Source organism: Triticum aestivum, chromosome 1B (assembly GCF_018294505.1).
Source record: "Triticum aestivum cultivar Chinese Spring chromosome 1B, IWGSC CS RefSeq v2.1, whole genome shotgun sequence".
Classification (NCBI taxonomy): Eukaryota; Viridiplantae; Streptophyta; class Magnoliopsida; order Poales; family Poaceae; genus Triticum; species Triticum aestivum.
The window spans coordinates 676,867-748,955 of record NC_057795.1 but is presented as its reverse complement, the minus strand read 5'-3'; the positions used below and the strand labels follow the sequence as shown (position 1 = coordinate 748,955).

The following is a 72,089-nucleotide window of genomic DNA, read 5'->3' as shown; positions in this document are numbered from 1 at the left end:
CCCCTACAACCACTAGCTGGTTGGCTGCTCCGAGAGAAACTGACACTTGTCATTTGAGAGCAACCCATCATTCGAGGACTTTGAGCAAAAATCATGAAGTGAGGAAAACCCAAACCCAAACCTACAAAACCCCAAGTGATTGAGCATCACTGAAGAGATTGATCCTGCATGGATCCGATGCTTGTTTCCTTTGAAGACTGTGCTTCTTCCAGACGGTTAGGCGTCAAGGTCTAGAGCATCCAAGAGGAATTGTGGATCGCCGAGTGACCAAGTTTGTGAAGGTTCGGAAGTCACCTGAAGACTTACCACGAGTGATTGGGCGAGGTCTGTGTGACCTTAGCTCAAGGAGAATACGGTGAGGACTGTGTGTCCGGGACTGGGTGTCCTCGAGTTTAAATACTCAGCCGCTCCAACCAGATGTACAACTGAGACAGCAGTTGGAACTGGTCTACCAAATCATTGTCTTCACCAAGCTAACTGGTTCTATTTCCTCAACTCTTTCATTTCCTCATGTATGTTGTTGTGTGCCTGTTCATATCTGTTTGAAGACTTTTGACTGAAGACTTTCTCAATTTCCTCAGTTCAATTTCTTCAGTCTGTCTGTCTTCATCTTGTGTTATCCTGTGTTTACGCTTTCTGTACTCTGTGCTTGTCTTCATTTCATCATGATGACTGTGCTTGTGTTCTGTTATGTTCCTTTCTGAGTACTTATTCCGCTGCAAGTAGTTCTTCATTTAGGAATTTCCTCACCAGCAAATTCCTCAGTGAAGAATTCATAAAAATCGCCTATTCACCCCCCTCTAGTCGATATAACGCACTTTCAATTGGTATCAGAGCAAGGTACTCCCTTGTTCTGTGTGATTTTGGTTTAACCGCCTGGAGTTTTAGTTATGTCGACCGCAGGTATGATCAAGGTCTCTGCTGGGTGTCCTACCTTCGATGGAACGGACTACCCCTACTGGAAGAACAAGATGCGAATGCATCTTGAGGCAATTGACAACGATCTCTGGTATACTGTGGAAAATGGTGTTCCCTCAGTCATACCGTCTCTAAATGCTACTGATGTGAAGAGAATCAAGCAACTCTATTCTCAAGCGAAGAATATCATATGTGGTCATCTGAGCAAAGGACGGTATGGAAGAGTGAGTGCTTTGGAAACTGCCAAGCTTATCTGGGATAGGTTGTCCAAAGTAAATGAAGGAGTCTCAACTCAACGTGACTCTCGTGTTGACGTTCTTCGCAATGTCTTCAACCGCTTCAAAAGAATCGACAATGAAAATGTTCAACAAACCTTCGATCGCCTCACTGACATATCAAATGAGCTTCAAGCGCTTGGCGCCACTGACATCACCGACCATGAGGTGGTGAAGAAATTGCTGAGATCGCTAGATTCTTCATTTGATACTCTGGCACTGATGATTCAAGAGCGTGCTGACTACAAGTCACTATCCCGCTAATATCCTCGAGAGGCTAAACACTCATGAGTTCCAGCTTGGTGAGAAAAGAGATCTATATGGTTCGAGCTATGGCAAACCACGTGCTCTGAAGGCCAAGGCAGTCTCTGAGTCTGAGGAAGAAGACTCTACCAGCACCCTTGGCGATCCGGAAGAACTAAGCCAGGAACTAGCACTGCTCGTGAAGAAATTTCAGAAGTTCTCAAGACATGGTCGCTTTGGAAAATCCTCAAGGAGCAACGATTCCTCATCCGGTGACTACAAGAAAAGGTTGTGCCATAAATGCAAGAAGCCTGGTCACTACAATCCAGATTGTCCTCAGTAGGACAAGGAATTAAAGAAGAAGAAATACAAGGATTATAGTTCTGATGATGCCAAGAAGAAGAAGAAATCTTCAAAGTCTTCATCATCAAAATCCTCAAAGTCTTGATCTCACAAGAAGAGCGGCTCCAAGAAGGCTCGGGCATTCATTGGCAAGGAAATGGATTCTGAGGCTGAATCTGAGGATCATGAGGAAGAGGAGGCATCCGAGGAGTCCGAGTCTGGTGTGGCAAGCCTGGCTCTTGCTAACTCGTTTGTCAGCAAGTCTATCTTCAACTCTGAAGAAAATGGCAACACCAACAATGCTGATGAAGGCGATAATGACTACGTTCCCACCTATTGCTTCATGGCAAAGGGTTCCAAGGTAACTAAATACCCCTCCTCTGACTCTAGTGAGGATGAATCTGATGAAAATCTCAAGCCCAGCTACTCTAAACTTGCTAAAATTGCTGTGAAACAACAAAATGCTATTGAAAAGCTTCAAAACATGTTAGACAAAAGTGATGATATGTTGGGTGAAGAAATGGATCGCACAAAAAACTTAACTGATAATCTTCAGAGACTTCAGTCTAAGTTTGACAATCTTCAAGGTCATCATAACACTCTCTTAACTGATCATGAGAAGCTTTCTTATGAGTTTCTTCAAAGAAAGCAAGATCTTGAGAAGCTAAGAGTGAGTTATGAAGATCTTCAGAAGGAGCATGATTCATTACTTGCTCAACAAATCAGCGCTACCCAGGAAGAATTTGTTCCTCCATGTCTGAAGTGCATTGAACGTGAAACTGCTAATTCTTCACCTGAATGTTCAAATGCTTCTAATGCTACAAATTCTTCATATGTCTCTGCTGTCACTAATTCCTCATCTGAGGTCAATGCAAGTATCACTGATGATGCAGGGCTGAAGGAATTGTACATGACAGGCATGTACAAAAGCCTCAAAGGGCATCAGACTCTTTGTGATGTGCTCAAAAAGCAGATCCTCAACATAAACCCTAGGAAAGAGGGTATTGCCTTTGAGAGGAAACTCAATGCTGATGGAACATATTGGAAGCCTGAGCAGTACCCCAAAACCTCATGGGTTGCTGCAAAGGGACCTCCAGTTGATCCATCCAACTTATCTGGCTTTACATGTGAATCTCCTCATTCTTCTGATGAGTCATTTGACTCTAACTATAAACTGTTCAAAAATCAGAATGGTGAAGTATTTGCTAGATATGTTGGGACTAACTGCAGGAACGGTTCTCCTATGAAGAAAATCTGGGTTCCCAAAAGTTGCCTTGAAAGTCTTCAGGTGAATGTCCTCATGATACCACCTGTGAAGAAAAGGAACTCCAGATCAAATTCTTCATATGAACCAAATTCTTCATATGGATCCAAGTCCTCATACGGACCAAATTCCTCACGTGGATCAAATTCCTCAAAAGGATCAAAGTCCTCATATGATCATCATCGTGCTAACCCTTCTGTTTCGCAGGGTAGAGCTAAGGGTTATGAATATGTGCATTATTCTTCAAATCATTATGTTCATAAGTCCTCGAAGAATTTCTCTGCTTATTCATATGCTTACCCTAACCCCTCTTATGTTAAACAAAGTGGACTGGCGTCCATGCCACCTTTCTCATATGGTGCTCACAGAGTGATGAATTCTTTGCCACCCCTCCAGATGTGGGTGGTGAAGAAAAAGAACTAATCTCTTATGCAGGGTCAGGTCTCCAGTCATGCTCAAAACGACTGAAGAATTTGCTGGAGACCTAAACAGTGCCTGATAGGACGCAGGCTAATCATGAAGAAATGAACTTTCATTTATCATGTCCTCATACTGATTATCTGTTCTAATTGCTTGATGAAATTGACCTGATGTTACTGATGTCATATTCTTCACTGATGAAGTATATGAGTTTCTAAGCTGTACTAATTCATCTGCAGGATGATCAACCCAAAGCAAATGAGTGGGTCCTCGATAGTGGATGTACAAATCACATGACTGGTGACAAGAATCTATTGATGGATGCTCCCTTATCACCGTCACATCTGAAGCATATCATCTTCGCTGACAAAGGCAGAAGTCAGGTATTGGTTTTAGGTAAGGTTGCGATCTCAAAGGATCGACACATGGACAAAGCCATGCTTGTCGAGTCCTTAGGATACAACCTCATGTCTGTCTCAATGCTTTGTGATCTTGATATGGTTGTTGTCTTTGGAAGATATCGTTGTGTTGTGATCATGGAAGCTGACCATTCCAAAGTCTTCAAAGGCTTTTGGAGAGGAGATCTGTATATTGTTGATTTCTCTACAGGACCACAGCCTGCCGTGTGCTTACTTGCAAAAGCTTCAGAAGGCTGGCTATGGCATCGACGACTTGGTCATGCTGGCATGAGGAATCTGCACACGCTTGCAAAGAAGAAGCATGTCATTGGCATTGAGAATGTCAAATTCCTCAAGGATCACTTATGCGGAGCTTGTGAAGCTGGGAAGATGACAAAGGCCAAGCACCCAACAAAGACTACATGACTACCACTCGACCATTTGAATTGCTTCACATGGATCTCTTCGGTCCTAATCATTATTCTGCTATGACGAATGATGCATCTCTATATGGCTTTGTTATTGTGTATGATTATTCTCGTTACACATGGGTACACATTGTCACTTACAAACATGAAGTGTAGGAAGTCTTCAAACGATTTTCCTCGAGGGCTTCAACCAACTTTGGTGTAAAGATCAAACATATTAGGAGTGACAATGGGACTGAGTTCAAGAATTTCGGTCTTGATGGCTATCTTGATGAACTTGGTATTACTCATGAGTTATCTGCTCCTTATACTCCTAAGCAGAATGGCGTCGTGGAGCGCAAGAACAGAACCCTCGCTGAAATGGCTCGCACTATGCTTGATGAATACAAGACACCTCGTCGGTTCTGGATTGATGCTATTGATACTGCTTGCCACATCATCAACAGAGTATATCTTCACAAATTCTTCAAGAAGACTGCCTATGAACTCCTCACTGACAAGAAACCCAATGTAAGTTACTTCAAAGTCTTCGGTGCTAAATGTTGGATTAGAGATCCACATCACAATTCTAAATTTGCACCGAAAGCACATGAGGGTTTGATGCTTGGTTACGAAAAGGACTCGCACACCTATAGAGTCTTCAACAACGTTCTTCACAAGGTTGTTGAAACTGTAGATGTGCGGTTCGATGAAACTAATGGCTCGCAAAGAGAGCACCTGCCTTCTGTGATAGATGAACCAGCACCTGAGGATTCTATCAAGTTCAAGGCCACTGAGGATGTCATTCCTTCTGAAGAATCTACTTAAGAATTCATTCCAGAACGTGATGAACATCGAACTAGCGCACCTGAAGAAAATGGTGCTGGGGAAAATGCTCCTAAAGAATACGCGGATCAAATTCCTCGAAGACAACCCGCTCATCCTCGTATTGCAAATGAATTGCAAGTCGAGAAGATCATCGATGACATTCATGCACCAGGTCCTCTCACACGCTCAAAAGCTTCACATTTATCTAACTTTTGTGGGCACTTTGCTTTTGTCTCTATCACAAAGCCCACTAAGGTAGATGAAGCATTTCTGGAGCCTGAGTGGATTCAAGCTATGCAAGAAGAATTACATCAGTTCGAGCTCAACAACGTCTGGGAACTGGTCAAACGTCCAGATCCTCGCAAGCACAACATTATTGGCACAAAATGGATCTACCGCAACAAGCAAGATGAAAATGGCCTTGTGGTGAGGAATAAGGCACGGCTTGTAGCTCAAGGCTACACACAGGTTAAAGGAATTGATTTCGATGAAACTTTTGCACCTGTTGCTAGACTTGAGGCTATTCGCATGTTACTTGCTTACGCTAACCATAATAATATCACTTTATATCAAATGGATGTGAAAAGTGCATTCCTCAATGGTAAGCTTGAGGAAGAAGTATACGTTGCTCAACCCCAGGTTTTGAAGATCCAAAGAATCCCGACAAAGTCTTCAGACTCAACAAGGCCCTGTATGGCCTCAAGCAAGCCCCTCGGGCGTGGTATGACACTTTGAAGGAATTCTTCATGAAGAAAGGCTTCAAACCCGGTTCACTCGACCCAACTCTTTTCACTAAATCTTATGATGGTGAATTGTTTGTGTGCCAAATATATGTTGATGATATTATCTTTGGCTGTACTGACCAACACTATAGTGATGAATTTGCCTATATGATGAGCGAAGAATATCAAATGTCTATGATGGGATAGTTGAAATTCTTTTTAGGTCTTCAAATTCTTCAACAGTGCAATGGTATATACATATCGCAGGAGAAATACCTCAAAGATGTATTGAGGAAATTCGGCATGCAAGATTGCAAAGGGGTCAAAATTCCAATGCCCACAAATGGCCATCTATGCACTGATGAAAATGGTAAAGACTTCGATCAAAAGGTACACCGCTCCATGATTGGCTCTTTATTATACCTATGTGCATCTAGGCCGGATATTATGCTTAGTGTTTGCATGTGTGACCGATTTCAAGCTACACCGAAGGAATCACACCATAAGGCTGTGAAGCATATTCTTCGATACTTAGCTCACACACCAACACTTGGATTATGGTATCCCAAGGGCTCTTCATTTGATCTCATTGGATATTCAGACTCTGACTATGCTGGCGATCGCGTGGACCGCAAGTTAACATCTGGTACATGTCATTTCCTCGGACGATCTTTGTTCTGTTGGTCCTCGAAGAAACAGAACTGCGTATCACTCTCCACTGCAAAAGCTGAGTACATTGATGCTGGATCGTGTTGTGCTCAATTACTTTGGATGAAGCAAACACTTAAGGACTATGGCATCAACGTGAAGAATGTGCCTCTCTACTGCGACAATGAGAGTGCTATCAAGATTGCTCATAACCCAGTTCAGCACTCGAAGACAAAGCACATCCAGATTCGTCATCATTTTCTTCGTGATCATGTGTTGAAGGGCGATATCTCCATCGACCACGCTAGCACTGAAGATCAGCTGGCCGATATCTTCACTAAGCCCTTGGATGAGAAGAGATTTAGCAAGTTGCGGTGTGAGCTAAATATCCTAGAATCTTCGAATGTTCTCTGAAATGGACACACATCCTAACACTTATGCAGACTTGATGACTTAGATGCGCAACACACGAAGTAACGTTTTTCTTCAATCAATGAAGACTAACCCTCTAAGTGTGAAGAAATTAATGAAGAAATTGACTCTCAGAGCCCTACGACAATTGTACGCGGTGTCTGAAGCCAACTTTCTTATACGGTGGGTTACACCACCACAAAAGTTGAAAATCTTCAATTTGAGTTTTTCCTCAGTTTTGAAATTCCTCAGTTTTTCAAATTCTTCAACTTGCAATGTCTTCACTATTTCCGTCGTTTGTCTTCATTTGAATATATATATATATATATACATACATATATATATATATATGAGTTTTATGTCCTCTACAGCATTCACTTAATGCTAATTCTTCAAGTTGACTGTTTCCGCTAAGTGAATGTGATCGAACCCTTCCCCCTCTATGCTAAACTCAATCTAATATTTTCACAAATTCTTCATATGCGTTCTGATTTGAAACTCGTTCAAAATCTTCACTGTGTCCTTGACAGCTGAAGAAATTGCGAACGGTAACTTAAAACTTATCTTATCTAAATTTTTGGCTTTGCCGCTCAAACCGTTTCACTTTTCATGAAAAATATTTATCTATTCACCCACGATCCTACACGATCGCCACCTCATAGTACATGGGTGACAAATGTCATGTGAATGGAAAAAGCTAGGGGCACGTTCGTCCGAAATCCTCGGGCACACAGTTTTTCACTACCGCTATAAATACCACTGCCTTCTCCTCACTTCACTTTTACTCCGCTCGACCTCTCTCTCCCGCTCGAGCTTTCCAAACCCTAGCGCCGCCGCTACTTCATCATCGCCGGTGAGGAAGAGCTTCACTACCTCGACCTCGTCGCTGTCGTACTCGCGCCGGTTGCGGATTTCTTCACTCCGCCGCCGTCGTAGCCGTCTTCCTCTACTGAGTTAGGGCGTGGAAGATCTGAACGGACGAACTTCACCTCAACGCTTCCCAGTTCTTCTTGTTCGTCACTTCGGGTAATTAAAAGTTACTTTTATTGCCTGCTTTGATTCATGCGTTTTCCTAAAAATCTTCAAAGGTGTTTATCCTTCAAATCTTCACACACTAAATCACCTCACATGTCATCTACTCTTGATTCGTTTCTCTAAGCAATGATTTTCTTTAAGATTCCTCAATTGTGTGGATTTTCAAATCTGTACAACTCTGGAACCTAAGACAAAGAACGCTTAGTGAAATTCCTCAAGACTCATCTGGTCAAATTCCTCAAAACCTATTCTTTTTGAAAAACCTTCTGAGAACACATATGACCTCTCCAAATTCCTCGCAACTATACTCTGTTCACAGGTACAAATGTCCGATGCTGAATCACTAGGTTCTCATCAACTTAACTCATTTGCAGCGTTCCTTGAAGAAAAGTTGCATGCCTCTTCAGAAGCTTCAGTTGTTCATATTCCTCAACCGAAGAAAATGGCTGACAAGAAGCCACGGAAGGGAGGAAAAAGGCCTGAGGTCAACACAGCGTTTGAAATTCCTGAGGATATTTATGCTGGGTACTGCACTCCTGATGAGGCCAAGTTTGGCAAGGATGACAAGAATTAGCGCAAGGTGCGCATACAACAAATTGAGAGGAGATGGGCACGAGAATGGAGGGAGTACAAGTATGTTACTCCCAATTACATGAGGAAATTCGCGCTCAACCCTCCATGCTCAAGACCTCCATTGAGACCTGGCCAACTGGCGGATCCCACCAGCCTCAAGCGCGGTGAAGACTATGCTACTGAATGGGTTGGGCGCCAGGCCAAACTAGCCAAGCAAGCAAAAGAAGCAGTGAGGAAATTCAATGAAGATTCTGCTGCTACTGCTAACGCTGCTGAGGCCTCTGGCAGTAAGCCCAGGAAGTCTATGCCAAAGAAGCCTGCCCACAAGTCCAGTGCTTCTCCTTCAATGCCCTCACGGCAAAGCTCCTAAGCAATGCCCTCACGGCCAGCATCTTCAAAGCCCTCACGGCCAATTCCTCAGTCTGCTCCTCCTCCGACAAAGTCTTCAGCTGCTCCGACAAAATCTTCGGCACCTGTGCATCTTGCCACGTGCCAAAGGACTCAAGGCTTCTCTATTGCCTCAGGAGCATCTGCGAGCTCCTCAGCTGCTCGACCTTCCTCAGCTGGTCCCTCACTGCTGAAGAAAAAGGCCACTGCTGGACGAGGTATTCGACCAAGTCCTCACAAGAAGCAAGTCGCTTTCCAAGTGCCCTCTGATGATGATGAGACGGATGATGATGAACTTGCCGAAATCATCAGAGACAGGCAAGCCAGGGCCGCTAGAGCCAAAGGAAGCAATGTGCCACTACTTCTGGATCCCAAGCTTATCCTCGATTTCATTGACTTATGGCATAACGACCCCGCTATACCTTTGCCGGAGATGAACCTCACTCCTGGTCAAAGTCATGTTCTCACTCACTTCATTGAAGAAGAAAAGTGGAAATATGAAGAACGACGAAGGTTGAAGAAAGCACAATACAAGAAACAGCGCTACCTCAAGGATAATGTCCTCACTCTTACCCCTGAACAACTCATTGCTGCACAGGCTGAAATCAAGCAACTGAGTGATGATTTCAATCGGTACCATGCTGATTGGAAGGGAGCAAAGGTTCGGTTCATCAATTTGACAAAGACTTTCTCTTCAACTGCCTCTGCGCCGGTGCATGTTGAGATTCCTCAGGCTGAAGAATTTGCCCAGCCCACTGAAGAACATGCCAGCACCGCTAATGTCAGTATGGCTGCTGAAGAAAATGAGAGTACCAGGGCTGATGACTCCATTCCAGCCACTGAAGATATTGCCAAGGCACCCACTAGTGATGCGCCTGAAGAAAATGCACCTCCTGCGCCTACACCAACTCTGATCCTTCCATCTGCATCTGATGTGAAGAAGACCAAGGCTGCAGAGCGTGCAGCGATGAAAAAGAGGAAGGCATCAACCTCTTCAAATTCTCCAGCTCCGAAGAAGATGAGGACTCTAATTAGTTCAATTGACAATCCAGTTGATGTCGTTCCCGTCTCATCAATGCCATCAAAGGACCTTGTTCCTTTTGGTGAAGAATATGAGATTCCCGAGGAATCTGATGAAGAAACTCCATCTGCTGCTTCGACAGAGCAGTTGGACGACGAAATTGAAGTGGATGAGATCCCTTCAACCCCCGTCATTTCCTCACCTCTGCCTCAGTTCACTGTTGAAGAGGCAGGTGTTGATGAAATTGAAGATGAGGATGTGGACATCGGATGTACCACACCAGTGTTAAATGATGACTTTTGGGAAAGTCAGCACCCCAATTCTCCGTTGTTCACTCCTCTCCAAACTGTTCCCCAGTCCCCAGCCGCTACTGAAGTACAAGTGGGATCTGATGAACATCGTGCGACCCCGTCTGTTCATGAAGACATTCGAGCCACTAGTGCTGAAGAAATTGTCAATGAAGAATTGACAACCCAGGCTGAAGCTGCTGAAGAGCCTGAAATTCCTCAGCCTGAGGAACCTGAGATTGCGATTCCTGAAGTAGTGCTGCAATTGACTGACACTCCTCAGCACAAGCCAAAGGATCCTTTCTCCAAGAAGCAAAAATTCAAGGCTGATGATTTCTTTGGCGAGCATGTATTCTTCATAGATTTCAACCCCTATGACAATGCTCGTCTTAGAAGGAAGCGTTTCTGGACTGCCAGCCAGGCCAACTTCTATTCATCTGTGCTCTTCAACAAGGACAAAGTATTCGATCATGAGCATATTCCTCATGTGGACATGGAATCCATGCCTTGCTTCTCTCAAGTCCTCAGCATGATTCATGATGTTGTCTTGCTCAATTTCTGCTCTGACATAGTTGATTGGAATGAAGAGCTTATTCTTCAGTTCTACGCAACTTTGCATATCACAGGCGATGCTGCCGACGTCAACTCGTGGGTGTTGGACTGGATGACTGAAAATACTCATTACAAGGCACCAGCCTCTGAATTGCTTTGTGCCTTACCAATCAGTCCTCCACCTGACGGTGCTCGTTGTCTGTATGATGAGCCTGAACTCACTGATCACTATATGCAAGTGCTCATGAAGCCGCTGAAGCCAGGACAAGCTCCAAGGAAAAAAATCCTCGTGAAGGAATTGCTCTATGTGCCCAGAACCATCTACCGCATTCTGACGAAGACCATGAGTCCCATCAAAGACCATGACTCATCCGATGAAGAAATTATTGGAATGATGAAGAATATGCTTTTCAATATCATGCATGGCATCCCCATAAATTATCACGATTTCTTCATGAGGACTCTGGCAAATGTTGGACTTTCACCATTTGAGCTGAAGCCTTACGTGTCGTGGATCATGAGATTCCTTAGAACAAGGTCTTCACTCAACTACAAGGCTGATTTTCAGAATCACCTCAGCTACTTGCCCCCTATTGAAGTCCTCAAGCGGACAATTTCCTCATCTGATGAGAAGGGCAAGTCACCAGCTGTGATCGATGAAGGCATTCGTCCATTGGATGGTCAGTTCCGCAAAGCTGCATCTTACTCCAACAATGATGACTCTGCCACACATGATTCTGCTGCCAATGCTACCAAGTCAAGTCCTCAAGCTACTGCTCCTCGTGTGATGACTGACCGTGAACTGCTTATAAGTCTTCACCAGAAGGTCGATCGAAATCACAAGTGGGTTAAGCGTCAGTTTGGCTCTATTCTTCACAACATGACTTCTACACATAATGCAGTGAAGAAAAACCACTACTACCTCCATGAAGTGTTTGATCGCACCTGCGCTATTCTGTCACATCTATATGGTGAAGAAGATCTGAAGCAAAGGGGCTTCAAGGAAGACTTTGACTGGTCTGCTCCTCCTCCGAAGAGATACAAGAAGGTCAAGGTTCCTCCCTTGGTGGCCAGCTCATATTCTTCACTGCGCGACACAGCAGCAGGCCCTACAACGACTCAAGACCCTGACAACGCTAGCGCTCCTCCATCATCATGATATTCTTCAGGGGCGTTAGTCCTTAGTTTCAACCCTTTTGGTCATTCGATGACAAAGGGGGAGAAATTTCAGTTAGTCTTCAAGCGGGTCTATATATGGGCGTTTTTTTGCTAAGTTACAACTCTCGTTCTTCTAATGACTTTGCTAGATCGAGTTGTAATCTTAAACTCTATGGTGGCTTGATACTTTTGATGTGTTCTTCTGCATGCTTATTCCTCATTAATGGTAATGCATGCATGCTAAATTGCATCAGTCACCATATTTCATCGTGCATTTCAAATTCCTCATATTATATGTCAAATGCGTGTATGAATTACAAGATATAGGGGGAGATCTCCAAGATTATACTCTTCAAGTGTGCATTCCTTCAAAAGCAAAATTCCTCACTATGCACATCTTCAGGGGGAGTTCTTCTATATCTTGCTATGAAATTCCTCATTATCAGTATTTACACTTCATATGTTTATCCCCGTTGAAAACTTAACATATATTGTCATCAATCACCAAAAAGGGGGAGATTGTAAGTGCATCTGGTGCCCCTTAGTGATTTTGGTGTATTGAAGACTTATAGGTTAAGGGACTGATGCGTTTGTGAGTGTACACAGGTCTATAAGTCTATGAGGATTTTGATATTTTCAGAGAAAGTCGACCCCTAAAAATGAAGTTCTTCATCTGAAGACTTTGGATTTCTGAAGACTTTCTGAAGACTTTGAAACTGAAGAAATTGGTGTGACCTTGAAGACTTGGTATTCATTCGAGGAACATGAAGCGTGAAGACTTTTGTTTTTATAGTTTCATTTTCTCTTTCTTGAGTCATCGGAAACACCGTACTGTGAAAGGGGGTCGAGGAAATACTAAGGAAAAATTTCCATGTGATGCTCAACTCAAAATCCTACACCTACCAATCCCTTCGAGTGAAGCCATTGGAAATCTCATGCAGTTCAGTCATATTCTTCAGTGACAGAGACGAAGTTCTTCTGATCTCTGAGGAATTTGTTCTGACTGAGGAGTTAGGAATTCATTAGTGTGAATTGCCTACAAAGTGAGGAACATGATAGCCCTGAGGTATTTGAGAGTCAAATATTCCGACCGTTGCTGTGCTATGCGCCAGCTGTCCCAAAATATCTACCCACCTAACGGTCATATCAGACAAGTGCATTTATGTCTTATCATGTCGGGCTGCTCCGTAGGCTATAAATAGTCGCCCCCTACAACCACTAGCTGGTTGGCTGCTCCGAGAGAAACTGACACTTGTCATTTGAGAGCAACCCATCCTCCGAGGACTTTGAGCGAAAATCATCAAGTGAGGAAAACCCAAACCCAAACCTACAAAACCCCAAGTGATTGAGCATCACTGAAGAGATTGATCCTGCATGGATCCGACGCTTGTTTCCTTTGAAGACTGTGCTTCTTCCAGACGGTTAGGCGTCAAGGTCTAGAGCATCCAATAGGAATTGTGGATCGCCGAGTGACCGAGTTTGTGAAGGTTCAGAAATCACCTAAAGACTTACAACGAGTGATTGGGCGAGGTCTGTGTGACCTTAGCTCAAGGAGAATATGGTGAGGACTGTGTGTCCGGGACTGGGTGTCCTCGAGTTTAAATACTCAGCCGCTCCAACCAGATGTACAATTGAGACAGCAGTTGGAACTGGTCTACCAAATCATTGTCTTCACCGAGCTAACTGGTTCTATTTCCTCAACTCTTTCATTTCCTCATGTATGTTGTTGTGTGCCTGTTCATATCTGTTTGAAGACTTTTGACTGAAGACTTTCTCAATTTCCTCAGTTCAATTTCTTCAGTCTGTCTGTCTTCATCTTGTGTTATCTTGTGTTTACACTTTCTGTACTCTGTGCTTGTCTTCATTTCATCATGATGACTGTGCTCGTGTTCTGTTATGTTCCTTTCTGAGTAATTATTCCGCTGCAAGTAGTTCTTCATTTAGGAATTTCCTCACCAGCAAATTCCTCAGGGAAGAATTCATAAAAATTGCCTATTCACCCCCTCTAGTCGATATAATGCACTTTCACAAAGAAAATTAATAAAGGGGTTATTAAATAGTTCATATCAGGAAATGACGAACTAAATAGGCCGAGATATAGTTAATAATGATTGAAATTACCTGTTGACTATCCTCTTCACGATGGTGTAGTCTTTTTCTTCTTTTAGTAGTGAGTCCAGTACTTCAACTGTTCCTTTGTCAACTTTAATGTCTAACAAGATCCAGTGGAAACTGCATGCGCACACGTTTGCATGTCTTAATTAAGCGGGCATGTGCATAACACTAATCAACTACCGTAAACCCTATACACTTAATTATTAACATCTAGCTAGCTAGTAAGCAAAAATTGAATTTGTACTATAAGACAGTGTGACTCACAGGAAGTTGTAAGGAAGTAGTATATCTTCACTGGTATTGAGGCGCTTGAAGAACTCCAGCATGCTTTCCTCTAAACTATCTCGACAAGTTGAAAGATTCCATGTGTACTCATTAATTGTATTTGGGTCAATGAACCCAATGCCCTAGCATCCAGATTTTTTCATTTCATACATCTTCATCCTGCATATAATACCACAAAAAAGAATATATAGTGAGGATAATTACATGTAATGATTGATCAAAAATTACAGAAAGAAATCACTTACAGACAATAGCAACTGACGATAGATTTGTCGAGTGCGTCTTGATTGTATAACTGAAATAGTTCTAAATACTCAACGGACAGAGCTTTCTCATGGAAGTAATGCTCCTCCTTGACATTCACCATGAGGGACTCTCGATTGGAAATCTTGGTAATGTTCATGTACCATTGATGCAATTAATACATTCTCGTTGGGAGGTTCTTGACCTTGTGTGGCTTGACCAAAGGTTGGCCCCGGACATATTTCCGTTTTATTTCCTCCTCTCTAAGAGGAGACATGGGCTCAATTTCGAGGACTTGTCCAACAGAGATCTTGAGCATTTCAGCCTGCATTATATGCTCCTCCGTTATTACCACATCGCCCAGCTGGGGAATGTTAACGGTTTGCCCACAATAATATTGGGCGCGCAGCCTCCTCTCATGTGTTGTTGGCACAACAAGCGGGGGGGTCAATTGCACCGCCTGTTCTCCCAGCTGGGGACCAGTTTTCCCGCATTTTTTGCCCGCTGCTTGTTGGCTCGAGCTCGAGCTCGTTTCCTTCTGTAGTCGTGCTCGATGTGACTTCCTGATTTGGCGCTCATAGTCTGAGTCAACAGGCTTGGGAGCTGGTGCTCTAGCCATACGAATGAAGTGGTAAATCTTTTCCTCAGGAACTTTCTCCCTTGGCGGCGGTGCCGGTTTCGATGCAAAATGGGCGTCCACTTGGGCCTGCACTATGGCTGTGTTTTGCTCCTCGGTCATGTCGTAAGGCCTCTGAGGAAGAGGAGCGAGGCTTGGACCATATTTATATCGCTTGTCTCCACCTGTAGTTCCTGAACTACCTTAACTCGTACTACTATGCACCATAGCTGCGGCATGTCTCTTCTGCGATTGCTGAGACAGCGAAGACGGCTGACGTGGTTGAGTTGGAGCAGGAGGAGTGGCCTGACGCTGTGCCAGAATTGAAGCAGGAGGTGTGGCCTAACACGGTGTCGGACTTGAAACCATTGGAGTGGCCTGACGCTGTGCCGGACTTGAATCAGGAGTCTGCTCACGCGTTTGGGGACTTGGAGGAGGTGGCGGACTTCGAGGAGGAGTCGGATCACGCGTTCGTGGACTTGGAGGAGCGGGAGTCTGCTGACTCGGTGGCGGACTTCGAGGAGGAGTCGGCAGACGACGCGGTGTCGGTGGACTTCAAAAGATGATGCAATCCTTTCTCCATAGGATGATACGATGTATGGCCTCTCCTAGTGTGCGCTCGTCTTCACCTCTAGGAATGTCAAGCTGTAGCCCCGAATATGGGTCCACCACTTCATCAACAAAGACACGAGCATAGGCCTCTGGAATCGGGGTGCAATGGAAGGTTGCTTCGGGGGTAATTGTAAAAGCAACACAGTCCGCCACCTTCATGGATATGGTCTTCATTTTGGAGTGTAGCTCACAGTTAGTGTTCTCTATGATGTCATCCATAGGGTATGTATCCAGTAGTGTGTCGCCCGGGGCAGAACCAACGCTGCTTCTCGGCATGGATGGGACGGTGCTATCCAATGCTGGACGATTATCCACTTGCTGATGCCGCTGTTGAGACCCCCTTTCCTGGCTAAATGAGTTGATCTGCTGCTGCTGCTGGCATTTGAGTGCCAAGTCCGCGTGCCTTGCTTCTAGGCCTTGAAGGCATTATGTGTCCTGCTTTCTCTGCTCCTCCTGCAGCTTCCTCTTCTTCTCCTCCTCCATCTTCTTTCTTGCATGGGACCTGTAGTCCTCGTTCCATTCCGGAAAGCCCTCATACCATGGAATAACGCCTTTGCCTCGTGTTCTTCCTGGGTGTTCAGGATTTCCCAGGGCGCGCGTAAGCTCGTCGTTCTCTCTGTTGGGCGTGAACACCCCCGTTCGAGCTTCTTCTATTGCGTCAAGTATCTTTTGTTTGGCTCCTTTTAGACTTGCCTTCTGCGAAACCAGACCTGTCTTCGGGTCCAACGCCCCCCATGCGCATAGAACCAAGTTCTGCACCTGGGGGGTCAGCTCCTAGTAACCGGAGTGACCCCTGCATCCACCATCTCTTGCTCAGACTTATCCCACTTAGGCATTCTCACCGTGTAGCCACCTGGACCCAGCCTATGGAACTGCGTCTTTTTTGCGGCATTGGCCTTGTTTTTTATCGACCGTTCCTTAGATAATTTTGATTCATTGAATTTCACGGAATCGGCCCAGTGTTCTCTTTGCTTCTCCAGTGTTCCCGTGAATTCTGGAGTCTTCCTTTCTGCAGCGAGCTAGTTGGCCCATACAGTTTTCTTGTGGGTGTTGAATGCAATTGCCATCTTCTTAAGAGCAGCACCCTTGACTTTCTCCACATCTACTTCAGTGAAATAATCTGGTAGGGTGAAATGTTCCATCAGAGATTCCCAAAGGGCTTTTTTGCTCTGTCGTCGACCCAAGTAACACCTGGACGTTTAGTTTTTGGCTCTTTCCATTCTTGAATGGAGATCAGGAGTTGGTCCTTCACAAGAACTCCGCACTGACGAGTCCACTTGTTCGCAATGTTCTTAGGCGTGAGGGGTTCGCCACTAGGTTTGGTGGATTCGATGTTGTACTTTACACCCTTCTTCAACTTTCTGCCCGGGCCTCGCTTTGTCCTCCTGTTTGTAGAAGCAGATTTGCTCGATCCGGAGGGCTGAAAGAAGAAAGATCGATTCGTTAATATATCTTCAAGTAAAAAAACATGTGATGATCACCATGATGCCTGCTTATATAAATATACCTCGCCGGTAGTCTTTGTTACTTGAAGATCAGCATTGTCTATGTCATCATAAACATTGTCTGTGTCATCATAATCATAATCATAGTTCATGACTTCATCAGCTCGGTCGTCGAGATCAAATATCTTTTCATCACCCTCTCCGGTATTGTTCAGATATTGGGAGTCGTCATCGCTTCATTCAGATCATCTAGCCTGTGAGGGCTGCGTATGATGTCGAACAATTCATCTTCTCTCTCTCTGCCGGTATTGTCCGCCATAGCTTTTACTTAACTAATCCAGAAGAAATATAAAACAATTTAGTATTCAAATTACAATGCATGGATGCAATCAATAAGGAAAAACCGAATCATATATATAGTACATAATATATGCATCGTCTCGATTAATATATCATCTCGAATACATCATCGTCTCGAATAATTTATATAATCTCGAATACAACGTCTCGAATATTATATATCGGATACATCACTGGCTAGGTACCTGATAAAGATCGAGTACTACAGAAGAATCTATGTCACTCGCGGTTCATGGGGCGCGGGCAGTGGACACCCAAAGAGAAGGAACCATCACAGGATCATATCTCCGATCATCTTCCCAAAGAACCTGCCAAGTATTGGAGAACCTGACGTCCATAGACGTGCTCATCTTCCTCACGGACACGGCGACGCACCACCTCCCGCCGTGCCGGCTCCATCTGTACCGAATGTGGCCCACGCGAACGCCACCAAAGGAGATCAGGGTCGACGACGGGACCCGAGGCCAGGTTCCTCACCAACCGGCGCGCCTCTCCAGGTAGCACCTCCCAGTGCCAGCCCGACGGACCCCAGTCCAGGACATGGGTCCTCTGAAGAAGGACGTCGTCGTGAACGACTCGACACCGAGGATGCGGGCCAGGCATATCGTCGAGAACAAAAACTATATGCCCGCAAAAAGTAACATTTTTTAAATGATTGGATTGTGATAACTAAAATTCTATATATATATGCAAATTCTAACAATTTGACATTAATCTAATTCATTTAACTAAAACTAATTCTAAAATTTCTAACATTTCTGATTATATAACTAACATTTCTAATATTTATATAACTAAAAAACAGAAAAATTGCTAACAATTCTATAAATATTTCTATAACTAAAAAACAGAAAAAAAAATTAGAACATTTCTATATAACTAACATTTATAATATTTCTATAACTAAAAACCAGAAAAAATTTCTAACATTTCTATAACTAAAAAACAGAAAAAATTCTATAACTAAAATTTATAACAAACAAACTAATGTGTGTGTGTGTGTGTGGACATTACGGCCGGGGTGAGCTCACCGGCGACGAGACGACGGGGCAGCGACGACGGGGCGACGGGACGGGGCGGCGACGACGGAGCGGGGACGACGGGGACGGGGACGGCTGAGGCGGCGACGAGGGGCGGGGACGGCCGGGCCGGCGACGGCGTCGATCGGGGCAGGCGGCGTGTGTCGTCGACGGAGAAAAGAAACAGAGGGAAACTGAATTTTTTTTCAAGTGTTGTATATATAGGATGGACCTTTTGTACCGGTTGGAGCTACCAACCGGTACTAAATGTCTGTTTTGGCCAGGCCAAGCGGCGGAAAGCGCCCCACCTTTAGTATCAGGTGGTGGCTCCAACCGGTACTAAAGACCCCCTCTTTAGTACTGGTTGCAGCCACCACCCGGTACTAAAGGGGGTGCGCTAGCGCAGTGCAGTGCGGCAAGTTTAGTCCCACCTTGCTAGTCGAGGGGCGACCGCATTGGTTTATAATCCCAAGTGTGGTAGCTCTCTCGAGCTCCTCTCCTAAGCAGGCCTACTGGGCCTATCTGTTCTGTGCTGCCCTACGGGCCTACTGGGTCTTTGCGGGCCTGCATCCTAGCCCAACAAAAGGTTGTGTTTCTAGTCGTATGCAGGCCGCTTTGGCCCAGTAGGCGGGCTTTTTTATTTTCTTAATTTTTTTCTTTATTTATTTTTGAGTTGGTTTTTGCTGTATTTAGAGTTTCTTTGTGAATATTTTTGCTTTAGGTACAAAAAATTACAAACTTTCTGTTAGTGCCGGTGGTTTTCAAATTTGAATAGTTTAAATTTTGAATTATTTGAAATTTGTGTGAATCACTAGTTTGTGAATAACTTAACTTTGAAAAAAGATTTTCAGTGATTCTTTTTTCTTATGATTAATATTAGTGTGTTTTATCATTATATTCAATTTGGTAATGATTAAGTTGTTTAAAAAATGAAATGCCTTTGTAACAGATGAGTTTTCGTCCGAAACCTTGATACTTCGAAAGAGATTGTACATTTTGTACACGAAGTGCATCCAGTTTTTGCCGTAACCGTCTCTACTTTTTTGCACATGCTATGTGGGTGAAATTATGATACCATGCCAACTTTCAACCTTTTCTGAGTTCATTTGAAATGCTTTTCAATTTCAGCGTCATTTAGCTGAAAAAAATCAGTAAATGCATGAAAGAATTTGTTTGCACATAAAATTTCTTCGCGTTTCAAATGCCAAAACACATAACTACCCTAACTATTACAGCGATTCCCTCCTGGGTGTGAAACATAGAAAAAAGTGATGATAGTGAAGCCGATCACATCCCATATCTTTGGGTGTGAAACTTTTTCTTCGCGTGTGTCCCTTTGCGCCGTAGCCATGGAAAATCTTCATCATTTAACTGGATGCTCGGGTCAATATTCACTGTGAATGGAGCAATTTCATCAAACTTTTCATAATCTTCTGACATGTCTGTCTTGTCATCCACTCCCACGATGTTTCTTTTTCCTGAAAGAACTATGTGGCGCTTTGGCTCGTCGTATGATCCATTCGCTTCCTTATCTTTTCTTTTTCAAATACTCGTTTTCTCTTTCAATTAAATTTAACCTCTCGACAATAGGGTCGGTTGGAATTTCCGGTTCACATACCTCCTAGATAAAAATATCTATGTCAATTTGATGGGCATAATTTATCATAAACACGAAATGCAACAACTAGTTTTAAAAAAGAACATACCACATCCGAATCATAACAAGGACGAGGGCCGACGGGGACGGATATCAATACCATGGCACTATGTATAACAAACAACGTATGGGTAAGATAATTATACGAGTAACTATATATCCAAATTACGCAAACATCAATTTGGTAATGTAAAACATTCATGAACAAGAGCCTCACCACAAGGTGGTGCCGGCGACGGGACGGTGCGGGCGATCGACGGTGGTTACGACGGAGATTTAGAAGACACTAAGTAAACCACACCTACATATGCAAACTAAGTGTTATTTTTGACCTCAAATTGCATATAAATCAAATACTAGCACATATAGTTAATCACTATACAAAGCATTGCAAGAGCTAATCTAGCAATGAGAGATGAAAGGACAAAGTGGCTAACCTTTGTGATCATTTGAATGGATGGGGGCCTTCAAATCTTGACAAATTTTAGGCAAAATGTGTGATGAGCTCGAGGAAGAGAGAGGAAGAACAGAGGAGGAGAGGGGAAAGGGGAAGAACAGAGCGAGCTCAGGTGGACGAAGGGTTTATGTACGTCGACCTTTAGTACCGGTTCGTGCCACGAACCGGTACTAAAGGTGCTGGAGGGGCCCTAGACTGACAACATCCTACCACCACTCTCTTTAGTACCGGTTCGTGGCACGAACCGGTGCTAAAGGTTCGCCACGAACCGGTACTAATGAGAGTGGCCGACTAGCCGTTGGACCCGGCACTAATGGACACATTAGTGCCGACTCAAAATCAAACCGGCACTAATGTGCTTCACATTTGACCATTTTTCTACTAGTGCACGTTCTATCCCCGTCTCGATGGTTCATCTAGCATCGTCGGAGGCCGTGTGCAGGTGTGTCTCCGTCGGATCTCGCGGGATTCGGTCGGTGCTGGTCTTCAGTGGATCTGTTTGGATCCGTCTTTGTTCGTGTTTGTTTCAGTGTTTACAGATTTGATCCTTCTGATTTATGACTTTCTTCCTAGGCGATGATTGCTGCTCTGGTGCGCTGGTTCTATGGGGCCTTAGCACAGCGATTTCCCGGTTGTCTTCTACAACAAGGTTTGGCCGGCTCCAGTAAGGAAGGGGTGATGACGGCGGCTGTCTGGCCGATGCCGGTGGCGTGTAAAGCGTGGCCTCGTACAGAAACAACATTGAAGGAAAAAAAATATCTTCATCCAACCCTAATGCAACTTCACATCCATGCATACCCATACGGAAACCTAAACGTAGAGTAATGTACGTATCTATTTAGGCTGAAGCATCCAGCTATGAAGGAGATATACGCATGCCCATATGCCGCCGAACTGACATGTGCACCTGAAGAAGCGCGCCATGCATGCATCCAGCTAGCCCCGCTGGTCGTCGTCGGGCCACAACTGCTGGCTGCCGCCGTGAAGTGAGACCGAGGGACCAGCGTGCATTCTGTCAAACACAAGGCAAGAGAGGGGGAACTTGATGTGGCCGGGGAAACCAATAAACAAAGGTAATAGCATCCTGGATCCACAAACTTGCACGAGATGTGATGATTTAGTTCAAAACTAGCAAAATGTAACTGAGCGCACCTACAACTTGACCCCCTATGTGATGATTTGGTCCACAGCCAATCACAGAGTGACAAGTGGCACCCCTGGCTTGGACCAGTCAGCACATGGCATTTTTTCGCAAAACCCCCTGCCGTTCCATGCAATCAACCCGCCTTGCCTTGAGTTTCCGAATTTCCTGCCTTGCCTTCTTCAGCGTTCCATTCCTATATGTTATTCTAGGAGTCTTCAGAAGCACTTTAGTAGTACCTGCTACTACCATGTAGCAGAGCAGCCTAGTGTTGTGAATTTGTCCAAGTGGTAGCGTCTTCTTGCATAGTGAACTACAGAGATAATATGGGAGAGATGTGATGTAAAAAGACTGCTAAAATTCTAGGAAAACAGGTTGTGTTTAAGAAGGTTGTCGAATATATGCAGTTGTTCTGGTCCTGTTTACATGAGATGTTCAGGTACCAAGTCGAATATGCAGTTGTTCTAGTCCAGTGTACACACTAGAGAGTACAGGACCGAGAGTACATGCTTAGTTACGTACTGCTGAAATTGATCTCTGGTAGTACATCTGACAATGTGTTCTATAACCTTTCCCTTTCCATGTGATCTTGCCAGTACCACTCGACGGAGAAGCACGATGACAGCGATACGTTGGGCGAAATCGGAGAAAAGGCAAGAACAACAGCGGAGGAGTTCCTGAAGATGGCCAAGGAGAAGACCGACGATGTCGCCGAGGGCGCAAAGGAGATGGTGTAGGAGACCAAGGAGGCGGTGCTCGACGAGTCGGACGACGAGAAATACAGTTTCAGTTTTTAGTTTCAAGTAAGACAAGTTCAAGCAGCGGGTCGAGCAGGGGAGGTACGATCAGAAATAAGTCATAGGAGGTGTCCCCTTGCTGCATGCTCGCGTGCAGTCATGGCCTGTCCAAAGCCATCAGCTCTGTAGTCTGTATGTGTCAATCACTATACTAAGGCTTGGTATCTAGGTGCAGCTATAATGTGATCTTCGTACTATCTTCAGTTCTACAATGCGATCTTAGGTGAACTCCACGCGTGCTTTCCGATTCTCATGGAATTGAGGCATTTCCAACTCTGCCTGACATATCTTTGGACAAAAATGTCCTGAGAAAAGGTACTCCAGCGAGATAAGAGTTGATGAACTCCACATCAACAAGCAGCTCGACTGCTAGAGGATGGTTAGTCAGTGTACATATGTATTCCCTTTTTGTTTATCTTGTGCGTGATATTCTCTCGAGCTCCTCTCCTAAGCAGCCTGTTCTGTGCTGCCCTATGGGCCTACTGGGCCTTTGCAGACCTGCATCCTAGCCCAACAAAAGGTTGTGTTTCTAGTCATATGCAGGCCGCTTTGGCCCAGTAGGCGGGCTTTTTTATTTTCTTAATTTTTTCTTTATTTATTTTTGAGTTGGTTTTTGCTGTATTTAGAGTTTCTTTGTGAATATTTTTGCTTTAGGTACAAAAATTTACAAACTTTCTGTTAATGCCGGTGGTTTTCAAATTTGAATAGTTTAAATTTTGAATTATTTGAAATTTGTGTGAATCACTAGTTTGTGAATAATTTAACTTTGAAAAAAGATTTTTCAGTGATTTTTTTTTCTTATGATTAATATTAGTGTGTTTTATCATTATATTCAATTTGGTAATAATTAAGTTATTTAAAAATGAAATGTCTTTGTAACAGTTGAGTTTTCGTCCGAAACCCTGATACTTCGAAAGAGATTGTACATTTTGTACACGAAGTGCATCCAGTTTTTGCCGTAACCCTCTTTACTTTTTTTGCACATGCTATGTGGGTGAAATTATGATACCATGTCAACTTTCAACCTTTTCTGAGTTCATTTGAAATGCTTTTCAATTTCAGCGTCATTTAGCTGAAAAAAAATCAGTAAATGCATGAAAGAATTTGTTTGCACATAAAATTTCTTCACGTTTCAAATGCCAAAACACATAACTACCCTAACTATTACAGAGATTCCCTCCTGGGTGTGAAACATACAAGAAAGTGATGATAGTGAAGCCGATCACATCCCAGATCTTTGGGTGTGAAACTTTTTCTTCGCGTGTGTCCCTTTGCGCCGTAGCCATGGAAAATCTTCATCATTTAACTGGATGCTCGGGTCAATATTCACTGTGAATGGAGCAATTTCATCAAACTTTTCATAATCTTCTGACATGTCTGTCTTGTCATCCACTCTCACGATGTTTCTTTTTCCTGAAAGAACTATGTGGCGCTTTGGCTCGTCGTATGATCCATTCGCTTCCTTATCTTTTCTTTTTCAAATACTTGTTTTCTCTTTCAACTAAATTTAACCTCTCGACAATAGGATCGGTTGGAATTTCCGGTTCACATACCTCCTAGATAAAAATATCTATGTCAATTTGATGGGCATAATTTGTCATAAACACGAAATGCAACAACTAGTTTTAAAAAAGAATATACCAGATCCCAATCATAACAAGGACGAGGGCCAATGGGGACGGATATCAAAACCATGGCACTATGTATAACAAACAACGTATGGGTAAGATAATTATACGAGTAATTATATATCCAAATCACGCAAACATCAATTTGGTAGTGTAAAAACATTCATGAACAAGAGTCTGACCACAAGGTGGTGCCGGCGACGGGACGGTGCGGGCGATCGACGGTGGTTACGACAGAGATTTAGAAGACACTAAGTAAACCACACCTACATATGCAAACTAAGTGTTATTTTTTACCTCAAATTGCATATAAATCAAATACTAGCACATATAGTTCCTCCCACTGAACAAGCAGCTGGACACCTACATATAAATCTTGAGCAAGAAATAAATTAGTACATGACTGAAGATGGCAGAATTGGGTAGTTGTATATACAAGTGAAAATTGGGCATCTCTATTACAAGCACCATCATAGAAGAAAATAGAGTTATTTTTGGTTGAAATTTTAAATCGGTTGTCTGGGCTTTGCATGAGCATCAAGGTGATATCTCAGGGTGGACACGGTCCGGTCCGGTCCGGTCCCTGACCGAGCCTTCGTTTGGACTGGCCGTCGGCGGTCCGGACCGGACCGGACCGAGCAGGCGAGCGGTCCTGTTTCTGGGGACCGGACCGGCGGCGTCAAAGCCCGGGCCAGCCCGAGTGGACCGAATGGACCGGCCAGACCACCAGCGACGATGTGTGCGGTTGCTGCGGTGAGGTGTGGCGTACGTGCGCTACTGCTGCGATGAAGTGGACGACGTGCGCGAGCGCTGACCTGCGCGAGAATTGACTGACAACTGAAAGTTTGACGAAACTGACGAAGTGGATTTTCTGAATCTGACTGTTGGAATATCCCTACAAGACCGGCTGCACCAACGTGAGATTGTCTCACGTAGCTCTCTCTCTCTCCGTAACAACTAGTCCTGGTCTCTAGTGCATGAACTGCATGATCTCATGAGCTTATCTAGATGAGTTAGTTACGGAGGTTGTGTTGGAAGATGAATGAACATACAAGTTGTTTCTCTCCTGTTATTCCTTATTTCACTGACGAAACTGACATGCGCGAGAAATCCCGACGAGCATGAGGGACTCCTCGAACAGCAGCGGCGACATCACCTTCAGAGCGTTCAGATGGTGCCCAGTTATTCCTGGTGGTGCCGGTGAGTCGTTCGCCTACCTGGGGCAGCTGGTGGCCGGTGTACGTGATGTCTCCATGGCCGAGAACTTCAGATCGGCGGCGGTGCACGCATGGCAACGACGGCGAGCGGTGCCAAGAGGCGATGGCGCACTGGGAGGTGAGGAAGGGATGAGAGGGGAAGCGCGAGGACATGATGGTTCACACGGGGGCTGCAGGTGGCCACGACGACGAGGAACGGCGGCGGGGGTGACTACCTTTTCTCGGTCCGACCGAGCGGCTCGGTTAAAGACCGGACCGGACCGACATTTTCTCGGGCCGGAAATTGCAGTCCGGACCGACCACTTTTCCCACCGGTCCTGGACCGTACGGTCCGGTCCTAAACGGGCCACGAGCGGGCCGAAAAGCTTGCTCCTGCCGTCTACCCTGAGTGATATCAGCACTATCCTTTCTTGTTTGCAGGATTGCACTAACCTTTACCATCTCGGTAGTTCAATGGTCACTCGGTTATTCTTCTGAATTTCAATTTTCAGTGTAATACTGTCTTGAGTATCAATATATAGGGCAAACTCGGCAAGTTTGCAATTATTGTCGACATGTCTTCTGAATCTAACCATGTCTAACAATGCCTGCGACTCTGGGGAGCTTGATACTTAATCCTCGACATGCCATTTCTGAAATCTTAGAGCGAGTAGTACGTTTATGTAAAGCTGAAGTAGTGCCACTATGCTGATACGGTAACGTTTGATTTGCCCACAGAATTGACATTTCCACTTCACTTTCTTAGTGTTTATGTAGATCAAGAATGAGAGGACCAGTACATCCATATACTGACCATTCCACTGTCATCGGTCTCTGTACTCAGCATTCATAAGGAAAAAAAAGTTGAACTGAAATTGCCGGAGGTGACAGTCAGCAGATCTGAAGACCACGCACCGCACTCCCGAATGAACACAGGCATCTGCTTGTGACCGGAGATGCTGGGAGCGCGGTGGCACTTCATCGGAGGGTGCAACAGTTGCCGGACTTCCTTTCATCGTTGATCTGCCTGTGTCGGCATTCATTTCTCTTTCTTTTTTTTTTGTTTTCTTTTGGGCTTATCTGTGTTGCGGCCCCAACATGCTGGATGTCTCGGAGATTTGCTTTATAATATAAAGTGAGGGAAAACCCTTTTTCTCATCTGCTTGTGACCGTCAGTGAACAAACTAACCAGCAGCAAATTTCATCAGATCAATCGACAGAAGGACGCCGACAGAACAAAGAACCAATCAATAAGCAGAGATCTGAACGATCGATCATCTACATGGCGGCCTGGATCCCGAATCCGACGGCAAACCTATATTTACAGAACCAATTAAAAACGCAAAAGAAAAGAAAAGATGGCCTGATCGAACAACCATCCATTCCATCCGCCATGAATCAACCGAGCCTGGATGCTGCACCCTGCTTCTTCTTCTGCACCTTGCCCTTGATCCACTGGAACCCGTGCGGGGTGCCCTCATTCACCTTCTTCAGCCCCGTGGACGCGGCCGCCTTGGTCTTCTCCACGCCGCTGCCCATGCCGCCCTGCTTTTTCCAACTGGTGCTGCCCACGACGCGCTGTAGGTCTGAAGCCGTGCGTGATTGCATGGAACGGCAGGGGGTTTTGTGAAAAGTGCCATATGCTGACCGGTCTGAGCCAGGGGTGCCACTTGTCACGATGTGATTGGCTGTGGACCAAATCATCATATAGGGGGTCAAGTTGTGGGAGCCTTCGGTTAAATTTTGCTAATTTTGAACTAAATCATCACATCTCGTGCAAGCTTGTGGATCCATAGTGCTATTACCTCCAATAAAAGACTCGGGTATGCATGAGGTGGCCGGGGAAACTTGATGTGGTATGCATGCATGCTGCATGCATGCTCCCAAAATGGTTCAAAGACTGCGGCGCCACTTGTGCTGCAAAGCTGACGCCCATGTGGCCATGTCTCATCACATCTTCTCATGGTGTTGTACGATTCAACCTTGACCCTACCCACTCCATCAACCTTGACTCCTGTCTCAGTGTCTCTCTCTCGTCATTGATTGCACACTAGAGGATTTACAGACTTTAGTGTGATCACATTTACGTTAGCACATGTTTTTTTTTCTTTTTTACAATGCATGGCAAGAGCTCTGCCGATTCCACTAAAATAGAAAAGAAAAATACAGAATGACCTGGTTTATAAGGAGGTGCCAGACGAGGAGGACGATGAGGAGGAGGCGCTGGAGCTTTCGCCTTGCTGCCAGTGATCACGACGCCGGCGGCTCCGGCAAGGGGGTCGTCAATATCTTCGATGACGACCAGTAGTTTCCTTTTCGAATGCAGCTTGTTTGTTTCATGTATTATGTAGTACGTAGATGAAATGGACGTTGCATGGATTTGTATGAAAATGAGAACTTGCAAATGGGGAGTGTGTTTGCAATGGCAGACAAATGAGGGGCGACCGGCTCCTATCCGCGGACATATGGGGGTGGGGTCATATTTGGCAACTCCGATTGTAGATGCTCTCAGAATTTAGCTAGATTTCATGCCCAGTTGGAAAGGCTCTCATCCGGTTTTTGTTTAATTACCAGAGCGAGTGTGTACCTTTCTTCTCCTGCAGTCCTATCTTTTTTTTCTTTTACATGGAGCTATGTGCGGTGAGATGAATAGATTAAAAAGATCTTTTTATACCATGTAGTCATCACTTGTTGTCGCCATAGGCGGAGGCCTCCCAACCCTATGAATAGAGGCTCTGCTGGAGAACTTTTTTCTTTTACATTAATATTTGGATTTCATTAATAAAGGGAAACGACTACAAAGAAAATCGTAGGACGGTTGTGCTCACTTTTACAGACAAGACGAGGCCGGCGACCAAACCAACACCATACAACGCCGGACACATGCCCGACGATGACATTGGTCTACCGGCTCCTCAACACTGTCCATCACACCGTGAAGATGGGATTGAAGCCGGAGCACCTTTATTCGACGCAACACTGCCAGTGCCAGATACATCCGAATGGTTCGACCACGAAACCAAATCCTAACCCTAGCTACATGCCGAACACACAAAACCGAAGTTCCCCCACCTCCCGCCGCCGAATAAGCAGGCGGATGGGAGGGAGCCACAGACCTTGCCGGCGGTAGGAGGGGGAGATCTGGGATACGGTGGCTAGGTCAAAGGAGAGTTCATGAGCAGCTTATGTTATTTTTAAGCGTGAACAACTTTTTCTTGTTCGCTCCCTAAACAGGTTTTGTTACCAATCCAGTCTACAAATAAGAAAAACTATGCCGCCCCTGGTTTCGAGAGCAACTCCCCACGCACATTCTCTCTCAGCGCCGACAACCCCAGCTCCCGACCCGCCAAAATCCCATCCAGCCGCCGGCATCGCCACCACCTACCACCCACCGGCGGTGACGCCATCCACCGCGCCTGGACGGCCGATGCTTTCTTGATCTCACCATGTAGCTAAAAGCTTCTCGTCCTGAACCCCGTCCAGCCCCCTCACTCCTCGCCGCCCTCCACTGGCAACCTTCCACGGCGTCGGACGGCGACAATGGCTACTACTACTCGAGAGCGCCTTCTTCCTCCTCAACCGTGAAGCTAGCTGCCTCGACTCCTCCAGTGAAAAGAGATCCCCTGAACAGTGAATCCCAGCCGCCGGTCACAGCCCTCCACGGCGGTCGACGCTTTCTTCCTCCTCAACCGTGAAGCTGTCTCTCCAACGCGACACTCCACGGCGACATCGGTTTCTTCCTCCTTGATAAGGTAACCAGACATCACTTCTCTTTACACATCGCTCCTCTCTCTCTCTGTCGATTCCAGTCCCGGACGGTAAAAATTTCCCCAATTTCATACTATTCACTCTTCTTCCGCAGCAAAAAAACACCCTAGCTTCAGGGAAAATCCACAGCATTCCGTTTCCATGGCCGCTGATTTGGAATGGAAAGCTGCCGAGATCGTGGCCGTGCTTGGCTGGCTGCTCTCGCCCGTCATCACCTTGCTCCTGCCCAAGATCCTTGTCTGCCTTGGCTTCGACGCATCCAAGAAGCTCCAGGAGCTGGAGATCCACATCATCCCGGAGCTGAAGAAGACGCTGCAGGCCGTGGATCAGGTGAGGATGATGCAGAGAGGAGAGAGGGTGAAAACCGATTTGGATGCGCTGGACAAGATGGCCGCCATGCTCAGGCATGCTCTGGAGGACGCCGAAGACATCTTCGACGATGCTCAGCACAAAGGTCGTGCTCGGGTGCTGGCATCGCCTCTGTGGCGCTTTCGCCACCTGCATTGCCCACTGCAAAAGCAGCTGCATCTGGATTGCATGCATCGTCGGTCCCAACGAAATCAGCTCGGCTGCTGCAGTGTGCACGGGACATCTCCTTGTTCCGTCTAGGCAGATCAGTGAATATCGGTGCCGTGATCTCAAACGAGTCCGTTCCTGTGATTATTGATATTCCAGCCTCTGACATTGAGCCTGATCCGGTGAGTACCGGTGCTGAAGCCTCTGGCACTGAGATCGTTCTGGTGACTACCGGTGCCACGGCCTCCGACGAGCCTGATCCGGTGACTACCGGTGCTGAGGCCTCTGGCAATGAGACATTTTCATATTTCTCAGGGCGGTGGCTCTCTTGCTTGTGCAGCTCGTTCGACTTGTTCAAGAACTGTTGTGCATCACTATACAACTGGTGGTTAGTTCATGTGTTTCAGGCTGCCTGCTTTTACAGAGACTGGTCATATCAAGTGATTGGCATCAAAAAATGCCCGGTAATCACCCACTCCATTGCCCCTTCGTTTCATATGTACATGTGAAAGTTCTCCGTACATGCATGCATAAGAAAAAGGCCCTTCTTTGAATTTTCTGTTAGTCTGAGTTCAACTTAAATCATATATTCATGGTGTGGGGACTGGGGACAAACATGTCATCTCATATGTATGCGCGTTCAAATAGCACTATAATACTTGTCTAAAGTGCTACAGACTTGTATTTGAAAAAAATTGGGAGTACATGCACGATTACTAGTTCCGCAGATGGCCAATCATGTGCCAACAGTCTGGCTCATCTGACGTAAGTCACAAAATTGTTGATTTGTGCCGTATTACCATGTTATCTCATTTGTTCCATCACTGATATCTCATTTGTTCTGCATACTCACCTATCTCTAATAGATAAAATAGGTATGTGACTGACATACTCATCTGATATTTTGCTTCTTGCAGGAGAATGCCTCCTTATTTGATATGTTAGATATATTCTCTACTGCTATCTCAATAGGGGAACTGAAGAAAAGAATACATAAGGTAGAAAACACCGTCAGTGAAGTGAAGAAGGCACCACTCTTGTGCGTGGCAAGCAACAGCACACAAAGTGATATTGCCAACAAGAACAGGAGAAGACTAGGAGCTGCTAGCAAGCGGGAGGTATTTGGTCGAGAGGTGTTGCGTGATGACATCATGGCAAGGCTGCGTGAGACACCACAGGTTGATGAACCTAGCTCTAGTCCATGTTACTCTGTGATTGGCATATATGGTGTTGCAGGGTCTGGGAAGACTACCTTTGCAGGATATGTTCGAGATTACATAAAGGAGGAATGCAAGGAGGAGAAACTTTTCGACACCATCATGTGTATTCATGTGTCAGAGACTTTCAGTGTGGAGGATATATTTCAAGAAATGCTGCAGGATATTAGCGAAGATAGTCTCTCCAGTATTTCAGATCATAGGGGACTAAACAAAAAGTTGAAGGAAGCATTGCGTGGCAAACGTTTCTTGTTGATATTGGATGATCTCTGGGTGAAAAACAAGAATGACCAACAACTGGAGGAACTAATCTCTCCACTCAATGTTGGGTTGAAAGGAAGCAAAATCCTGGTGACGGCTCGAACAAAAGAAGCAGCTGGAGCTCTGTGTGCCGATAAACTTATTGAAATGCCTGATTTGGATGAGGATCAGTACTTGGCGATGTTTATGCATTATGCACTAAGTTGTAAAAGTATTGCCCTTAAAGAATTTGAACAAGTTGGGAGAGAGATTGCCAAAAAGCTACACCGATCACCTATTGCAGCAGTAACAGTTGCAGGACGGCTTGGGGCAAACCCAAATATCAGTTTTTGGAAAAATGTTGCAAAGCTTGACATGTTGAATGACACCATGGATGCTCTCTGGTGGAGCTATAAGCAGCTTAATCCAGACATAATGCGATGCTTTGAATTCTGCAATATTTTCCCCAGAAGATTCAAATTGGATAAACACGACTTAGTTGGCTTGTGGATAGCGCAAGGATTTGTAAAGACTAGTTGTCCAACAGAAGACATGGAAGATGTAGCTGAGGGCTACATTCAAGAGTTGGTTTCATGCTCATTTCTGCGACCAGATGATTACTCTGAAGAATGCTTTGCAATTCATGATCTGCTGCATGATTTATTAGCCAAGGTTGCTGGAAGTGATTGCTTCAGGATTGAGAACATATGGAGCCACATAGGAGAAGGCTGGAAGGGAGAAGTCCCTCGAGATGTCCGCCATCTTTTTGTTCAGAATTATGATGGGGAATTGATTACCAAGAAGATCCTTGCATTGGAAAATTTACGCACCCTCATCATCTATGTTGTTGGATATACACCAGTCGAGGAAAAAGTCATTGAGAGTATATGCAAGAGGCTGCCGAAATTGCGGGTACTAGCAGTTGCTTTCGGGGAGGACTATTATGTAATCAGGAAACCCGATGGGTTCTCTGTCCCAGAATCTATTGCTCAGTTAAAGCACCTACGCTATCTTGCTTTAAGGACACATAGTTCATGCGCTGTAACTTTACCAAGCGCACTACCGAAGCTTCACCATATCCAGCTGCTAGATTTTTACAAGGGCAAAATACTGGAATTCCCCTTTGCTGATCTTGTCAAATTGAGGCACATGTTCTGCCGGCCAAACTTGAAATTCCGTAACTTGGGCAGGCTGATATCACTCCAAACGCTACCATCATGCTTCACAGTAAGTAATGAACAAGGGTATGAGGTGAAGCAGCTGAGGGACGTAAACAAGCTTCGTGGCAGACTGGACATCTATGGCCTTGAAAATGTGAAAAGCAAGGAGGAAGCTCTTGAAGCCAATCTAGCTGCCAAGGAACGGCTCACAGAACTGTGCTTGGTATGGTTTGGTGATGATGATACAAGGTGCAGTCCAGAAGTTGAAGCAGAGGTACTTGCGGGCCTGTGCCCTCCCGTGGGGATTCAAAAGCTTGTAATACATGGATACAGAGGTTCAAGGTACCCAGATTGGATGGTGGGTAAGCAGAGCGGTGGCCCAGATGGCCTGCGAAATCTTCAACTCCAGCGATGCAGCCAACTGGGACCTGGTCCTCAATTTGAGGCTTTCCCTCATCTTCGTGTGCTCTATATTTGGTGCTGCAGCTGGGACTCCTTGCCAGGCAACATGGAGCACCTCACGTTGCTCGAGAATCTAAATATCGTGGGATGCAAGAATATCCGGTGTCTTCCAGCACTGCCCCAGTCTATTGAGTGGTTTTCTCTTACTTCCTGCAACGATGAATTGATGGAGTCTTGTAAAACAGCCGGACATCCAAACTGGCAAAAGATTGAGCACATCCCCAGGAAAAGATTTTCGGTGATCTAGCAAGTAAGAATGTTATCCCTTTTGCTTCCTTGTTTTTCCATTTTGTACTCCTATGTGTTAACATTGCCTCTGTATATAATGGACGATCTGCAACTAACTCAGCTTATTATTGTTAACCCATTTGCTGTTGGTTGACGTTTCAGAAAGGCAGTGAAGAACGTCTGATGGTCTTGAATCAATGAGGAGAGGACAGTGAAGGACGTCTGAATGTTATCTCCTTCTTCTTTACCTCATTTCAAGCGTTGTATGACATTAAAAACCCACTTCCATTTCCACTTAGATATAGGCTGCTCTGCATTTCTGAGGATTCAGCTGATGTGAATGCCCTGAATGTTAGATTGTCTGGCCTATGTCGGTCCGTTTTCTCTCATTTACTTCCTCTTTTAGGTTTGTGGTGCTGTGATCAGTAGTTTGTTTTAAATGAAATGTCTTGCTTATGCTCTCCTGAGCTTGCTACTATACATGTGATATCTGTCAGCAAAGCCAACCTTTTATTTGGTTACTATATATGTGATATATGTCACCACAGATTACGAAATCCACAATATAGCTTTCATCTTCAGGTCGTTCTGACGCACAGATTCAGGCCTTCCTAGCTGACGTTCACCATCACGTGTGACCTCCTAGGCTGAAGCCCGGCCTCGAGTGTAACTCTGTTGTGCAGAATTTTTTTTGCTGTCAAAATGATTCATTCGTTGAGTAGCACTAGGTGCCTGCGGCCTATGGAGATTCACAACCTGAGCACCAACTCGGCACTTGCTCAACAACGGTCATCCATCACGATGCCACCGTCGAAGGCGATGTGTTGAGGGGCGCGAGCTGCGGCACAGCCAGAAGGAAGGTCCAGCGCACTGAACCGGAGAAGGTGCAGGCTTCTTATTCAGATGGTGGCCTTTGGGGTGCCTGGTTGTTGTGCTCTTGCATAACTTTTGTTGTTGTGTTGTCAAGCACTCAAGCTCTGTTTTCTTTGTTACCACGACCGAAAACTGAATTGATGATGACTTGTTGCCTAGAAACAGAGGTAGTTTACATATTGTCTAGAAGGGTGAGGGCCACGAATTCGAACTAGTAGGAAGTAATAGGAAGTAACTCTTGTGTAACTATTCCCTTTGTTCCTAATTATAAGAAATTTGAGATATTTTAATGTAGACTAGATACGGACTGAAACGGATACAGAGCTGCTAGCTAGCCGGTCTACTGTGTTGCTGTCATGTGATGTGTAGTATGTAGTGCTGACCTGCAACCTATATCGAGCTAGAAGAAATCAGGGCAGAAATAAAAAGAAACGTCAAATGAATAAACACACACACACACACATGTACGTATACTGAGTTTTGATCAGCTGTCCAAAATTCAGTAAGTAAAACAGAGTAGTCTTATGTAAACAGAGTGTCAATCAGGTGCAGCATAGTACAAATATACATAAACACATGGACGTCGGTCATGTAGGCTGTGCAGTGATCCTGGATTCTACTCGCACTGCACGACACTAACTAGTTCAGGCAGCGAAAGCAATTCATGGAATTTGAATTCGCCATCTGCTGCACACGGAGCATTGGAATGGAACAACTCAACAAATCCAACGGTGCCAAATTACAAGAGTAACTAAGAACCCAAGTCAACAAATTCGGAAGCAGACCAACATCTGTGCAACAAGTTCAAAAGCATTAATTGAAGAGATTTCTTTTCAGAAAAGAAAAAAATTAACTGAAGAGATTTGCAGAACACCATACTCGAACACATGAGAGAGAAGAGATTGCATATAGACCAAGGTAAAAAGTTAGGAACACATACAGAATCAACTACATTATTCAGACTCTCCCGCAAAAAAAAAATCATAGTAAGAAATAATATTTCTCCCGTTCTAGAATCAACAACATTATTCAGACTGAAAAAACAGAGCTGTTCTCATATGAAGCGCACAAGATGACATACTCCAACATCTAACAAGAGCATTACCATGGATTCAAACACCAGGAGAAAACGCAGGAGATAGGGACTCTTCGAGAAGACAAGAAGATACTAAGAGGAGGTGACGACGGAGGCCTGGAACTCGCGGGAGGTGGCAGCCATGGTGGGCAACCAGCTTGCCTCGTCTCGTTCCAGCTCGAGGGCTCCTGGACGTCAAGATAAAAGAGGTCTTCAACTCACCCCTAGAGCTTGAAAGGCTTGAGATCGTCGTCGTCATTGGGGATAATAACCTGAGAAACCAAAAAAAAATTAAAAGGAATGAGCATTTGTACCGTATTTAGAAATAAAATTAAGCCAAATTCTATAGAAGAAAGCTGGGAGAAATGACTCACTTGCTTGATAGGTACGAAGTGTGGGACGGTTGGGATGGATGTCCGCTGCATGCCTCAGCAGGACATCTGCGTCCTCCTTGCACTTATCTGAAGAGCTGCCTTCCTCACGCCAAAAGCCAACCTGGACTTGCTGGAGGGAAGGGAGGTGCCCCATGCTGACATCCAGGTCACCGCCGGCAATATCCGACGCCCGGGCATGGAACCACAGGATTTCAAGCATTGGCATAGCTCCTCGTGGAAACATTGATGGCACCGTGAGAAAACCAGAGAAGAGGCACTCTCTCAAACACGGGAATGCATTAGCGCCAACAACGAACATTTCGACACAACTGTACCTACGTTTGTTGGCCCAAAGCCTGAGAACACGAAGAGCAGGAAACATCCCGAGGATCTGAATGTCGACTTCAGGCTGGACTCTGTCCACTGAAATATTCATGAAGGAGAGGAGGGGAAACAATGATGAATTAACCCACCTAGGCAATGTGGTGGTGCATTTGCTAAACCAAAGGTACCGAAGCTGTGGGGTGGGCACCCAACCATCCCAGCTGACATCATACCTTGCACACTGTGCACCAAAAATTGTTAGATTCTGCATTTTCTGCAGCTTTCTCCACCAAAGAATTACACACACACTCATCGCTCCCATTCCAGTAAAGGAAGAGCACTCTCAGCTTGACCAGTTGTCCTAGCTCTTCCACATCCACCAATTTTCCAGTCAGCTCTTCTAGGGACGTCAGGTTCCCGATCCAAATGGGTAACACCGCATCGGCTGCATTTAGGCATATCAAACGTCTTAGACGGACAACACTTGACGGAATCGTTACTACACTTAATCCATTTTTTCCTAAGTCGAGTGTCTCCAAAAACTCTAGATTTCCTATTTCCACACGGAGCTCATGGACAAAAGTATTTCTTAGCCCTAGATACCTTAGGTGTAATAAATTCTCAATATGCCTGAGCTCCATATGGTGGAGATTTCTCCCAAGATCACAACCTTCTAAATCCAATACACGCAAAACTTGAAAGCATGAAATAGTTCTGATTAGATCAATATCTGTTCTGAAGAGAACAACGGACCTCACTTGTGGCATAGTTGTGGCATCAACCTGATTGATGGTGGGCTCTGACATGCTATTTTGAAAAGATAATCTGCGACTCTTGCTGTGTGAAATAGATTTGCTTTGTTGAGTACCATCTAATATTGTAGCAAAGTTTTGTTCACTAGACAGGGAACATAACAGATCAAGCACCATATCATGCACGCGACAGGCTTCAGCCTTGCCGGTAGCATCAAAATGTACTGGTTGAATCAAGTTTCTATTTGCGAGCTCATTGAAGTAACTCTCTCCAAGCTCAAATAATGTAGTTCCTTGTTTTCCACCTTGCACAAACCCTTCGGCTATCCACAACCATATTAACCGGTCTCTTCTTATCTCAAAATCCTCTGAAAATATACTGAGATATAATAAACAAGTCTTCAAATGGGAAGGTAAAATCGTAATAACTAAAGGACAATATTCTCTGCATGTCCTTTGCACTACCACCTTCTGCAAGTCCACGACCAATAGAACCAAGTATGATGTCCCACTGATACTTTGGCTCCACCTGTTGATCTTCACCATTACTGGCTAAAATACTAGCAATAGTAATGATGGCTAGTGGTACTCCACCACATTTCTTTAAGATTGCCTTAGATAATGACTCCAATTCAGCAGGACACTTACTTCCTTGAGGAAATATTCTTTTATAGAAGAGTCTTTCGGAGTGATCCTCAGTAAGAGGTTTCATCTGATATATTATATCACCACCAGAAAAGCAACATGCTCTAGAGATACTGCCTATGCGGGTGGTAGTCATTACTCGACTACCGAGACAGTTGTCGGGGAAAGCACACTTGATAAATTCCCATGCTTTTTCATCCCATGTGTCATCAACTACAATGAGGTACCTCAATTGTTTTTGGTGTGTTAGTTTGCAAATCAACCAACATAACTAGGTTTATATATGTTTCGTCTAGAAGTCGGCAGAAAGTTATAGAAAATATTAATCACTTAGAAACATGTATAGTTTATAATTGGAAGATGCATATAAAACACAATTGTAAGGCATGATAACAGCATCCATTTAACAAAACCAAAATAAAACTTCATTCAGACACGTTATTCACCAGCTAGCATTACATGCTCTCCTGGAAAGAATAATTATAATTATTTGCTGCTACGTACGTCTCAAGAAATTAATATAAATGACTAATCGGTTAGAAACATCAAACATATATAGTGCATACTCTTATCCTGAAGAAACTTTCTCAATTCATCGAGGAGTTGTCCATCGTCCCTAGCAGCTTCGTTGATGGTTGCATACTTGTTCTCGTCAAGTTCATATAAGATCTTCTTGAAAATCTTGGTCATGTCAGGTTTCCGAGACACGGAAACAAACACTACACTATCAAACAACACTTTGATCTTGTCATACACTGCTTTGGCGAGAGTTGTCTTGCCCAACCCACCAAATCCAACAATAGACATGGTCCGTAAGTGCTCCTTGGACCTCTCATTACTATCACACAACTTCTTGATCAGCTCATCTCTTACATGATCTATCCCAACGAGCTCCGTGACATCTTTATACACCGCCTTGAGGCGAGGATCAATGGCATCACCACTACCGCCGGGCTGTCGGCCGGCATGCATGGCAGCGGCAGCGGTGGCGTGCGGCAGGCGGCAGGCTGTGGCCAGTAGCGATGTGATGAGGCGGCATGCGCATCCGCGCCGGTGGGGCTGTCTGACCGGCAGGCGAGCTGGCGACGGTGTCGGGCAGCAACGGTGCCCGATGGGACGGGGGCGGCGCCCGGCAACCGAATCTCATGCAGCCGCATTGAATGGGGGCTGGCACGGCGAACGCGGGCGGGTGGGAAAACTTCCCTGCATGCGCGCCAACGATCACACCGACAAATATCTGCGAGCGGGCGGGCGGGCGGGCGGGATAACTGAAAAAAATTTGTATTCGTATACGTATACGCTCCGGCAGGCGAGTGGGCGGGCGGCCTCTTTTTTAAAATATGCCCATCGTGCCCTGTGTTATTACGAGGTACCGGACAATCACGGTCATTCTTGTGTTGAGGGGGTCTATTGAAGCGGAAGTGATAAAGAAATGCTTGACAGTGTGGACATTCAGACACAGACTTGCAAAGCTACAAACATGGCTGGGCTGGGTGTTACTACGTACTAATACTCTCTAATTATTTATTTCTCCTCAGTCCATTTTGCCTAAAACATCACAACATCTTAAAGAATAAACCACATAGGCAGGCGTGCACATGACAAAAGAGTGATGATCAGCTCTTCACAAATTCAGTAAGTAAAACAGAGTAGTCTGCTGCACGATGAAAGCATACGTACATAGACACAACAGAGTAAATAAAACAAAAAAAAGCAAATAGCAAATCATGCATGCGTACATAGACACATGGACGTCGGTCATCCAGGCTTTAGTGTCGTTACTACTCTCTCCGTCCCAAAATACTTGTCGGATAGATGGATATAACTGAAATATATCTAGATTCATCCATTTCTCCGACGAGTATTTCTGGACGGAGGGAGTACTAAATTATTATTAGCAAATCATGCATGGTGAAACCAATGTTCTTGAATTCTCCCGGTGCTGCTGCAGGACGACGTCGTTGTCCAGCGAAATCACAACTGCATTTGCAAGGCACTAACTAGTTCAGGGAGCAAAAGCAGTTGGCTGAACTTGATTTGCAATCTACTACACGCGGAGCATTGGAATGGAACAACAGAAAGATCAATCCAACGGTGCCAAATTACAAGAGTAACGAAGAACCCAACTCAACAAATTCAGAAGCAGACCAACTTATCTGTGCAAGTTCAGAAGCATTAACTGAAGAGGGTTACAGAACACACAACACAGAAGCTAGAGAGAAGATTGCATGATAATATAGACAAAACTAAGAAGATAATTAAGAACACGTATATATACCTAACTAAATTATGACAAATTAAGATAAAACAAGATCATTGTAGGAATTAGTATTTCTCCGGTTACAGATTCATATGTTTCTTCATACTGAAATAACAGCTATGTTCCCACATGGACCGCACAATTCTTACAAGATGACATCTAACTAGCTAGAGCGTACGATGGGCTCAAACACCACGAGAAAGCACCAAGCTAAAGCACAGCAAGACTATGATGGTGCCCCTGTAGACGGTGTGCCAGGGAGGACGCGCCGGACGGAGGCCTGGGATCTGGCGGGAGGTGGCAGTGGCACCCATGGTGGCGGCCGAGGCGAGGGCGGAGCAGAAGTAAGCCAGCTTGACAGGGGAGAAGGAGACGCCCGCATCATGGCGTCATTGTCGTCGTCTCCGCAAGGTCCAGCTCGAGGGCGATGGATTCTGTAGGAATTGCGGGATCAGGGTGGCCTGGCTTGGGGAATTTGCCAGAATTTGCTTCAGAAAAGCTTCACCCTTGGTTGCAGAAGAAGCCAAGCCGCAACCGGAGCTTGACCGGCACACACGGGATCGTCGTCGTCATTGGGCTTAATCTAAGAAAAATAAAGCAATCACCATGTGCATTGTTTGGAGAAGTAGAATTGAGCCATAATCTACAGACGAAACCTAAGAGAAAGGACTCACGAATGATACGAAGGGTGGGACGGTTGGGATGGGTGTCCGCTGCATGCCTCAGCGCAATATCCGCCTCCTCCTTGCACTTATCCGAAGAGCTGCCTTCCTCACGCAAAAAGTAAACCGTGACTTCCCGGAGGGAAGGAAGGTGCCCCATGCATGCTGACATCCAGCTCACCACTGGCAATGTCCGACGCTCCGGCATCGAACGACATGATTTGAAGCATTGGCATAACTCCTCGTGGAAACATAGATGGCACCGTGAGAAAACCAGAGAAGATGCACTCTCTCAAACATGGGAATGCGTTAGCACTAACGACGAACATTTCAACACGAGTGTACTGAGATGTGTTGGCCCAAAGCTGGAGAACATGAAGAGCGGGAAACATCCCGAGGATCTGAATGTCGACTTTAGGCTGGACACTGTCCACTGAAATATTTATGAAGGAGAGGAGGGGAAACAATGATGAATTAACCCACCTAGGCAATGTGGTGGTGCATCTGCTAAACCAAAGGTAGCGAAGCTGTGGGTTGGGCACCCAACCATCCCAGCTGACATCAGACCTTGCACACCATGCACAACCGTAAATTGTTAGACTCTGCATTCTCTGCAGCTTGCCCAAAGACACCACCAAAGAATTACACATGCTCTCATCGTTCCCTTCCCAAAAAAGGTAGAGCACTCTCAGCTTGACCAGTTGCCCTAGCTCTTTCACATCCACCAATTCTCCAGTCAGCTCTTCTAAGGACGTCAGGTTCCCGATGCCAACGGGTAACACCGCATCTTGTGCATCTAGGAATATCAAACGTTTTAGACGGACAACACTTGGCGGAATCACTGCTACACTTGATCCATTTTTTGCTAAGTCGAGTGTCTCCAAAAACTGTAGCTTTCCGATTTCCATGGGGAGCTCAGGAACAAAAGTGTTTCTTAGCCCTAGATACCTTAGGTGTAATAAATTCTCAATATACCTGAGATCAATATGGTGGCGATCTCTCCCAAGTCCACAACCTTCTAAATCCAATACACGCAAAACTTGAAAGCATGAAATAGTTCTGATTAGATCAATATCTGTTCTGAAGAGAACAACGGACCTCACTTGTGGCATAGTTGTGGCATCAACCTGATTGATGGTGGGCTCTGACATGCTATTTTGAAAAGATAATCTGCGACTCTTGCTGTGTGAAATAGATTTGCTTTGTTGAGTACCATCTAATATTGTAGCAAAGTTTTGTTCACTAGACAGGGAACATAACAGATCAAGCACCATATCATGCACGCGACAGGCTTCAGCCTTGCCGGTAGCATCAAAATGTACTGGTTGAATCAAGTTTCTATTTGCGAGCTCATTGAAGTAACTCTCTCCAAGCTCAAATAATGTAGTTCCTTGTTTTCCACCTTGCACAAACCCTTCGGCTATCCACAACCATATTAACCGGTCTCTTCTTATCTCAAAATCCTCTGAAAATATACTGAGATATAATAAACAAGTCTTCAAATGGGAAGGTAAAATCGTAATAACTAAAGGACAATATTCTCTGCATGTCCTTTGCACTACCACCTTCTGCAAGTCCACGACCAATAGAACCAAGTATGATGTCCCACTGATACTTTGGCTCCACCTGTTGATCTTCACCATTACTGGCTAAAATACTAGCAATAGTAATGATGGCTAGTGGTACTCCACCACATTTCTTTAAGATTGCCTTAGATAATGACTCCAATTCAGCAGGACACTTACTTCCTTGAGGAAATATTCTTTTATAGAAGAGTCTTTCGGAGTGATCCTCAGTAAGAGGTTTCATCTGATATATTATATCACCACCAGAAAAGCAACATGCTCTAGAGATACTGCCTATGCGGGTGGTAGTCATTACTCGACTACCGAGACAGTTGTCGGGGAAAGCACACTTGATAAATTCCCATGCTTTTTCATCCCATGTGTCATCAACTACAATGAGGTACCTCAATTGTTTTTGGTGTGTTAGTTTGCAAATCAACCAACATAACTAGGTTTATATATGTTTCGTCTAGAAGTCGGCAGAAAGTTATAGAAAATATTAATCACTTAGAAACATGTATAGTTTATAATTGGAAGATGCATATAAAACACAATTGTAAGGCATGATAACAGCATCCATTTAATAAAACCAAAATAAAACTTCATTCAGACACGTTATTCACCAGCTAGCATTACATGCTCTCCTGGAAAGAATAATTATAATTATTTGCTGCTACGTACGTCTCAAGAAATTAATATAAAGGACTAATCGGTTAGAAACATCAAACATATATAGTGCATACTCTTATCCTGAAGAAACTTTCTCAATTCATCGAGGAGTTGTCCATCGTCCCTAGCAGCTTCGTTGATGGTTGCATACTTGTTCTCGTCAAGTTCATATAAGATCTTCTTGAAAATCTTGGTCATGTCAGGTTTCCGAGACACGGAAACAAACACTACACTATCAAACAACACTTTGATCTTGTCATACACTGCTTTGGCGAGAGTTGTCTTGCCCAACCCACCAAATCCAACAATAGACATGGTCTGTAAGTGCTCCTTGGACCTCTCATTACTATCACACAACTTCTTGATCAGCTCATCTCTTACATGATCTATCCCAACGAGCTCCGTGACATCTTTATACACCGCCTTGAGGCGAGGATCAATGGCATCACCACTACTGTTGGCATGTGCCTCAATCATATACCTCTGGCGCAGGTCGCCTAACTCCTTGGCGAGCCGCTGAGCCTCTTCAATGTCATCGGAGATCTGATGAAGAGCCTTACCCTTGGTAAACAGTTTTGTGGCCTTTTTGAGGAACTTCTTGACTTTGTTCCTCATGTTGGTGGAGCCACCGTCATGGCCGTGGTCCTCCACGCGGACGACGAAATTGTCGACGGCGTCCTCCATATGGTAGGAGAGGTCCCTCACTTTGCCCGCCCAGATGAGGACGTGCTCGTCGAACTGCTCGGCCGGCTTGGCGCCGATCTTGCGTAGAACGGCGTGCATCATCTTCAACTCAGTGATCAGAGACTCGACGCGCTTCCTCACGCGTTTCTCCAGGTTGCACTCGCCAGCGAGTAGGCTGCCGAGCTTCTTGATCAAGGGGATCATGGCGGCCTCCATGGCTTGGACCAGGAGGAGAGGTGTCTTTTCTTGCTGTGGCGGAGGAGTTGGTGGTGGATAAACGGAGGAGACGATGGGTTGATTGATAGAGTTGGAGAAACAGAGGAGACGCTGGGTTGATTGATAAGAGTTGGCGGTGCTACTGCTACAGATGGATGGTGCAGCAGTCCATGTGATGTGCGTGAGTGGGCGATGGGTTGATTGATAGAGCTGGAGAAACAGAGGAGACGACGGGTTGATTGACCCGTCCACTAATGACCTCACGATGTCTTGCAGTGTCGACCCCATGATGTCTGGCATCCGATGCTTTGTTAGAGTTACCAAGGAGGTAAGATTTGGAGCTCTCTGGTCATGTAAAGCTCTGTTTTTAGTTTTTACACATCGCCATAGTAGAGCTTGAGAAATGGAGGAGACGACGGTGGTGCTGCTTCTAATGATAGAGCTGGAGAAAATGAGCTGCTACAGATGGATGGTGGTATGCAGCAGTCCATGTATGTGCGTGAGTGTCGACCCCTCCACTAATTTCATGATTGATGCCTTGCTGCAGTGAGCCCACGCTGCCTTGCTGCTGTTTTCTGCAGTGACCCTAGAGAATGCTGGCATGGCATCCGATGCTTTGTTAGAGGCGCCAAGGAGATAAGATTTGGAGCGGCCCGTGCTCTCTGGACGGTCATGGTAGTAAAGCAGTGTTTTTTTTATGCAGTGATTCTTCTTCACGTTGCAGTGTAACTTGATGATGCAGTGATTTTTCATCATGGTTCGGTGTGTGTATATGATATGAATTGAACAATTAGGTCAAAAAAAAAAGAAGCTTGGCGAGTTAACACTAAAGGAAATATCAAAAATTTAAACTATACTAAATTATTTAATACTCCCTTCGTCCCAAAATAAGTGTCTTAACCTTACTACGACCTTGTACTAGAGTTAGTACAAAGTTGATACAGAGTGAGTACATGATATGAATTACACGGTGATACAAGATCAATTAACGTATATATTGGTGTAATGAAATTTCAAATCCATCAGTCAAGCTGATCATGAGGCACATTTGTAGTTCACAGCAATTTCTAGAAAAAAAAGGATTCAATAAAATAAATTTTAAAAAACTGAGTTAATGTAAGGCATCATATGGTATATTTGCACTAACATCATTTTATGTGTGATGAGACCAATTTTTGTAAATTTTATGAAAATAATAAAATAAGGAAAAACAATTCGATATGAAGTTATTCTACACTTACTACACATAAGAAACTCATTTGTAAAATAGAACTGACAATTAAAAGAAGAAAATTTTGTATTCTTTGCATCCGATGCCAAGGAGAGATTTGGAGCCATCGGTGCAAAGATTTTTCTTCCGAGTTCGGTGTGTGTAATTAAACGATGGCTTGCTACTCTTCTTGAGGCGCCGTACTGGGTCTCCCCGACGATGAACTGTATTTATACCAGTACTAAAAGGAGTTGTAATGGGACTCCACGTCTACAGCATGAAAACTAACCCCGGAATAGAGGGCAGACCATTTACATATATATGTGCCGGGCGACATGATCTATTCATGAAAAAACTTGTTCGACATCCGGTTAATCTAGTTGAATTTGAACTATTTCTCGCTGAATTTGAAGTATTGTTATACTAGACCTATTTATATCCTATGAATAGATGATTTGTGCTATTTCCTATCCAAATTTTGATGAATTATATCGTGTTTGATGAAATATATGCGTTTAGCGTTGGATGGCCGGCTTCGATATTCGTGTTCATAGACTTGTCTCCCGTGTCTGTGGACCCAGCGTTGGAGATTTTTATTCGAAAAGGAGGATGACCCCCGGTCTCTGCATCTGGGCAATCCATGTATCCATTTTATTAATTATTCACAAAGACAATATAAAGTAATACAACAGTAAATCTGAAAACACCATCTTGGCAACATCTGTCACTTCTCCTATCTAGTTGAGGAAGGGATGCCAATTGTCTAAGCCGAATACCAAACAGATATCACACGAAGCTCAACATCGACCTTGCCAGGCTCGCCGTCGGTGCCACCATGGCGCCAGAAAACGACACCTTCCTACGTGCGTCCATCATAACACATTCCATCGTCGAGACCCTGCTGCGCCACCCCGTCGAGATACGTCGTCTTTGATGCGGTAAATGAAACAGCGCTCCACCACTTGTCTACCCCACCCGACAGCTGCTCCAAAAACGATGCCCCCATGAGGGAGAGCGACGAGTAAATAGCCACCATTGTCAGATTCGGGAAACCCGGGTCTAGGTTTTCACCAGGAGCAGCGCAAGGAAGTCGACGATAGCTGCAGTGGCAATGTCTTCAACAAGATAATGATGCAAAAACGCAGCCGTCGCCCGCCATGACCGAAGTCATAGGACGGTTTTCACCGGCAGCATCGCCTCCCCACTCGATGCCAGGACTGGATGCGACTTGCCACAACCAGTCGGCCAACCACCTCTGGCGAAGGAGATGACCACCACCATCACGCCCAGGGTCGGAGCCCTCGACGTCCTTGTGTTGCAGGTCTAGTCCAGAAGCCGCTTGCCGTCGCCGGATCAGAGGAGATGCATGACGAGAGCCTGACGTGTGGCCCGTTGAAGCCCATTTGGGCCTAGATAGGGTGCCCTAGCCGACGTCGTGGAGATCTCGCCGTCGCCGTGACTAGCATGCTGACCCTGGTATCCGCCAGCCCGTGCCACTACCCTTCGCATATGGCAGGAGTGGACCGTCGCCACCCAGATCCAATGGTCGGCTGAGGAGAATTGTCGCCGCCGCCGCCGTGTGTTGCCCTCGGCGGCGGCGGCGGGACGGGGGATCCTTTGCTGTTGGCGGCTGGAGGCGGATGGCGGGCTTTTCCCGATGCGGCGCGGCGCCGCTGTAGGGGGAGGAGAAGCCCTAATGCAAGTTGTACTTATACACTCCTCGTCTCTTAGGATTATAGGTGTAGAATTCTAATTTGCTGGCCCACAGTTAAAGCAAACACAAATAGTTCAGATGACGGAGATTACATGCATCGTCTTTTTAATAGGAAAGGGTACACAAGGACCCTACAAACAACAGAAAAGTTGATGTGATGCATGTGAGGGCGGCTAAACTTCAAGTGGCATGTCTCTTGGTTAGGTCTTGCACTGCCACGCATGCAAAGCTGACAGGCCATGTCTCATCACATCTTCTCATTTTCAGACTACAGTTGCCGACACAAGTGGTACTGCTCTGCTAAGTCTGGTCCATGTGCGTCACCGGCCCCAACACCCTCCCATCCATGTACGGACTCGAGTCTTCAAGTGTCTCTCAAAATTGCTCCTGGTACGTCGCAATGCACATTATTTCCTGGTTTGCGAAAAGGAGGAAGGAAATACAACACTCTCTCAAAATTAAAAGGTTTATGGACAGTCTCGACGTATATGGATGATATGAGAGGCTCGATTGGGTGACTTTTTCCTTCAATCATGGTGATCGATTGGGCGTGTTCGTGAACATTTGAAGATGATTTTAAAGGGGCCGGCTTTAGATGCTCTGCACGTAGTCAAATACATGGTGCTGGGAGCGCGGTTGATAAGTTAACGTGGGTGGGTTCAATGTTAACGTAGTACGGGTTCGATGCATGCTCCCCGTCACACACACACTCTCTCTCTCTCACACACACACACAACTATCGAGGACAAGCTCTGCCTACTACTGTCATGAGTCAGAGCATCTTCATCAGCAATTTGGCCTGTGTACATGTGCCCACATGCATGGAACGCTCGCCTAGCTAGCCATTGGACCCTTTGTGCCTGTGAAAGACGGACCCTTTGCGCGTGCCCCAATCTGTTGATGAGTTTCAGCAAAGTTGTTTCAGTAGTTTATTTGCTTTGCTTGCCAAAAGGAGAGACTCTGATCTGTGATTTAAACATTATCAGAGCAGGGCAGTCGGGCAGATGATCTGAGCTGAATGTACGACTAGAGTACGTAGAAGATCTGCGTGATACTAAACTTGGTTCTCCATTCAGACAATGATCTCTGTCTATTAATTTGTTCCTAAAAAAACTACTCCCTCTATTTTAAAATATAGTGCGTCCGCGCTTCCCAAGGTCCAACTTTGATCATAAATTTAACAAACGAGACTGACTGCAGCGGAAGAAAAAATTATATAATTGAAAACTTCTTTTGAATACAAATTCACCGGTATAACATTTGCTCCCGCCACAGTCGGTCTCGTAGGTTAAATTTAAGGTCAAAGTTGAAGCACGGAAATAGAGAAAACACTATATTTTAAAACGAAGGGGTACCAGTTAGCCTGCTTTTTGTTACACTTGCACGTCTCGGCATTGGGCAGCTAGGGGCTGCTGCGTACGTACATGTTTCGACTGGCCTGTGGTCAACAAGTTAGTGGCGACGACTCTGTCCTGGCCCTTATTTTGAGTCATGAATCTTGACAACGGATCAGAAACGTGTTGACTAGGTTTGCATATCAGATCGATTCAACTCTGTTTTCACTTTTCACTTTCCAGGGATCAAGTAGACGTGATTCCCTTTGTAAACAGTCTAGGAGAGTACCAGGGATTAAGTTACAACATTGTTTAATCGGCCTACCTTAGTTACTAAATATAAGTCTTTTTAAAGATTGACCGAGAAAGGGTTTCCTCCGCTTTGTATTACAAAGCAACAACCACGATACAGCCAACGATAGGTGCTGGGGCGAAAGTAGCACAATCACGCCCAAAAAGAAACAAAAGAGAAAACATAAAAGAAACAAATGCCAAGAACGGCGGATCAACGAAAAACAAAGAAGCCTCGCGACTGCTGCGCCCATCGGAGAACTCCCGCCAAGCTCCAAAACTCCGGAATGCCAACACGAAGCAACACCTCCAAGAAGGGATGCGACGACGACGACGCTGCTGCGAAGGGTTTCCCCCGGTATGCGGCGAGGTGATAGGAAGGGTCGCCCCGACGCCCTCCAGGAAGAACTGATGACACCCGCAGGCGCCGCCACGCCGATGTTGGCCAAGCCGACAGGGATTTCTCCCGATCCCAACCCACCCCTCAGGCGCTCCGGAGCTCGCCACCAAACCGACCACCACCCTGCGCCAACACGGACTTGAAGCTTCCGCGCCGTCTCACCACGGCACCACGAAGTAGGGTCTGCACAACGATGAGGAGGAGCCGGGACTAGGGCAGCAGCACCATCGGTACGCGGGAGGGCTCAACCTCCACCGTCAACGACGGTAACCGACCGGACGCAATAGCAGGGGCAAACCAGACCCGTGGGCAAACAGGTCCGGCCGGGCGCTCATATGCCCGTAGAGCCCCCGCCTTCGCGCTGCAGAAGACGTGCTAACGGCGCCGCCGCCCACCATCCGAGCTGCTCCACCTCATCACCATGCAGAGAGCAGCGAGGCAATCTGGGCCGGGTTCGCGCCGCCGGCCGACCTGCCCCATCCCGCCGCCCCGCCGGCAAAGGGCGTTGCCATCACCGCGACAGGTCGCCACCAGCCGCCACCAGGCCGATGGGCCGCCATAGGCCAAGTAACACCGCCGCCGGAAACGCCGCCCGAGCCGAGAATTTGCGCCGGGAAAGAGCAAGGGGCCGCCACCGCCAGCCAGGCCACGGCGCCGCGCGGGCAGCGCCTAGCCGTGCCGGCCGGCGGCAGTGGTAGGAGGAGGAGGTACGGGACGGACTAGACGGCGCGGTAGGGGAGCTGTCCCGGTCGCCCCGCTGGGTTGGGGGGAGGGGGGTACGGGGAGGAGGAGTGGGACGGGGGAGGCGCTGGGGGGAAACCCTAGTGGGAGGACGAGAGCTAGCGAGGGTGGTTAGCAGGGTTAGCCTATAGGAGCGGGTTTCCAGTGCGGATTACATACGGAGCAAAATTAGTGAATCCACACTCTAAATACATCTATATATATATCCGCATATAGCCCGCACTGGAATTTCTAAAACGTCTTATATTTGAAAATGGAGGGAGTAGATGGTTCTGTTGATGAGTTTTATCCTGATGGATTTCTGCAACTTAATTGGTTCAGTAATTTACCTGCCAAGGAGTGACTTATGATAGTGCCAACAAGGATAAGCGGAGCAGATGGTTGGGGCGTTAATTTAGGCCCTTGAACGAACGAATGGGGCTGTATTTATCAATGCCTTGGGAGTTGGGACATGTTGCTCCTGCCATCTTCACAAATAAACATGTAAAAAAGAAGAAGCCATTTCACAACCCCCTGCGAAATGGGGGACCTGCAAACCATGTACCGCACTAGAGGTTCCTCAGCCGCCTTGCCGTTGTGATTACTAAAGTAATGATCTAAGTGGCATGTTCTCGACTAGCCATGTACCTGTTCCGGCCTTTGCAGCTGAGCTGTTTGAAGTGGCATGCACCACGATCATGTCCATATTTTACCATGTACTCCCTCTGTAAATTAATATAAAAATATTTAGATTACTAAAATAGTGATCTAAAAACTCATATACTAGTTTACGGAGGGAGTACTAGCTAGTGTTGCCTAGGGAGCCTGCTCTCGACTGAGTTTTGCTCCCTGGTGCAGCGACCTAACTTATTTTCTGGAGTTGGTTCATGTCGACAGGCATATAGGAGGGGAGGTTACAACGCAGCCATATAATTCAGCCAAACTATAGACAGGCCATGCTGCTGGGTGGGTGAGATATATATTTTTTGCTTTCCGTATATCATTCATCTTGATGTTTGCTTGTGCACGTTTTCAGAGCGCGCCAGCCGCATTTGGCCGTAGCACTGTTTAATTTGATTATTAGATGTTTAGTAGCACAATCCAGTATGAGGGAATTCACTATTCCCTCCGTCTAGGTGAGTAAGTCATCTTATGTTGTGCACCGTGACCAAGAAGGAGGGGAAAACGAGAGAACTTAATGTTCATTTGCTAATTAATAGCATTGCATGCAATGAACTAACCACTGCATGTCGTATTTGGTAGTCTCAAGTCATTAAAAGCATGCACACCCCACATCTCTTATGGTTGATATGTCAAGAAACAAGAAACGATGTAGAATTTAATGCACCGCGCCTAAGTGTTTTGGAATTATTTGGTTTTCGTAAGATGACTTACACACCTAGACGGAGGGAGTAGTACATATGCGTGCAATATTGCCGCATCTGGGGCCCTGTTGGACTATTGCATGTGGGGATGAAGCAGACAGCATTACATCGGGGCGTGGGCTCAACCAAGGGCTTGCTACTACCTCCGTCTCGGTGAACAAGTCATTAGCGTAGTTATAGGTCGATGATTTAACTATTTAAATATGTATTATATGTGATAAAAATATATATTTAGAAACTACATCCGTGTAGAAATCTAGTGACATACTTTTCATGACATATAACACATATTTAATTTCTTAAATCGATGACCTAAAACTATACGAATGACTTATTCACCTAGATGGAGGTAGTACTAAGCTCCTTAATCTGGATGAAGCAGGCATCATTACTTCGGGAGCACTGCTTCACACACGACACTTCCCAGACGAAATACAGACGACATGTCATATCCTACTGTCCAAGGCCAAGGCTAAGGCCCCGCTTGGAAGCCCCGAAAAAATCTTACAGTCGGAACAAGTTACAACCGCATAATACTGGTCTCCAGTAATTTACAGCCGGATACAATTTCCGCTTGTAAATTCTGTCCTTCCCCTTCACGGTTCCCACGTCCATAATCACGCGTCTTCTTCCTCATTGGCTGTCGTGGGGGATGAATGGATCAGGAAGCTGCCGCCGTCGCCGCCGCTCCCGTCCACCCCCTCCCCCCGCTAAAGAGGCTGCCCTTGCAGTTCCTGGTGCCCGACACCATCCCGATCTCCACCTCTCTGGTCAAGGCCGTCGGCCGTGCGCAGCCGGCGGAGAAGTCGCGCGGTGGCGGGCGAGCTGGACTAGGTCATCGGCATCAACAAGGAGATCTGACGCGTGGTGCGGATCCTATAGCGACGCGCATGAACAACCCCGTCATCACCAAGCCGCCGTCGCGGTCAACGTCGCCGGCGCCTCGCCGGCGCCAGAATCAATCATCGCCGCCGGCACTCCATCATTGACGCTGGCGCCAGAGCCTGCCGGTCCGTGGTGGTTGCGGCGGCGTCGCGGCGAAGCCGTCGACCTCGCCTAGGCTCAAAAGAGGAGAGGATTACGAAGATGCTGGGAGAAACGACGGGCCGAGGTCTGTACCAAATACCGGTTAATTACAGGTGTAATCGAACGAACCTGTGTAAATATTACGGACCAAAAACGATCAACCAAGCAGCCATGCGTAGCCGGTCTGAATTTTCCATACGGAGGTATATTTTACCGGTGTATTTGCCCTGAAAACGACAATCCAAGCGGGCCCTAAACAGCTCCAGCCGGTTTGATTGGGCATCGTTCCAGTATCGTTCACCAAAGCATCGTGTGCGAAGTACTTTCGTTACTTCGGCGGCACTTCAATTTGGGCTCTCATCAAGCTGTTAACCAATCACATGCACGTGTTCCTCGTCAGGGTAAGCCTTTTCGTTAGACCCAGTAATTCCTCCACCGTCAAGCTTTGCATCGGTTTCTTCCTTAACCTTCAAGATTTCCGCAGCTACATCCGGAGTCTCACGCATCTCAAAATGCGAGTCACCAATCTGCATGAAATACCATCCATGTCAGCATAGCAAGCATATGTCTCTGAATTAAATCTGAATATTCGAAAGAACTACTAGTTTTGAACATCTTGTTTGGCCTCGCTAGGCATGTCAGTACTGTAGATTATATTGTAAGAAAGGATCCTCATAGGTAAAGGGAAACTAAATGAGTTTCTTGTTTGTTTTCTAGGTTAAACTATATATATAGAGACACACACACACATCAAGCTGACTCATGTTCCCTTTTTTTTTTGATGAACTAAAGGAGTCCCGGGTGGGACACCTAGGTGCCTGGGCACCTTGTTCGCGTCCAACCCGTTAAAGCATTTAATTAGAAACAGCGTGCATTAGTGTTGATTTGTTTCCTAATACATTTGCATGCTTGGAGTATTTATAATTTATTTTCAAATTTATTTGGCTGCTCCATTTGGGGGCAACTCCCACGCATGCAAAATCCAAATTCATCATACACACGCGTACATATTATTAGACCGTGACACTAGTTATTACAATACACATTTCTATATGATATTAGACAACGACACTAGTTATTGGGTATTATACCTAATAAAAATATATACGTGTTGATGATATACCTAGCAAAAATATACACACACATGAAGTATTATACCTAATAAAGAAACAAACATACTAGGGGTATTATATGTAATGAAAATATACATATACCTAGGGTATACTATCTCATGAATATATACAAATCCATGGTGTTATACCTAATAAAAAATACACATACCACAAGTTTTATACCTAGTGAAAATATAGACATGGATACCCAACAGCGAATCTCGATACCATGTTGGCTCCCACATGTTGCACGATGATCTCATCGGATGAACCACGATGTTGGGGATTCAATCAATCCCTTATTCACTTCCCTTTGTCTAGCGGTATGTTACTTGCCCGAGATTCGATCGCCGGTATCCCAATACCTGGTTCAATCTCGTTACTGGAAAGTCTCTTTACTCGTTCCGCAACGCATGATGTCAGGACCCCGACTCGATGTCACATCGATCTAGCCGGTAACACCTCATATCACTTTGCGACCTCACGCACGGTATCCCCACGGGTGCCGCCTTACTTTTGCCCGGGACCGTTTGCGCCTTTTGGCTCACGTATATGATAGTGTCGCTAGCATCCATATGATAAGGAGCCCGGGCTGACATGACTAGTCGTAAACCCAAAGTGGCACAGACTTACAGGGACAGGCATCCATGACCCAGCTTCGAACGTGTCAGTCATCAGCAAATGGGTCCGGGCTGTAGCACTGGGCTAGCAGGACTCCGGTAAACCGGGCTGTAGCGGGCTAACAGGACTCCGGTACTCATAGCGTGACATTTCCCCGAAGGGACAGACACAGGAACGAAGAAGGACACATGCCGGCCAGCCTAAGTGTTCCAGAGCAGTAGCAAGCTACCATGGCTCAGCGGTAACACTAGGAGACATTTCCCGGTAAGAGAGGCTACTAAAGATAGACAACTAGGTAGTCAGATCCCACACATACCAAGCATTTCAATCATACACACAATATGCTCGATATGTGCAAATACAACGAAGCATCACAACATGACTCTACGACACAAGTACTTTATTTAAGGCTTAGGGAGCCATACATAGCATACACAAAGATACGGGTCTCACGACCCAACATACAAGTCATACAGTCATACAAACCAGCAGCGGAAGTAACTTGTCTGAGTACAGACAACTAGTGAAATAAAAGAGGCTTGGAAAGCCTAACTATACTACGTGGTCCTTCACAAGCTCAGGGTCACCACCTGGGTCTTTAGCCTACTCGTTGATGTCAACGTCTACATAGAACCCATCAGAAGGGGTTGCAGCGTCTTCTGTAAAAATGTAGATTATAGCAACATGAGTACAAAGGTACTCAGCAAGACTTACATCAGATCCTACATACATGCATAGTATCAAGAAGGGTTGGTGGAGTTATTGCAGCAAGCCAGCTTTGACTCTTGGCTAGACTATCCTACGATACTTCAATTTGAAATGGTTTTGCGCACACGAGTCCACTATTCACCACTTCAATACACTACCGAGGATCCACCTCCGTCTTCCTACGGAAGAGCCATCCTCGGCACTCACACTTATCTTGAGGCTTTTAGTAGTTTCCATTTACTTGTCTATGAACTGTATAGGCAACCAAGTAGTCCTTACCGCGGACGCGGCTATTCGAATAGATTATGATAACCCTGCATGGGTGTACTTCTTCATACATGTTTCCACCACTTAGCGTCTGCACACGACATGTGCTCGGCAGACTTCAAGCGAAAGCCGACGTGGGTGTAGACCACGACCTACCTAAACACTTAAGCCTCTAGTCCAGGTTTATCGCCTATTCAGGTTCCATCCGCAGGGAGTCCGGCCGAGGTTTCCCATACGGCCCCGAACGATGTGAACAAGGTTCCCGAGATACCTAACGGGTATTCGGTACACCCGGCCACGTACCTACCGCATCACAGCCCACCCCTACGGTCAGCGCTGTCCACGACCTCCAGTAGGCTACAAACACCAGAAACTACTTGCAACTCCTGGACAGAGAGCTAGGGTGAATAAGAAGTCGAGCGGGGTCATATTTCAGGGCCCAATGCATGGTAGTAGCTGTATCTTAAATCACACATACAGATCTCAGTGCTTAAGGTCGGCTTCAATGAAACAACCCACCATGTACTCCTACATGGCCTCTCATCGATGCCTTTACCAAATCGTGTTCACCACACCACTCTCATTACCGACATAATCATTTCACTCTAGCCCATCACCCAGATGAACCAGACCTGACACGACTCTAAGCATAGCAGGCATAGCAAGGTAGGAACAACACATACATATGGCTCAATCAACTCCTACACATGCTAGTGGGTTTCATCTAGTTACTGTGGCAATGACAGGTCATGCAGAGGAAATGGGTTCAACTACCGTAGCACACAGCAGTTTGAAACGCGTTGTCTTAATGCAGTAACAGAGAGCAGGAGCGAGAACATGGAATTGTATCGATATGATCAAATGGTTGGTTGCTTGCCTGATGGTTCGATGCACTGATACTGTTCTTCGTTAGGGTAATCACGGTACTCCTCGGAGGCAGAACCTGTCGCAAAGGACACCGATACACAACCATCACCAAACAATGTGCAACAATATGATGCATGCATGAAACATGGCAATATGAGTGTGTTGGGCTAATGCAACTAAAACCAGAAGGGTTTGAACAAATTTGAATCAAAGATTCAAATTTCAAACTCAAACATGGCCTTTTAAAGTGCTTTTCCTTGTTCTGCTTGAAACATCAATTTAACTTGTTTGATCATGCATGAAAATAGTACAGATGGATAGATTGGATTTTTCTGATCATTTTTCATATATAATTTGTCCAATTTGGAGTTACAGAATAAAAGTTATGAATTTTTGAAGTTTAAGTGATATTCTGGAATTTCCTGATTAAATTTAAATCCAAAAATTATAATTATTGCGCCAGCATGACGTCAGCATGACGTCAGTGGTCAACTGCGGCTGTCTGGGGTCAAACCTGACGTGTGGGGTCCACACGTTAGTGACAGGGGGGTTAAACAGGGTTAGTTTAATCCTAATTAGGGGTTAGTGGCGCTGGGGCCCACTGTCAGTGTCAGGGGGTTAACCATTAGTGGTTAGCACTAATCCTAATTAGCTACAGGGCTGGGCCCACCTGTCAGGGACTCAGGGGGTGTCCTGCCGTGGTCAAAGTGGGTCGAACCCACCGGCGACGTGACGCCGGCGAGGTCCGAGACGGCGGCGCGACGCGGGATCGCGCTACAGGGCACGGGCGAGGCCGTGCTTGGGCTCGTTGGAAAGCTCTTGCTCCCGCGCGTCGAACGGTGGCCGTGGCTGGGCCTGGGGTGGCCAGAGTCGACGGCGGCGAGCTCGGCTGCGGCCGCCGGAGTTCGGGTGCGGTCGGGATCGGTGTTGCAGGGGGTTTGGGGAGGCGTTAGCGCGTGCTGCGTACCCCTAGTGAGGTGTGGAGCACGATAGTGTGCTCGGTTGGGTGCTACGGTGACCGTGGCCACGACGGCGACATCGCCGGCGGCGTGGAGCTCTCGGCCAAGGTGGGGCTACGGCCTAGAGGTCGGAAGAGACCAGGGGAGAAGGGGGAAACGATCCGGGGGCTCACCGCGGAGCTGCAGGGATGGTTAGCGGGCTCGGGGACGCGCTGGAGACGACGAATTCGACGGCGACGATGGTCGGAGCCCAAAGAGGGGAACGGCGACGTGGCGGCGATGCAGGGCTTCCGGGGACCCGTGGAGCGGTGGGGAGGAAGAGGGGGTCGAGGCGGAGCTCCTGAGCTAGTCGGGGGAGCGAGGGGTGGCCGGAGACGGCTGCTGTGGCGAACGGCGGCGAGGGTGGTGTTCGGCCGTGTGAGAGAGAGAGCGAGGGAGAGGAGGGAAGAGCCGGGGGAGAGTGAAAGAGAGCAGGGGGGAGGCGTGGCGTCGTCCAGGGCATCGAGGCGAGGAGGGGAGGGCAGGCAGGCAGGGAGAGAGGTGGCGTGGCGCGGTGGCGCGCGCGCGCGCCGGCCACACTCCCCTCCCTCTGTCGGGACGAAGACGACAGAGGAGGGAGGTGGGCTGGGCCGGCTGCTGGCTGGGCCAGCCAGCTGGCTGGGCCGCACAGTGGAGGAGCCCAGGTAAGCTCCTCATGTTAATTATTTTCTGTTTTCTAATTTCTGACATTTGTTTTGATTTAAATAATATATTAAATCATTTATTTAACTTATGCCAATTTTTGCAGGAGCTATATATATTATTCCAGAGCTCCTTTATATATGGCATAATATTTGGACATATATTAATATATATAATTAATATATTTCCAATGCAAATATTTATGCATTAATTCCAAATGCCCAAAATAAATACCTATGAGCTCTTGAAAATATTGGTTTGATTTTTTTATCTCTGTCCAATATTTTCAGAGAGCAACATGAGCATTTTCTTGGACCCTTTTGGAGAAATTTTTAGTTGGGTCATTTTCAAAATGATTCTGAGGGTTTCACAGATCCCCATTTCAAGTTTCTGGTGAAAGAGTAAACATGATGCAACACTCTAATGCATGGCTAACTGGGATGTGACAACTCACCCCCACTCAAAAGAATCTCGTCCCGAGATTTGGGTTCCTCCGGGAAGAAGGCGGGATACTCGAGTCGAAGACGATCCTCCCTTTCCCAGGTTGCTTCATCTTCAGAATGGTGCGACCATTGAACTTTGAGAAACTTGATATTTTGTCGTCGGGTGGTACGTTCGGCCTGATCGAGGATACAAATGGGGTACTCTCGATATGTAAGATTATCTTGGAGATCAAGCGTTTCGTGGTCCACTTCACGGATAGGATCCGAGAAGCAACGCCTGAGTTGAGAAACGTGGAAGACATCGTGGACCCTGGAGAGGTGCGGAGGTAGTTCCAACTGGTAGGCAACCCCTCCTCGTTTGGCAAGAATGCGAAAAGGTCCAATGTAACGAGGAGCCAATTTGCCTTTGATACCGAAACGATGGGTTCCCTTCAGAGGGGTGACCCGAAGATAAGCCTTCTCGTCAACCTCGAAAGTCATAGCCTTATGTTTTCGGTCATATTGACTCTTTTGACGAGATTGGGCTGTTTTCAACTTTTCACGAACGATGCGAACTTGTTCTTCTGCTTCCCGAATCATGTCCGGGCCAAAGAATTGTCTTTCCCCGGTCTCTGACCAGTTAAGGGGTGTTCGACACCGTCGTCCATAGAGAACTTCAAAAGGGGCTCTACCCAAGCTAGATTGATAGCTGTTGTTGTAAGCGAATTCGGCAAATGGAAGGCACTTCTCCCAGTCCATTCCGAATGAGATAATAGAGGCTCGAAGCATGTCTTCTAGAATCTGGTTGACGCGTTCCACTTGACCACTCGACTGAGGGTGGAAAGCGGTGCTAAAGGAGAGACGAGTTCCCATAGCATTTTGGAAACTTTCCCAAAATCGAGAGGTGAAAAGACTTCCTCGATCCGAGTTAATTTCCAAAGGAACACCATGGAGAGACACTATTCGGGAGATGTACAAATCTGCCAGCTGACTAGCGGTTATACTCTCACGAACAGGTAAGAAATGGGCTACTTTGGAAAGACGATCGACCACGACGAAAATAGCATTATTCCCTCTCTTGGTCTTGGGAAAACCGGTAATGAAATCCATACCAATTTTATCCCATTTCCATTCAGGAATAGCTAAGGGTTGAAGGGTGCCAGGAGGCCGTTGGTGCTCTGCTTTTACACGACGACAGACGTCGCAATTAGCAATAAACTGAGCAATTTCTCTCTTCATCCTAGTCCACCAGAACCTCTGGCGTAGGTCCTGATACATCTTAGTACTACCGGGATGAATGGTGAGAGGAGATTCATGAGCTTCTTTAAGGATCAACTGCCGTAGATGCTGGTTCTTGGGAACCACTAGACGATTCTCAAAGTACACAACACCATGATCATTTTTGGAGAAACAACTAGCACCTCCGCTAGCAATGTTCTCTTTGATTTTAGATATTCCCTTATCTCGCCTTTGGGCAGCGATGATTTGATCCGTAAGAGTAGGTTTTGCTACCAAGGTGGAAAGAAAACCTTGAGGTACAATGTGAAGGTTAAGCTTCCGAAATTCCTCATGGAGGAGCGGTTGACTTTGTTGTAACATCAGGTTGTTACAATAAGATTTACGACTTAGCGCATCAGCCATGACGTTGGCTTTCCCTGGGGTGTAGGTTATTCCTAAGTCGAAGTCTGTGATCAATTCAACCCAACGTCTCTGCCTGAGATTCAAATCCGGTTGGGTGAAAATGTACTTCAGACTTTGGTGATCAGTGAATATTTCGCAACGATTACCGAGGAGGTAATGTCGCCAGGTCTTAAGTGCATAGACTACGGCTGCAAGCTCTAGATCATGAGTAGGATAATTCTCCTCATGTGGGTGCAATTGCCGTGAAGCGAGCAATTACGTGTCGATCTTGCATAAGAATGCAACCTAGTCCTTGTCGCGAGGCGTCGCAGTAGATAACAAAGTCCTTGGAAAAGTCTGGCGGTACCAGTACGGGAGCAGAGGTCAGGCGTCTTTTCAGTTCCTGAAAGCTGTGCTCACATTGTGGAGTCCAGTCGAACTTTTTATCTTTCTTGAGGAGTTCGGTTAGAGGTTTAGCAACTTTGGAGAAGTTCTCGACAAAGCGACGACAATAGCTCGCTAAGCCTAGAAAACTCCGAACTTGCTTGACCGATTCAGGTGGAGTCCAATTAAGGACGGCTTGAACTCGCTCAGGGTTAACAGCAATACCTTTACCAGATATTACATGACCCAGATAGGTCACTTCTGACAACCAGAATTCACATTTAGAAAATTTGGCATAAAGGCGATGCTCTCGAAGTTTCTTCAACACTAGCCTTAGATGTTCGGCATGTTCTTCCTCGTTCTTGGAGTAGATGAGTATATCATCGAGGTAAACCACGACGAATTTATCCAAATACTCCATGAAGATTGAGTTCATTAACCGAGAAAAGGTGGCTGGAGCGTTGGTTAATCCGAAGGACATGACGGTGTACTCGTATTGGCCATAACGAGTAACAAAGGCCGTTTTAGGAATGTCCCCGTTTCTGATTTTGATTTGATGGTAGCCCAACCTCAAATCCATCTTGGAGAAGACTGAGGATCCAGCGAGCTGATCATACAGGTCGTTGATCCTGGGAAGTGGATATTTGTTCTTGATTGTGACCAAATTGACAGGTCGGTAATCTACCACCATCCGGTCCGTACCATCCTTCTTCTTGACGAATAGGACGGGGCAAGCCCATGGAGATGAACTAGGGCGGATGAAACCCTTTTTCAAGGATTCATCGAGTTGTTTCTTAAGCTCGACTAGTTCTAGTGGTGCCATCTTATAAGGTCTTCTAGCAATCGGAACGGTTCCTGGAATGAGGTCTATTACGAACTCAACATCCCTGTCAGGTGGAACACCTGGCAATTCCTCTGGAAAGACATCCGGGAAGTCACGGACTACCGGAATGTCCTCAAGGTCTGGCAAAGGGCTGGCGTTAAGAGAATATAATTGTCGCTTGGCTATTCGGGTCAAGACATTGACTATCTTCCCCGAAGGATGGGTGAGTTGAACAGTCTTAGAGAAGCAATCAATTTTGGCTTGATGAGCTGACATCCAGTCCATACCCAAAATGATATTAATATCTGAAGATTTAAGGGCTATCAAAGACGCGAGAAAAACAAGTCTGTCGACTTGGATTTCATTTCCAAAACTTACCCTAGAGGTCTGCCATCTAGACCCGGGAGTAGAAATTTCCATAGTGGATGGCATGTCACAGAATGCAACGTTATGCAAACGAGCATAATTTTCGGATATAAAAGAATGAGAGGCTCCTGTATCGAAAAGAACAGATGCCGGGTGGCAATTTACAAGAAGCGTACCGAGAACGACGTTGGGATCCTCTTGAGCTTCTTCGGCAGAGATACAGTTGACATGGCCACGTGAAGCGGTGACCGGTTTGGCGTGGAATATTTTCCCTGTCGGCTTGCCACGGCCAACAGCTTTAGCAGATTGATTGGGGTTGGTCTGGGGACACTCACGCATATAGTGACCAGATTCCCCACATTTGAAACAAGTCACGGAACTGGTACGTGGAGGAGCATTATTGATTGGACCCCCATAGGGCTTGGCTGGAGCAGACTGTTGAACGGGGCGAGGCGCCTGGAAAAATGGCCTCGGTGTGAACCTGGGTGGCAGGGAGGTGTTGGGTACCCACACGCGGCGCTTCTGAGGACCAGCACCGGATGAGGAACCCATATCACGGCCATGCTTGCGTGTTGCGTCGTAGTCAGTCTGACCAGTTTCAGCACTGATGGCTTTGTTGACAAGTTTCTGAAAGGATGTGCACTCATGCAGACGGAGGTCGCGGCGAAGCTCAGGACTAAGTCCCTTACGGAACCTTGCTTGCTTCTTGGCGTCAGTAGAAACTTCCTCGGTTGCATATCGTGCGAGATTACCAAACTCCCTACTGTAAACATCCACAGAAAGTCGGCCTTGGGTGAAATTGCAGAATTCCTCACGTTTACGGTCCATGAGACCCTCCGGAATGTGATGTTCACGGAAAGCCTCGCTGAACTCAGCCCAGGAAGTGACATGGCCCGCTGGGCGCATAGCTCCATAATTCTCCCACCATAGACTGGCGGGGCCTTCAAGATGATATGCAGCAAAGGTGACCTTGTCAGCCTCCGCTACCAGCACGGAACGCAGTTTGTGAGAGATACTGCGAAGCCAGTCATCAGCGTCGAGAGGCTCGACGGAGTGGTGGAACGTGGATGGATGTAATTTGATAAAATCACTGAGTGACACCACGTTAGTCCTCTGATGGTGTGCTGTGTTCTGTTCAATACGCTCCAACAAACGGTTGGTCTCCCGCTTGTTTCTCTCAGCTTCCATCATAACCTCGGCTAGTGAAGGAGGATGAGGCAGATTTGCATCCCTGACTTCACTGCCTTCGGCCTGCTCTTGAGGAGCAGGGTTAGTGCGCGTGTTGACCATCCTAGGTAAACAAGACAACGATTTAGTCAGGATGATAAAATTCCGACATAGGGTACATAATGTAAGGAATAACTCGGAATGCAAGATGATCATCCGTATGACATGGTAGATACAGAAACTGCTTCTTTTATTCCATCGTCATACACACCATACAGGGTTTAGTACAAGACCAAACAAAGTACTGATACGGTGAAAAAAAAGGATTACATCTCATCGGAGGCATCCCAAGCTCCTATACATTATTTTTCTACACCTCCGGAAAGAGTACAAACTAGGTCATATCCCACGAGTCACGCGGGACGATAGAAGACACAGCTAGTGCGAACTAGTGATACTACCACTAACTCAGACCGATCCGTAGTAGTCCTCGTAGAAGTCACCTCCATAGCCTGGAAGCTCAACATGATCATCCGGAAACAGACGGTCTCGCGGAGCTTGTGGACCATAGGGGCTAGGATGAGGCCTTGGACCAACAGACGGTGGCCTGCGGGGACCGCGAGGTGGGGTGATGCCTCCTACATCACGCCAAACCATCACGTCCGGCAGAGCAGATCTCACAGGATAGAGATCGCGCATATCTGAATATCCAGCTTGCACCGCCGGTGCGAACCGAGTCAAGGTGGCCCAGTGGTCAGCACGGGTATTGAAGAGCTCTAACCTCAAGGCCCGATTTTCACGGTCCTTATCCTCGAGCATCTCAGCAGTGGTGCGAGTCCGTGAATCCTCCTGAGTGGGATCAGCATAAATAGCCTGGAGATACCCTTGTGCTCCCGGAAGTGATCCTGGCATATACCAGAAATCAGAGTCCCGAAATAGACCAGATCTGACTCGCATAATGGTCATCATAGAGTAGGCGGCGTCCTGCACAGCCATCTCAATAGTAACCCCGAGTCCATAGGAGCAGTGAAGAGGCTCGGTGGATCCAGGATAAGATGGAAATATCCTGACAGTGCAGAGATACTGGCTTTGATTAAAATCTCGGAATTGCTCTTCGACCGTGTACTTGGGATACCAGCGGTATCCAGCCTCAGTCATTACCCTGACCAACTTGGCAGTATGGCCGGGTACATCTAGGCATCGAGTCAGGCGAACCACTTGATTGAGGTCGCGAGTGGCCATCTGAAAGCACAATCATAATGCAAAGGCATTAGAACTTCTATCAAAATTTCGGCAGCATAACAGCTGTAAATGCTCAAAAAGGATTTTGAGACATTTGACAAAGGATTTCGTACACACTCAACATCATCATATCAAAGTTCTGAAACCATTCTAACAACATAAGGTGGTAGTAGAACTGAACTAGGCTTGAATCCATCAACTTATAAGGTACTACTGATTAGTAACTCGTGATCCTGATAGAGAGAACAGATCCTAATTCCTTAACCCCCGGTGGAAGAATGGACTGACTCAGATCAGAAAGTCATAAGATAAAGGAGTAAAAGAGCCTTACGTTCCAACCCACAAACAATTCCCCTACATATAACTAAAGAATTTCTAGACTCAACATCGTCCAGTTTGGCTTGGAGAACCTACAGGCAGTCCGGCTCTGATGCCAACGCTGTCAGGACCCCGACTCGATGTCACATCGATCTAGCCGGTAACACCTCATATCACTTTGCGGCCTCACGCACGGTATCCCCACGGGTGCCGCCTTACTTTTGCCCGGGACCGTTTGCGCCTTTTGGCTCACGTATATGATAGTGTCGCTAGCATCCATATGATAAGGAGCCCGGGCTGACATGACTAGTCGTAAACCCAAAGTGGCACAGACTTACAGGGACAGGCATCCATGACCCAGCTTCGAACGTGTCGGTCATCAGCAAATGGGTCCGGGCTGTAGCACTGGGCTAGCAGGACTCCGGTAAACCGGGCTGTAGCGGGCTAACAGGACTCCGGTACTCATAGCGTGACATTTCCCCGAAGGGACAGACACAGGAACGAAGAAGGACACATGCCGGCCAGCCTAAGTGTTCCAGAGCAGTAGCAAGCTACCATGGCTCAGCGGTAACACTAGGAGACATTTCCCGGTAAGAGAGGCTACTAAAGATAAACAACTAGGTAGTCAGATCCCACACATACCAAGCATTTCAATCATACACACAATATGCTCGATATGTGCAAATACAACGAAGCATCACAACATGACTCTACGACACAAGTACTTTATTTAAGGCTCAGGGAGCCATACATAGCATACACAAAGATACGGGTCTCACGACCCAACATACAAGTCATACAGTCATACAAACCAGCAGCGGAAGTAACTTGTCTAAGTACAGACAACTAGTGAAATAAAAGAGGCTTGGAAAGCCTAACTATACTACGTGGTCCTTCACAAGCTCAGGGTCACCACCTGGGTCTTTAGCCTACTCGTTGATGTCAACGTCTACATAGAACCCATCAGAAGGGGTTGCAGCGTCTTCTGTAAAAATGTAGATTATAGCAACATGAGTACAAAGGTACTCAGCAAGACTTACATCAGATCCTACATACATGCATAGTATCAAGAAGGGTTGGTGGAGTTATTGCAGCAAGCCAGCTTTGACTCTTGGCTAGACTATCCTACGATACTTCAATTTGAAATGGTTTTGCGCACACGAGTCCACTATTCACCACTTCAATACACTACCGAGGATCGACCTCCGTCTTCCTACGGAAGAGCCATCCTCGGCACTCACACTTATCTTGAGGCTTTTAGTAGTTTCCATTTACTTGTCTATGAACTGTATAGGCAACCAAGTAGTCCTTACCGCGGACGCGGCTATTCGAATAGATTATGATAACCCTGCATGGGTGTACTTCTTCATACATGTTTCCACCACTTAGCGTCTGCACACGACATGTGCTCGGCAGACTTCAAGCGAAAGCCGACGTGGGTGTAGACCACGACCTACCTAAACACTTAAGCCTCTAGTCCAGGTTTATCGCCTATTCAGGTTCCATCCGCAGGGAGTCCGGCCGAGGTTTCCCATACGGCCCCGAACGATGTGAACAAGGTTCCCGAGATACCTAACGGGTATTCGGTACACCTGGCCACGTACCTACCGCATCACAGCCCACCCCTACGGTCAGCGCTGTCCACGGCCTCCAGTAGGCTACAAACACCAGAAACTACTTGCAACTCCTGGACAGAGAGCTAGGGTGAATAAGAAGTCGAGCGGGGTCATATTTCAGGGCCCAATGCATGGTAGTAGCTGTATCTTAAATCACACATACAGATCTCAGTGCTTAAGGTCGGCTTCAATGAAACAACCCACCATGTACTCCTACATGGCCTCTCATCGATACCTTTACCAAATCGTGTTCACCACACCACTCTCATTACCGACATAATCATTTCACTCTAGCCCATCACCCAGATGAACCAGACCTGACACGACTCTAAGCATAGCAGGCATAGCAAGGTAGGAACAACACATACATATGGCTCAATCAACTCCTACACATGCTAGTGGGTTTCATCTAGTTACTGTGGCAATGACAGGTCATGCAGAGGAAATGGGTTCAACTACCGTAGCACACAGCAGTTTGAAACGCGTTGTCTTAATGCAGTAACAGAGAGCAGGCGCGAGAACATGGGATTGTATCGATATGATCAAATGGTTGGTTGCTTGCCTGATGGTTCGATGCACTGATACTGTTCTTCGTTAGGGTAATCACGGTACTCCTCGGAGGAAGAACCTGTCGCAAAGGACACCGATACACAACCATCACCAAACAATGTGCAACAATATGATGCATGCATGAAACATGGCAATATGAGTGTGTTGGGCTAATGCAACTAAAACCAGAAGGGTTTGAACAAATTTGAATCAAAGATTCAAATTTCAAACTCAAACATGGCCTTTTAAAGTGCTTTTCCTTGTTCTGCTTGAAACATCAATTTAACTTGTTTGATCATGCATGAAAATAGTACAGATGGATAGATTGGATTTTTCTGATCATTTTTCATATATAATTTGTCCAATTTGGAGTTACAGAATAAAAGTTATGAATTTTTGAAGTTTAAGTGATATTCTGGAATTTCCTGATTAAATTTAAATCCAGAAATTATAATTATTGCGCCAGCATGACGTCAGCATGACGTCAGTGGTCAACTGCGGCTGTCTGGGGTCAAACCTGACGTGTGGGGTCCACACGTCAGTGACAGGGGGGTTAAACAGGGTTAGTTTAATCCTAATTAGGGGTTAGTGGCGCTGGGGCCCACTGTCAGTGTCAGGGGGTTAACCATTAGTGGTTAGCACTAATCCTAATTAGCTACAGGGCTGGGCCCACCTGTCAGGGACTCAGGGGGTGTCCTGCTGTGGTCAAAGTGGGTCGAACCCACCGGCGACGTGACGCCGGCGAGGTCCGAGACGGCGGCGCGACGCGGGATCGCGCTACAGGGCACGGGCATTTTCATAGAGCAACATGAGCATTTTCTTGGACCCTTTTGGAGAAATTTTTATTTGGGTCATTTTCAAAATGATTCTGAGGGTTTCACAGATCCCCATTTCAAGTTTCTGGTGAAAGAGTAAACATGATGCAACACTCTAATGCATGGCTAACTGGGATGTGACACATGATCCCGTGACTAACTCCTTAGTCACATTGAGCTCATTATGATGATGCATTAACGAGTGGGCCTAGAGATACCTCTCCGTCATACGGAGTGACAAATCCCAGTCTCGATTCGTGTCAACCCAACAGACACATTCGGAGATACCTGTAGTGCACCTTTATAGCCACCCAGTTAAGTTATGACGTTTGGTACACCCAAAGCATTCCTACGGTATCCGAGAGTTGCATAATCTCATGGTCTAAGGAAATGATACTTGACATTAGAAAAGCTCTTAGCAAAGGAGAGGGGCGTTTTGGCTCCTAGGTGCATATGCACCCATTGTCGAAATACACATTTTGAAAAGTTGAAAAATTCGGAACAAAAATCCCACGTGTATATCCGGACATTTTATGTGTGTTCACAAGGTTTCGGTGAAAAGCGACGTTTTTTGTGGCTTGTGTAAAAAAGATAAAGAAATGCCTCGTGAATAGTTCGAATGAAGCATCAAAAAATGTCTTTTTTACACAAGCCACAAAAAACATCGTTTTTCACTAAAACCTTGTGCACGCAGATAAAATGTCCGGATATACACGCGGGATTTTTGTTCCGAATTTTTCAACTTTTCGAAATGTGTATTTTGACAATGGGTGCATATGCACCTAGGAGCCAAAGGCAATTACCGTTAGCAAACGAACTACACAATCTTGTGCTATGCTTAGTATTGGGTCTTTTCCATCACATCATTCTCCTAATGATGTGATGATGTTATCAAAGACATCCAATGTCCATGGTCAGGAAACCACAACCATCTATTGATCAACGAGCTAGTCAACTAGAGACTTACTAGGGACATATTACGATCTATGTATTCATACATGTATTATGGTTTCCGGTTAATACAATTATAGCATGAACAGTAGACAATTATCATGAACAAGGAAATATAATAATAACCATTTTATTATTGCCTCTAGAGCATATTTCCAACAGTCTCCCACTTGCACTAGAGTTAATAATCTAGTTATATTGTGATGAATCGAACACTGATAGAGTTCTGGTGTTGATCATGTTTTGCTCGTGGAAGAGGTTTAGTCAACGGATCCGCGACATTCAGATCCGTATGTACTTTACAAATATCTATGTCTCCATCTTGAACATTTTCACGAATGGAGTTGAAGCGACGCTTGATATGCCTGGTCTTCTTGTGAAACCTGGGCTCCTTGGCAAGAGAAATAGCTCCAGTGTTGTCACAGAAGAGAGTCATCGAGCCCGATGTGTTGAGAATAACTCCTAGGTCGGTAATGAACTCCTTCATCCAGATTGCTTCATGTGTTGCCTCCGAGGCTGCCATGTACTCCGCTTCACATGTAGATCCCGCCATGATGCTTTGCTTGCAACTGCACCAGCTGACTGCCCCACCATTCAAAATGTATGCGTATCCGGTTTGTGACTTGGAGCCATCCAGATCTGTGTCGAAGCTAGCATCGACGTAACCCTTTACGACGAGCTCTTCGTCGCCTCCATAAACGAGAAACATATCCTTAGTCCTTTTCAGGTACTTCAGGATATTCTTGACCGCGGTACAGTGTTCCATGCCGGGATTACTTTGGTACTTCCGTACCAAACTTACAACAAGTTTCACATCAGGTCTGGTACACAACATGTCATACATAATAGACCCTATGGCTGAGGCATAGGGGATGACACTCATCTTTTCTCTATTTTCTGCCAAGGTCGGGCATTGAGTCATGCTCAATTTCACACATTGCAATACAGGAAAGAACCCCTTCTTGGACTGATCCATATTGAACTTCTTCAATATCTTATCAAGGTATGTGCTTTGTGAAAGACCAATGAGGCGTCTCGATCTATCTCTATAGATCTTGATGCCTAATATGTAAGCAGCTTCTCCAAGGCCCTTCATTGAAAAACACTTATTCAAGTAGGTCTTTATGCTTTCCAAAAGTTCTATATCATTTCTGATCAATAGTATGTCATCTACATATAATGTGAGAAATGCTACAGAGCTCCCACTCACTTTCTTGTAAATAGAGGCTTCTCCATAAGTCTCCATAAACCCAAACGCTTTGATCATTTCATTAAAGCGAAAGTTCTAGATGGAGCGCTGGACCTTGCACACCTTGTTAGCATTCTTAGGATCGACAAAACCTTCCGGCTGCATCATATACAACTCTTCCTCAAGGAAACCATTAAGGAATGCCGTTTTGACGTCCATTTGCCATATCTCATAATCATACAATGCGGCAACTGCTAACATGATTCGGACGGACTTCAGCTTCGCTACGGGCGAGAAGGTCTCATCGTAGTCAACCCCTTAAACTTGTCGATAAGCCTTAGCGACAAGCTGAGCCTTATAGACGGTCACATTAGCGTCCGCGTCAGTCTTCTTCTTAAAGATCCACTTATTCTATGGCTCGCTGATCATCGGGCAAGTCTGTTGAAGTCCATACTTTGTTTTCATACATAGATCCTATCTCGGATTTCATGGCTTCAAGCCATTTGTTGGAATCTGGGCCCGTCATAGCTTCTTCACAGTTTGAAGGTTCACCGTTGTCTAACAACATGATTTCCACGATAGGGTTGCCATACCACTATGGTGTGAAACATGTCCTTGTGGACCTACGAAGTTCAGTAGTAACTTGATCTGAATCCTCATCATTAACTTCCTCTCTAGTTGGTGCAGGAACCACATAAACATCTTCCTGTGCTGCCCTACTTTCCGGTTCAAGAGGCAGTGCTTCATCAAGTTCTAGTTTCCTCTCACTTACTTCTTTCGAGAGAAACTCCTTTTCCCGACAGGATCCGTTCTTGGCAACAAAGATTTTGCCTTCGGATCTGAGGTAGAAGGTATACCCAATGGTTTCCTTAGGGTATCCTATGAAAACACATTTTTTCGAGCTTTTCAGTTTGAAGTTTCTTGACATAAGCATCATATCCCCAAACTTTTAGAAACGATGGCTTATCTTTCTTCCCAAACCATAATTCATACAGTGTCGTCTCAACGGATTTAGACGGTGCCCTATTTAAATTGAATGCGGCTGTCTCTAAAGCATAACCCCAAAATGATAGCAGTAAATCGGTAAGAGACATCATAGATCGCACCATAACCAATAGAGTGTGATTACGACGTTCGGACACACCATTATGCTGAGGTGTTCCAGGTGGCGTGAGTTGTGAAACAATTCCACATTTCCTTAAGTGCGTACCAAACTCGTGACTCAAATATTCTCCTCCATGATCTGATCGTAAGAACTTTATTTTCCTGTCACATTGATTCTCTACCTCACTCTAAAATTCCTTGAACATTTTAAAGGTCTCAGACTTTTGTTTCATTAAGTAGATATATCCATATCTACTCAAGTCATCAGTGAGGGTGAGAACATAACGATAGCCACCGCGAGCCTCAACGCTCATTGGACCACACACATCAGTATGTATTATTTTCAACAAGTTGGTCGCTCGCTCCATTGTTCTGGAGAACGAAGTCTTGGTCATTTTTCCCATGAGACATGGTTCGCACGTGTCAAATGATTGATAATCAAGAGACTCCAAAAGTCCATTTGAATGAAGTTTCTTCATGCGTTTGACACCAATGTGACCAATGCGGCAGTGCCACAAGTATGTGGGACCATCATTGTCAACCTTACATCATTGTAACATCATGTTCGAGATTCAATAAAAATAAACCATTGACCAGCGGGGCATGACCATAAAACATATCTCTCATATAAATACAACAACCATTATTCTCCGATTTAAATGAGTAGCCATCTCGAATTAAACGAGATTCAGATACAATGGTCATGCTCAAAGCTGGCACTAAATAAAAATTATTAAGGTTTAAAACTAATCTCGTACGTAAATGTAGAGGTAGCGTGCCAACGGCGATCACATCGACATTGGAACCATTCCCGACGCGCATCGTCACCTCGTCCTTCGCCAGTCTCCGCTTATTCCGCAGCTCCTGTTTTGAGTTACAAATATGAGCAACGACACTGGTATCAAATACCCAGGAGCTACTACGAGCGCTGGTAAGGAACACATCAATAACATATATATAACATATACCTTTGGCTTTGCCGGCCTTCTTATCCGCTAAGTACTTGGGGCTGTTCCGCTTCTAGTGACCATTTCCCTTGCAATGAAAACACTGAGTCTCGGGCTTGGGTCCATTCTTTGGCTTCTTCCCGGCAACTGATTTACCGGGCGCGGCAACTCCCTTGCCGTCCTTCTTGAAGTTGTTTTTACCCTTGCCTTTCTTGAAACTAGTGGTCTTATTCACCATCAACACTTGATGTTCCTTTTTGATTTTCACTTCCGCTAATTTCAACATTGAATACAACTCAGGAATGGACTTCTCCATCCCTTGCATATTGTAGTTCATCACAAAGATCTTGTAGCTAGGTGGGAGTGACTGGAGGATCCTGTCAATGACCGAGTCATATGGAAGCTTAACTCCCAGCTGAGACAAAGGGTTGTGCAACCCAGACATTGTGAGTATATGCTCACTGACAGAACTGTTTTCCTCCATCTTACAGCTGTAGAATTTGTCTGAGACTTCATATCTCTCGACCCGGGCATGAGCTTGGAAAACCATTTTCAGCTCTTGGAACACCTCATATGCTCTGTGCTGCTCAAAACGCTTTTGGAGCCCCGGTTCTAAGATATAGAGCATGCAGCACTGAACTAGGGAGTAATCGTCACTACGCGACTGCCAGGCGTTCATAACGTCTTGAGTTGCTGGGAAAATGGGTGCGTCACCTAGCAGTGCTTCAAGAACATATGCTTTCTTGGCAGCTATGAGGATGATCCTCAAGTTTCGGACCCAGTCCGTATAGTTGCTACCATCGTATTTCAGCTTGATTTTCTCTAGGAACGCGTTGAAGTTGAGGGCAACATTAGCGTGGGCCATTTGATCTACAAGACATATTGTAAAGATATTTTAGACTATGTTCATGATAATTAAGTTCATCTAATCAAATTATTAAGGAAAAAGTCCAAAATAAACCTTGAAATTGTAGACGAAAGCTAAATCAAACCCTAAACTTTAAATCCCGAAAATTGGCACTCTGAACTTGTAATCTCAGTCTATTTTGCACCCTAGACCTGTTTGGCACATGGGGAAGAATACAATCTTGGCCGGGATTCCAGCTACTCTCATGGACTAGAATTTGGACCGACCCACTATAAAACAACACGAATTCGTGAGGTTTAAAAAATATTCGCACATTTCTAAAATTGTCCAAAGTTAAAAATGTTTCTGTTTTCTATTTTTTGCACAAATTCGATTCGTTTTGTGTTTTTAAAAACAGTTTGGAATTTCGTGTTTCACACAAAATCAACTCTATTAGCATTTTTAAAAAATGTTCGCGATTTGAAAAAAAATACCACCTTTATCAAAAAATATTCATAATTCCAACAGTTTTTCACATTTTATGAAAAATATTTCGTATTTTCAAAATTGTTTCAAATTTTTTAAATACTGTTCTTGGAATTTCGTTAATTATTTCATAAATAATGTATTTAGAAAATATTTCGGATTGTTGGCAGTGGACTCGACTGGGCCATTCCACCAGACATGAAGCGAGTTTTTTTTCCTTAACATGCGATGTAAAAAATCTTTCATTCTTTTTCTTAACGGGTGATGTAATAAGTTCAGTACAAAAATACATGTTGTGGAGTCGAACTTGGGACCTGGTACCCACTACACCAGAAGACTATGACTGACATAGTCAGAGGCCCGAAATATTTAATCAGAAACCAAAGCGTCGAACTTTGAAAACATCTTTTAGGGCCAAACAATTATTGAAAACATATTTATTTATGAAATCTTTGAACATTTTATAAAGTGCGAGAACTTTTTGGAAATTTCGAATACTTTCAAAAAACCAACAACTTTGAAAAAGCGAACACCTTTATAAACATTTTTTGAAACCTGAACAAAATTTTATAGTGCAAACACTTTTTGAAACATAAATTTTTTTCTGCAACCTGAACAAAATTTTAGAGTGCGGACACGTTTTGATACATAAACATTTTCTGAAACCGGAAAATATTTTGTGACATCTGAAAAATATCACAAGTTTTAAAAAATGTACGGGCCAATCCAATTGTTTATATAATGTATAATAATATTTGTGTGATTCAAAAAAATGTTTTATACATTCAAAAAAAATGT

The 72,089-nt window shown here is 45.5% G+C and overlaps 3 pseudogenes; 1 reads left to right on the top strand and 2 right to left on the bottom strand.

The window, feature by feature from the left end:
- The first annotated feature begins 28,464 nt into the window (after positions 1 to 28,464).
- LOC123102296 (putative disease resistance protein RGA3) lies at positions 28,465 to 33,575 on the top strand (annotated as a pseudogene).
- A 1,278-nt stretch (positions 33,576 to 34,853) lies between these two features.
- Positions 34,854 to 43,645, bottom strand: LOC123102300 (disease resistance protein RGA5-like; annotated as a pseudogene).
- On the bottom strand, positions 39,439 to 41,909 carry LOC123102305 (disease resistance protein RGA5-like; annotated as a pseudogene).
- Positions 43,646 to 72,089: the final 28,444 nt, after the last annotated feature.